The 71,332-nt window shown below is 49.2% G+C and overlaps 1 protein-coding gene across 1 annotated transcript; it reads left to right on the top strand.

Moving 5' to 3' along the window:
- The first annotated feature begins 12,032 nt into the window (after positions 1-12,032).
- On the top strand, positions 12,033-70,836 carry agpat2 (1-acylglycerol-3-phosphate O-acyltransferase 2 (lysophosphatidic acid acyltransferase, beta)). Its single transcript, XM_052037492.1, has 9 exons — positions 12,033-12,062; positions 13,016-13,138; positions 14,765-14,849; positions 32,974-33,343; positions 40,573-40,706; positions 46,602-46,777; positions 61,885-61,980; positions 68,190-68,262; positions 69,257-70,836. The coding sequence occupies exons 1-9, from the start codon at positions 12,033-12,035 to the stop codon at positions 69,406-69,408; spliced, it is 1,239 nt and encodes a 412-aa protein (XP_051893452.1). The 3' UTR covers positions 69,409-70,836.
- The last annotated feature ends 496 nt before the right edge of the window (positions 70,837-71,332 follow it).

The raw sequence follows: 71,332 nt of genomic DNA, 5'->3' as shown, positions 1-71,332 counted from the left end.
ACGGGGGGGGGGGGGGGTGGCGAGGCAGGAGTACAAGGGCACTGGGGCTCAGAAGGTCAGTGAGTAGAATCAGTAAGTGAAGCTCCCTCTACACCACCCCGTCACACACTCCCGGTGTCAGACACAGGGTGAGGCTCCCTCCGCACCATCCCATCACACACTCCCGGTGTCAGACACAGGGTGAGGCTCCTGCCACACCGTCCCATCACACGGTCCCGGGGTCAGACACAGGGTGAGGCTCCCTCCGCACCGTCCCATCACACACTCCCGGTGTCAGACACAGGGTGAGGCTCCTGCCACACCGTCCCATCACACGGTCCCGGGGTCAGACACAGGGTGAGGCTCCCTCCGCACCATCCCATCACACACTCCCGGTGTCAGACACAGGGTGAGGCTCCTGCCACACCATCCCATCACACGGTCCTGGGGTCAGACACAGAGTGAAGCTCCCTTCGCACCATCCCATCACACACTCCCGGGGTCAGACACAGAGTGAGGTTCCTTCTACACTACCCCAGCACACACTCCCGGGGTCAGACACAGGATGAGGCTCCCTCTACACTGCCCCATCACACACTCCTCTGGTCAGACACAGGGTGAGGCTCCCTCTACACCGTCCCATCACACACTCCTGGGGTCAGACACAGGGTGGAGCTGTTTGGATTGAGCTGAGAGAAACTAAAAGAAAACCTTTGGATAAAGCTGTCCTGAAACATAGGAGGTGGTGCAGCAGGACTCCTGACCACCATAAGTGAGTGGTTGTTTCAATGTGGGAGCTTCTGTTGTAGCTTTTCACTGCTTAGACTATGTTTGTTAGCAGCTGCTAACTGCGCAGTTCTCTCGCTGCAGTGACTGGCAGTTTGCCAGGAAGCTGTTTTACTCCTACTGTAGGGAGGGAATCATCGTTTGTTTCCAACTAACATCGGAGGAACCCCCTCCCTCCTGCCTCGTCGTGTGTCTCCAACAGTGTGGGTGTAGAATTATTCTTTAGATATCTCGCCCTTTCGTGGCCTTGGAATTTTTCGGGACCAGTGGAGCCTTTCCTGGCATTGGAAGTGGCTGGCGTCTTGCCAAGAAAGGGCTGTCGAGTGTGGGGGTTTCCCCGACTACCACATTCGCTGTCTCATTAGGAATGGCTAATCTGGGGCTGACAGCAATATTATCCAGCTTTTCGTGAGGCCCCACAACCTCAAGGCAGCCTGGGGGAGCAGCGAGAAGTTCCAAACTGTTCCGTCTAGGAACACCACTCGCTTTCTGTGACTTTGTCAGCCTTTATTGTATTGTGAGGGGGTGAAAGGGGATTCTTTTGATAGTGAGATAATGGATATCCTCACCCCTCCTGATAGGTCCCCTTTAATATCTGTGGAGGAGATTCAGGAGTTTATTCTGACCTCTGAAGGTGCAAAGCATCGGCCTAAATTAGCCTCCCTTCGCTGGGATAGCATACCGAGGCTGGTGAGGTCACTGCATGTCACCCTCAGACAGTAGGGGAAGGGGAAGGGGAAGGCTGCGACCAGGAACAATAGGTGCCAGCTTAACACCTTCCTGGATGACCTAAAGAGGGGTATCAAGGCAAGAAGTGGCCTCATTCCTTCAGAGGGTAGGGAGTCACCAGGTGGCTCTGGAACCACTCGAGCCCACAGGGCAAAGATCAGTCGCACTGTCTCTAGTGGTCGCAAGGTGAAGAGCGGCTCTGCTCTCACTGGGAAGGGTAAGGGTGCTGAGGCCCAGTGTGCTCCTGACATGAGATTCACCATAGCTAGCCTTAATGTGAATGGTGGCAGAGGTTCTCTCCACGGGTTCAATAATCTCTCAGTCCTCAGGGAAGGGAGATATGTGGTGAGTCTCCTGCAGGAAACCCACATCATCCCAAGAGATGAGTCCACCTGGCTCCTGGAGTGGCAGGGAGGGGTCTACATGAGTCATCTCAACTCCACCTCTAGTGGGGTGGCGATTCTGTTTTCCAACCTGGTTTCCAACTGGAAATCGTGGAAGTTCAGGATGTTGTTCCCAGCTGCGTGCTCCACCTCAGTGTGTGCCTGGACGGCGTGCTGCTGCATTTTGTCAACGTGTACGCCCCCAGGTGGGAGGTGCAGCAGACGGGCCTGTTCCGTCAGGTGTCCACCTTGCTCAGCTCCATTGACCCAGGTGACTGCATCATCCTCGGTGGGGGGGGAGGGGGGGGGGGATTTCAACTGCACCCTTGAGGAGGAGGACCGTCCTAGCCTCCAGCGCAACGCGGTGTTGGTGAAGACATTGAAGGAGATAGTGGGCTCCTTTGACTTGGTGGACACCTGGCAGAACCTTCACCCTGACTCTAGCGCCTTCTCGAGGAGGTCTAGAGGGGGAGACTCCTACATAGACTGCTTGTACATTTCCCAGGCATATGTCTCCCATGTGTTGGCGGCCTCCATGCGGCCGGTGCTGTGCTGGGACCACCACCTCGTGTGGGCAGAGTTTACTCCGCTGTGCACGCGGGTGGGGTCTGCGTACTGGCACCTTAACAACCGGCTGCCGGAGGACGGCTGATTCTGGGATTCATTCAGAGCAATCTGGACTGCCTGGAAGATGAAACAGGAGGACTTCTGCTCCTGAAGACTATGGTGGGATGTGGACAAAGCCCTCATCCGTTTTTTGTCAGGAGTACATTAGCGGGTCAACCAAGGGGCAGGACTCTGAGATTGGGCGACTTGAGAGAGAGCTGCTCGACTTGGAGTCCTGTCTCCGTCTTACTGTTGGGGACCCGAACCTGTGGCAGGAATACCGGGAGAAGAAGGACAGCTTGTGCGGTCCTGAGGTACGTACGTGAGGGCACGGATCCAAATGCTGCACGATTTAGACTGTGGATCACCCTTCTTCTACTTGTTGGAGAACTGGCAGGGAGTCTGCAATCAGTTAGTAGAATGAGTTTCTACGCAACTGCTTTGAGTAAGTGGACTGGTCTATGTTCAAAGACTCAGCTGCCAGCCTAACTGAGTATGCCACCACCATCACAGACTTTATCAGCACGTTTGTTGAGGACTGTGTACCAAAGAGGACAATCCGGGTGTTCCCAAACCAGAAACCATGGATGAACCAGGAGGTCCACTCCCTACTGAAGTCGAGGACCGCTGCATTCCAATTAGGTGACCCTGACCTTTGAAAGAAATCGAGATATGACCTCTGTAAAGCTATCAGAGATGCCAAGAGAGTCTACCTGAGACCTTCTGGGAGACCTGGCTGGCAAACTGGCAGGACCTCCTCAGGATGCTTTCCTATCGAGGCAGGGTGGTGGTCATAAACTATCTGGTGGGCTCCATGTTGTGGTACCGGATGGTCACCTTGACCCCACCCGCAGCCTTTGCTGCAAGAATGCAGGGGAAGTTAATGGACTTCTTCTGGGGCAATAGGAAACACTGGGTCTCCGCAGTGGTCCTGAGTCTCCCAATGGGGAGGGCGGACAGTTGCTGGTGTGCGTACACTCACGGCTGGCGGCTCTCTGCCTCAGGACTCTGCAGAAATTCCTATACGCTGAGCACCCTCCCAGGTGGCACGTGCTGGCGATGTACTTTCTCCAGTGGGGCTGTTGCCTTCATGACGTGACGCAGCTACCGCCGGCGGGCGTCAGCCCTGCTGCTCTGCGGAGGCTGCCCAGCTTCTGTCAGGACTTGCCAAGAGCCTGGAACATGGTTGTCTCTGGCCGGGAGCCTCCTCCATTGGTGGAGGGCGGTGCCCCGGCTGAGGGAACAGACCACCCCTGCCCTACCTCATCAGGTGTCAGTGCGGTTCAGTTGTGTGGAATAACTCTGGCTACTCAGCTGGAGCTGCTCGTCAGGCCCAGGTCCTGGAATCTTATCTGGGAGCCGGCCCCACACAACTTGAGCCGCTTTCATCGGCACCCATTGCGCCCTTCTGAGATGCAGGTAGGAGGTACCTAATGGGCTGCTGCTCCACACCCTCCACTTCCTAGCCCTTGTCCACCGTCCCGACACACCATGGCGGTCGGTTTTTCCACCTGGGAGCGAGGGGGGTCCCCAGTGGAAGTCCCTTTATGGGGGTGTACTTCCCATGTACATCGGGGACTGGGGGTGGAGGCTGCTGCACAGGGTGGTGCCCTGTAATAAGTTTCTTAGTTTGTACACAGATCTCCAAGCTGACTATAACTTCTGTGGGCTGGAGGAGACCATGTACCACACATACATGGAGTGTGCAAGGTTGCAGCGCCTTTTCACATATCTGTGGAGGCTGCTCCTTGCCTTCTGGTTGCACTTTAGCCCCACCCTCTTCATATTTGGTCACCCTGTACGGAGGGGGCATGGGGTGGGAGGAGGATGTCCTGGTAAACTTACTCCAGGTGTTGGCCAAGGTGGCCATCCGTGGGTCCTGGAGGTGGGCAGCTGAAGGCTCTGCCTGAGCTGATTGCCTGGCAATCATCTGGGATTATGTCTGTGCCCAGGGATCCTTGGAAAAAGAGCATGTTCAATTTAAAGTGGTCCATAGAGTTCACTTGTCCACTTATCCCGTTTTTATTTGGATATATCTCCTTATTGTGATAAATGCAATAACGGAAAGGCTTCTTTAATTCACGTTTTGAACATGTCCGAGTCTTAAAAAAAACTGGATAGAGGTGTTTCAAATTTTTTCTGTTTTTTTTAAATAAATTTCAAACCTAATCCTTTGACTGTATTATTTGGGATTGTTGGAGAAAAAGATATAATTTTGGAGACTACTGATCTACACATTTTGGCCTTTATTTCTCTTATAGCCAGGAGGGCTGTGTTGCTTAAATGGAAGGAAATTACTCCCCATACTCATACTCAATGGTTACGGGATGTTATGTCAGACCTGAATCTAGAGAAGATCCGTTGTTCAATTTCTGAATCTAACTTAGACTTTCAAACACTGTGGGGACCTTTTTTTGAACTATTTTCAAAACCTTTGATCTGGTGATTAAAGTACAGATATTGGCTGATATCATTATGTGTCAAGGGTTTTTCCTTGTCCTTTTTTCTATTAAACAGCTTCGGTCTTGGTAGTGGGTTTAGATTTTTTATAATAAAATTATTCCCATTTATTTCTTATTAACTAATTACCATTTTTGATTACTAATATAGAGTATTGTGATTTCAAGTCCGATTTAACACAATGTATTCAGTAATATTTTATTTTCTTTTCAATTCACGTACTCTGTAATTTCTTTGTGAAAAAAAGAGCATGCAGTGTCCACCGGCACCATGGAGGTGTTCCAGGACCATTGGGCACCACAAGGAATAAACTGCATCTTGGATGAGGATGGGAATATTTTAATTTAGTCTGTGTTGACTATTGTTGTAGTTTATAGGGTTTTGTCATAGTCTTGTGGTATTGTTGTACTTGTTTTTGAAAAAATTAGGTTCTGACACAGAGTGAAGCTCCCTCTGAACACTCCCAACACACACTCCCGGGGTCAGACACAGAGTGAACCTCCCTCTGAATAGTCCCAACACATACTAACGGGGTCAGACACAGACTGAACCTCCCTCTGGACCGTCCCAACACACACTAACAGCGTCAGACATGGAGTGAAGCTCCCTCTGGACAGTCCCAACACACACTCCCGGGGTCAGACACAGACTGAACCTCCCTCTGGACTGTCCCAACACACACTAATGGCATCAGACACAGAGTGAAGCTCCCTCTATTCCTGCCCACTGTAGAAAGCCTCAGAAGAACCGGTAACATCAGTTCTAGGATCCAGGCATCTCTGTCTTTCAAGCACCTGAGAACCAAGCTGTGCCATTGCAAGAGTTGCCTTTTGGTAGGTTCTTCACCAAGACAAATCCCCATGGGAAATAACAGCGGGGAATAAGCCAGTCAACCCCTCGACCCGGCCCTGTCTGTCTCCCCCCAGCGACTAGGCTTCTGCTCTCTACAATTCCGAGGGTGCCCCCAACTACAACCCACAACCCTCCACTCTTCCAAAGAATTAATTCCTCTTCATATGAGAAGCCCTCACCCCTTGACTGATTCGCTTGACATCATGCCTTTACTGCACACATTCCTGAGCTCTGTGTAGATACATTCCAGCACCAGAGAGTTCCTGCCACCAGGAAGGCCGGGAAAGAGCTCCCAGTCTGCAACTTAGAATGTGAGAAATGGAAGGTATTGAACCTCCTAGTCAACAGGGCAACACAGGGAGATGTTAGGCTTGGCACGCTGTTACACCCGAGAGAACAGGGGTTGGATTTTCCAATGATTCACCACATCCTGAGGCAGGAAATTCTGCCCTACCTTGCTGCAAACGGTGAGCAGGAAGCCATTAACACAGCCTGCCTTTATGGCATGGTTGCCTCATTGTGCATTAATACATTCCCTCAATTTTCCTTATCTTCCCTTGTTATGAATAAGAGGCAGCGTCAGCTCCCAGACTGATCCCAAACCTTTGCACCTGAGAGCATCATGTACAGTTCCAATCTCCAGATCCCTGGGTCAGCCTCACACTGGGAGCACCGTGCACAGTTCCAGTTTCCATATCCCCTGAGCCAGACCCACACTGGGAGCACCGTACACAGTTCCCGGCTCTGTATCCCTGGGTCAGACCCATATCGAGAGCACCGTGTACAGTTCCCAGCTGTGTATCCTTGGGCCAGACCCACACTGGGAGCACTGTGCACAGTTCCTGTCTCTGTATCCCTGGGGCAGACCCATACTGGGAGCATCGTACACAGTTCCCAGCTCTGTATCCCTGGGGCAGACCCACACTGGGAGCATCGTGCACAGTTCCTGTCTCTGTAGCCCTGGGGCAGACCCACACTGGGAGCACCGTGCACAGTTCCCAGCTCTGTATCCCTGGGGTAGACCCACAGTGGGATCACAGTGCAGACACAGCGGGAGGAGGTGAGCGCTTGTGTGCAGGAATACCGGGACACTGTTTCTGTGCCTGAACTACTCTGCCCTTTCCTTCCCTCTCCCAGGAACCACCCCAATGACCACATCCAAAGACCTCCCCGTCACCACCAGCCGGACTCCGTACCGGCGGGAATCCTGCCACACGTTGGGGTGTGGATCTCACGTGGCACTGAAGGAACACTGATGCCAGGCAGCCATATTCCGGAGCGCTCAGACCAGAGCCCGGAGATGAGCAGGAATATCGAGTTCCAGGAACCGGATGTGGATGTTGGGAACTTTGCAAATTTTTTCCACAGAGAGTGGTGGGTGCCTGGAATGTGCTGCCAGGGGTGGGGGTGGAGGCAGATACGATGGAGGGGTTTAAGAGGCTTGTAGATAGGCACGTGGATGTGCAGAGAACTGAATGCAATACTCCAGATGCGGCCTAACCAGAGTCTCGTTCAGCCACTTTCAGGGAGCTGTGGACTTGGACCCCAAGATCCCTCTGCTCATCAACACTGTTCAGGGCCCTACCATTCTTACTGGTCCCTTTACATTCGATCTCCCAAAGTGCAACACTTCACATTTGCCCGGATTAAACTCCATTTGCCATTTCTCTGCCCATATCTGGAGGTGATCTATATCCTGCTGTATCCTTTGGCAATCTTCTAGACTATCCACAACACCAACAATGTTTGTGTCATCTGTAAACTTACTAACCCACCCCATCCACATTTTCATTCAGGTCATTTAATATGCATCACAGACAGCAGAGGTCCTGGTACGGATCCCTGCAGAACACCACTAGTCATGGACCTGCAGCCAGAATAAGTGCCATTGACCACCACCTTCTGTCTTCGACAGGCAAGCCAATTCTGAACCCAAGTCACCGTGGATCCCATGAATTTTAAGATAGACGAGGGGACGGTGTGAGGGAGTGACAGGTGGGTGAAAGGTGGAACCAGCTTGATCCTCCCATAGCCCCCACCAGCCCTTTTCCTCAGCCTCCCCCTCACTTCACACCAACTACCTCGCCCCCACCACCCCCCCCACAGTTTCTGTCCTAACACAGGGTTCTCAGCCCTGAAATGTCAAGTGTCCCTCTGCCTCGACAGATGCTGCTCAAACCCGAGTCCCTCCAGTGGAGACACGAGAGACATGGAGGTTGGTCTGGAGCAACACACAGATTCTGTAACCCTACTCTGAAAGGGAGGGAGGCAGGGGCCGGAGGGGGTCACAGAGACGGGGAGAGGTGCAGGGGACGGAGGGGGTCACAGGGACGGGGAGAGGTGCAGGGGCCGGAGGGGGTCACAGAGATGGGGAGGTGTGCAAGGGCAGGAGGGGGTCGCAGAGGTTGGGAGGTGTGCAGGGACAGGAGGGGGTCACAGAGATGGGGAGGTGTGCAGGGGCAGGAGGGGGTTACAGAGGTGGGGAGGTGTGCAGGGGCAGGAGGGGGTTACAGAGACGGGGAGGGGTGTAGGCACCGGAGGGGGTTACAGAGACGGGGAGGGGTGTAGCGGGGGTTACAGAGACAGGGAGGGGTGTAGTGGGGTTACAGAGACGGGGAGGGGTGTAGTGGGGTTACAGAGACGGAGGGTGAAGGGGCAGGAGGGGTTACAGAGACGGGGAGGGGTGTAGGCACCGGAGGGGGTTACAGAGACGGGGAGGGGTGTAGCGGGGGTTACAGAATCTGTGTGTTGCTCCAGACTCCAGCATCCACATCTCTGTGTCTCCACTGGAGGGACTCGGTGGTTCGAGCAGCGTCTGTGGGGGCAGAGGGACACTCGACGTTTCGGGGTCGAGAACCCTGCGTCGGGACGGAGCGTGTGGGGTCGGGGGGAGTAGTCGGGGTGAAGGGGCCGGCTGAGGGAAGGGGCTGGTGGGGAAAAAGGTGGACCCAGCTGTGTCTCTGGTGTGGAGTGGGTGTGGGGAGGAGGAGGGTGAGGGGAATCCGGGGTGGGAAAGTGGGGAGGGAGCGGGGAGGGAGCGTGAAGCATGAGGGAGACATTCTGGATGATCAATAAAGCAGTTTGGAACCAAGTGGCCTCGCCTGGTGTCTCAGGGCTGGGGGTGGGTGTCTTGGGGGTGGGTGTCTCGGGGGTGGGTGTCTCAGGGCTGGGGGTGGGTGTCTCAGGGCTGGGGGTGTCTCTCCCCTCTCTCAGTCTCCCTCCTTGCCACCCCCCCCCCCCCCACCACTCCCCCGGGCTCCACCCTCGCCTTCCCCACGCCCTTTGTTTCCAGGTTTACAAACTCACTCTCCGTTCCGCGTTGACGTTTAAAATTCCCCGTCGGTGAATAAACCTCCGAGAAGCGGACCTGAGACTCCTCAGTGACGCGGGGTGTCCGCCCTGGTCTCACTGCTCTGCAGGAAGCGGGGACGCTGCGCAGTGCTCCGGGACGAGACGCTCCACAAGGTCAAAGTCCGACCTGCTGGGCTGGTTCGTGCAGTCTAGTGTTGGAAACCTCCGCATCTCTCTCCCTCCCCCTCCGCTGTTTCAACACTTGTCTCCCTTCCTCAGATCCAACTCGCTTCTCCTGCTCCTGCACTGATCCAGTGACGGCCGCACACTGGGCCACGTTGTGTTGGCCGCAGAGTTTGTGCAATTGTTATAAACCAGTGCAGTCCCAACAGCAGCCCCGTGGGCATCTCACTGAGAATTATCTTTCTGCTGCACCGTCCAACACTGAGGCTGTTGTCCTCCCAAACCCCCAGCAGTTACTCTGAATCTCAATCTTCCCCACTCTGCAGTGACTTCTATTTAAAAGGTTGCCTGTGCACAGGTAATCCTCGGGTTACTGCACTGCTTTCACCAAGACCAGTGCAGAATGATCTTCCTTCCAGTCCAGTGCTGGATCCCCAGCATTCTTTGTGCAACAGCTTCCCAAACATCCCAGCCCTGCTCCACATTAATGCCTTGGAATAAATACCCAGTCCTGGTGTTCTGTGGATCCGTCCTTTAAACCTCGGGTCAGTTATGTCAACGTCGATGGTCTTCATTGTGTTCTCTGATTAAAGAGAGACTATTTCTGTCTCCCCTAATGAATCACCTTATCTTACACTTAACAACACAGAAGCAGGTCATTTGGCCCATTGAGTCCAAGTCAGCTCTCGGGAGGACGATCCAATGAGTCCCATTCCCCCCTCCCTGTTTCTCTGCACTCTACAGCTTACTCTCCCTCACACACACCCACCAACTCCCCTTTGACACCTTCTGCCATTACCTTAAATTCAGTGGTAATTTCCCAGACCCGGCAGGTCATTGGGATGTGGGAGTATCAGAGCGCGCAGAGGAAGGACACACAGTGAGAGAGAAGGTGCAGAGTGCACGGAGACCGGGCCCAAGGTCAGGATCAGACCCTGGAGCTGGGAGGTAGCAGCACCACCTGCTGCACCACCACATACCGATGTGGGAGGCAGTGTTTAAAACTTTTATGTTCACCTTCAGTTCCATTCAGCAGACTGTCCTCACCTTTCCTGTAACTGCTCACTTCCACGTGTAGTGTTGGAAATGTTCCACACGGCCACCTTCCCTAAATGTCGCTCATTTCCACGTCCCCCATCCTCTGGGTCATACTTTGATGTTGATCCTTAAATATCCAATATATTTCTGAATAAATCTGAAGAAAGAACCCTGGGAATTATTAAGAAATTCAGTAAATCTGGTCAGCTCAAGTCTCATACAGATTAGGATTTATCAGCGTTTGGAAAACCATGGCCTAACTAGGGACAGTCAGCGTGGCTTTGTGCAGGCAAGTCATGTCTTACATAACTTGACTGAGTTTTTCGAGGAGGTGATGAAGGTGATAGATGAAGGTAGAGCTATGGCTGTTGTCTGCATTGATTTTAGTAAGGTGTTTGACTCGGTCCCTCATGGGAGGCTCATCCAGAGGATTAAGATGCATGGTATCCACAGTGATTTAGGCCATTTGGATTCAGAATTGGTTTACCCATAGAAGACAGAGGGTAGTGGTGGATGGGACTTAGTCTGGCTGGAGGTCCATGACTAGTGGTGTTCCTCAGGGATCCGTACTGGGACCTCAGCTGTCTGTGATATATATGAATGACCTGGATTAAAATGTAGATGGATGGGTTAGTAAATTCACAGATGATAGGAAGATCGGTGGTGTTGTGGATAGCATAGAAGATTGCCAAAGGATACAGCGGAATATAGATCAGTTGTAGATATGTTGTCCCGATTTTAAGTTCTCACTCCTGCCTACTGCAAAGTCACACAGTGCCACAGATTGATTCAGTAAAAATGCATTTATTAGCAGTATACCGCCAGGGAGAAGTCTCGTCAACACTCGTTGAGAGTCGTTATTCGAGGTCTCCACAATACAAAGGAGCGGACAGTAATTTATACAGACATTGTCATGCACACTTAATGAATGCGGCTCTGTGAGTTTTGGCCAGGCTCCTGAGATCCAAAGACAGACATCGCACTTATTGTTCAGTATAATTGACTTACAATCAAGAGATTCAAAGACAGGTATCACACTCATTGTTTAGGACAAACCTCCCAATTACTGTTTAATACAACCATCACCCTTATTGTTTAGTATAATTGGCTTGCAATCAAGTTCCGGACACAGGAATTACCACTGAGTCCTGAGCTAGGGCTTTGCTTGCATGGTATTTTTTCATCAGTTATATGTACAGTCACAATTTCTTAACCCTGTACTTCCTCAGATATGGGCGGAGAAATGGCAGATGGATTTTAATCCAGACAAATGTGAAGTGTAGCACTTTGGGAGATCAAATGTAAAGGGACAGTACACTGTTAATGGCAGAACCCTGAACAGGATTGATATGCAGAGGGATCTTGGGGTTGAAGTCCATAGCTCCCTGAATGTGGCTGCACAGGTTGGTGGGGTGGTAAAGAAGGTGTATGGCATGCTTGCCTTTATTCGTTGAGGAACTGACTTCAAGAGTCAGGAGGTTTTGTTGCAGTTTTATAAAACTCTGGTTAGGCCGCATCTGGAGTATTGCATTAAGTTCTGGTTGCCCCATTACAGGGAGGATGTGGAGGCTTTGGAGAGGGTGCAGAAGAGGTTCACCAGGATGCTGCCTGGATTAGAGGGCATGTGCTATAAGAAGAGGTTGGACAAACGTGCAGTGTTTACCCTGGAGCAGCGGAGGCTGAGGGGAGACCTGATAGAGAGGTATAGCCGGTCCCAGGATTGAAATGTCTAATACCAGAGGGCATAAACTTAAGGTGAGTAAGTTCAAAGGAGATGTGTAGGGCAAGCTTTTTTTACACAGAGAGTGGTGAGTGCCTGGAATGTGCTGCCAGGGGTGGGGGTGGAAGCAGATATGACAGAGGTGTTGAAGGTGTTCTTAGATAGGCACATCAATGTGCAGGAAACAGCAGGATATGGACATTGTGCAGGCAGAAGGGAATAGTTTAGTTGGACACTTGATTACTAGTTTCATTAGTTTGACACAACATCGTGGGCTGAAGGGCCTGTTCCTGTGCTGTACTGTTCTATGTTCTATGGACGATGGGAAATGATGGAGGTGACTTAGAAGAAACAGGCTGCCACTGAGAGCCCGGAAGTGTTTAGGTTACAAGGCGGAGCTGGCTGGAGCAGAGGTAAACGACTGGAGGTTGGAAGAGAGCTTTAGTGCAGGAGAGCAGATCGTGAGGTGAGATGAGTCACAGCAGAAGGACCAGACCATGAATTCGTGCACCCAGTAGCAGGGAGAATGGCTGTGTGGTGAAGGAAGGGAACGTCCGGCAGTGAGAGGCAACCCCTGCAGAGATGAAACACAGGTCAAATACTGCAAAGAAAAGTGGGTTACTGGTGAAATTGTGAAATCCACATGGAACTATTGGAACGTGAACACTATAAATTGCTGGAGTCTGGTTGGTCAGTGGGGTATCTCTGAGCTCCCACTCGAAGTGCTCCCCACTGTGCACTGTAACAGGACCTGAATAAACCGCCGAGTTGGAGAACTCACCACCGCTGTACCAGAGACTTTCTCTGTGTGCCGGCCCCATCTGAGCCATAATTAACAGGGTGACTGGTCCCCACGTGAAAAGCCAGATTCAGTGCACATGTTTAACACACAAATTCCTCCAACACCTTTATACTTTGACACTTCCATCATGGTTTGCCGGCACGCATTCTTCATGCCTTCCCCATTCCCGTTCCCTGTCGTCCGTAGGTCTGCTTCCATCAGGAGCGGTCAGATGTGAAGCAGCAGGCTGGGGTTCACCATGGAAGTTCTCTGGAACAACAGTGTGAGTGGGCGGACGTGGTGCCGTGGTCTGTCTGTGTGGGTGAGAAGGTCAGTGACACCGTGTGTCCTGAGTCCAGTGTTCCTACTGGCTGCCTCGCTGGGTCTGCACACACACACTGGGGCCCTGTGTCAGTAGCAGCAACTGTGGCTCGATCCACCTGGGAGCCAACCCTGCCTTTACAGGCAGCTCCCTCACCATGATATGGTCACCTGGCTGTGGGAGGGGGGCCTTCTCTCCCTCTAGGTCTCTCTGGTAACCAACGTGTTGCTGCTGTGTTGTCCGCTCCCTCCACATTTTACACTGGTCACAAAGGTCCTTCACACACTGGGACGTTTTATCCCTCTCGGTTCCTGGTTCATCACAACCCGTAATCACCCCATAAGGGAGCTCCATTGCTCACCCCGTCAGTGATTCATGGGGCTAAGACCCAGGGTGCAGTTTGGGTCACTCAGTGTCCCATCAGGAGTGCTGGCAGTACGTCAGCCCATGTCTCTCCCGTCCCCGCTATGGCTTTAGCTAGGGTAGTTTTGATTGTTCGGGTCATTCTCTCTCCCACCTCTGAGCTTTGGGGGTGGCAGGGTACATGGAATCATTGCCGGATTAGCTTGTGTGTTTCCTTCATCACTTTCCCTATGAAACGTGCTCCCTGATCCGAATCCACCTGGGCTGGAGTTCCCCACCTGGGGAAGGTTTCCTGAGCTGAAATCCATGCTGTGTTGCTGGTGGTCCATTCTCCTGTTGGGAAAGCCTCTCCCACTAGGTTATGGAGTCATAGAGTAATATAGCATGGAAACAGGCCCTTCGGCCCAACTGCTCCATGCCGACCACACCATCCTCCCTGCTAGTCCCAGTTGCCCGCATTCGGCCCATAACCCTCCCCTCCATGTACCCATCCAAATGTTGCAATTGTACCTGTTCCGACCACTTCCTCTGGCGGCTCATTCCAGGCCCTCACCACCCTCTGTGTAAAGAAGTTACCTCTCAGGTCTCCTTTAAATCTCTCCCCTCTTATCTCGTATCTGTGCCCTCTAGTTATGAACTCCCCAACCCTGGGGAAAAGACCATGATCGTCCACCTGAGCCATACCCCTCATAATTTTATAAACTTCTATGAGGTCACCCCTGATTCTCCTACGCTCCAAGGAATAAGGATCCAGCGTGACCAACCTCTCCCTGTAACTCAGGCCCTCCAGTCCAGGCAGCATCCTTGTAAATCTCTTCTGCACCGTCTCCAGCTTGACAGTGTCTTTCCTATAACGGGGTGACCAAAACTATACACAATGCTCCCAAGTTCAGCCTCACCAATGACTTGTATAACTGAAACATAATGTCCCTGCACCTAAACATCCACCATTATTGTTCCAGAATGGGAATTATCATATCTAGAATGTTCTTCAGGAGAGATGTCACCACCCGAGGCTGAGCTGTGGACAACTTTATTAGCATCTCCACCTTTTACTCGTGGACTGGATGGGATTGCTTCATGTCTTTCATTGCAACCTCCAGGAGTTCCCGTGTCAACCTGCAGCCAATGGCAGCCATGAGGTTATAGGCAGCTTCCTGAACCTGCCGGTGTCCCTGGATTCTAGAGGTTGCCTTCAGGTGAGCGAAGGTGATGAGGGTCTGGCCCAGGGGTTGAGGTTGTCTTTGACCCTCAGCTCCACTCTGTTGCAGGGCTGTGTACATCTGGGCCCAGTCACGCTGCCAATGGTAGCAGTGGAATGTGAGGAGGACGTCCCTGGGCCACTGAAGTCCTGGTGTACGCCAGCTCTGGGATATCTCATGTCCAGAGTCAGTATCAGCTTCAGAAGCCAATGCTTCAGTCCATTCTGCTGCTTGGTGACTGGAACATTTTGGTTTTTTCTGAGTCCATGGTTGTAACGTTACTGAAACACGGGGAGGAGAGAAGCAGATGTCGTTTGACTCCATTTGAAGAAAAGCAGCTTCCCCGCGTAGCAGCCATCTCCAGGGTGAACTCTTTCAGTACCTTCCCTGGGAGACTGACAGGAGGACAGCAAATGTGGATCCCGTTCCCCTTCCCAGCACTCACGTCAGCAGTTCCTTTGTAAACTTTCAAAGCCCTGGCTGGCTCCACACTGAGCACATCTCAGGAAGAGCAACAAGGAAAAGCCTGGTAATGACTGGCCTGTGAGACTAACATCAGCCACAGGGAGGTTATTGGAAAACATTGTGTGGAACAGGATTACCAATCCATGGAAAGGCAGAGAATAGCAGAGGTCACCAGCATGGCCGTGTCAAGGACAGATCTTGTCTGACTAATGGGGCTGTATTTTTGGAGGAGGAGGGTGGATTGATGAGGGCAGTGCAGTAGACGTCTTTTACATGGACATCAGTAAAACCTTCGATGAGGTCCCACATGGGAGTCTAATCCAAAATGTTAAAGCCAGGGCTAATTGGCAAATTGGATCCAAAACAGGCTTGGCAATAGGAGACAGAAAGGTTTTGTGATTGGATGCCTGCGACTGGTGGTGTTCTACAGGGATTGGTGCTGGGACCTTTGCTGTTAGTAACATTCGTGAAAGATTTGGATATGGATTTAGGAGGCTTGATCAGTAGGTTCACAAATGACGTGAAGATTGGTGGATTTGTTGATGCTGTGGAGGGCAGTCTGAGGCTATCAGGGAGATATCACTGAGTTGGTGAAATAAGATATCTTTATTAGTCACATGTACATCGAAACACACAGTGAAATGCATCTTTTTGCGTAGAGTGTTCTGGGGGCAGCCCGCAAGTGTCGCCATGCTTCCAGCACCAACATAGCATGTCAGCAACTTCCTAACACGTACGTCTTTGGAATGTGGGAGGAAACCGGAGCACCCGGAAGAAACCCACGCAGACACGGGGAGAACGTACAAACTCCTTACAGACAGCGGCCGGAATTGAACCAGGGTCGCTGGCGCTGTGATAGTGTTATGCTAACTGCTAGATGGAATTTAATCCTGATAAATGTAAGGTGATGTAGTTTGAGAGCACTAATGAGGCTGAGACACGTGCCATGAATGGCAAGGTCCTCGAAGGTAGTGAGGAACAGAGGGACCTTGGTGTGCAAGTCCAAAGATCCTTGAAGGTGGCGGCGCAAGTAGATAACCTAGTTAAGAAGGGATATGGGATATTAGCCCAGGCATTGAACACAAGAGCAGGGGGGTTATGGTCCAACATCACAAAACATTGGTCAGACCTTAATTAGAGTACTGCATGAAGTTCTGGAAACAGAACATAGAGCAGTGCAGCACAGGAACAGGCCCTTCAGCCCACCATGTCTGTACTGCACATGATGCCAAATTAAACTAATTCCTTCTGCCTGCACGTGATCCATATCCGTCCATCTCATGCACACTCATGTGCTGGCCTAAAGGCTTCTTAAATGCCACTATAGTATCTGCCTCCACCCCCACCCCTGGCAGCACATTCCAGGCACCCACCACTCTCTGTGTAAAAAAACGTGCCCCACACATCTACTTTGAACTTCCCCTCTCTCACCATAATGCATGCCCTCTAGTATTTGACATTTCTACCCTGGGAAAAAGACTGTCTACTCTAGCTCTGTCTCTCATAATTTTATAAACTTCTATCAGGTCTCCCCTCAGCCTCTGACAATCCAGACTAAACAACCCAAGTTTGTCCAACCTCTCCTTATAGCACATGCCCTCAAATCCAGGCAACATCCTGGTGAACCTCTTCTGCACCGTGTCCAAAGCCTCCACATCCTCCCTGTAATGGGGCGACCAGAACTGCACACAAACAGAAAGACGTTTCATCCATCGGCTCCCATTTATCCCTCGCTTGTTACTTCCTCAAACAGGTCCTCAATCTGATGAAGACAATTTCCCTTACATAAACCCGCACTGACTCTGTCTGGTCCTCAGTAACTCAACACCCTGAATAGAATTAATAGGACTGAGCACAGTCACACGTGGCTTAATGAAAGGAAGATTTTGTTTCAGCAGCCACCTGGAGTTCTCTGAGGATGTGACAGGTATTGTTGGAATTCTCTCCCTGCAGGGCCTCGGAAACTCACTCATTCAAGGTAGAAACTGAAAACTGAGAAAACTGTAGATCCACCATCTGCCCTTTTACTTCTTCCCTCCCACCTTACAGGGACACAAACAGTCCTTCTTCCAACCCGCTGTGGTGTACTTGTGTTCAGAGTGTGGGTTGCTCTACACTGGAGAAAACAAACACAGACTTGGGTAAAGGCATTCAGTCTGTGGAGTGCCTGAGCTTCCCGTTGCCTGCCGCTTGAATTCTGCATCCGACTCCCACTCTGACCCACCCGTCTGTGGCTCCTGTCTGTGACCCCTCCCTTACAATGAGCTCCAACTTAAGGTTGAGCAACTGTACCTCACCCTCTGTGTGGGCAGGCTGCAGCCTCCCAGTCTCTACACAGAATCCTACAACTTGAGCTCACTCACGTTCTCTGTCTGTATCGGAACTGGCCATTCCACATGTGATAGTGGCTCAGCGATTCTTTCCCCGTGAGTACAGCTCACGCTGTGGCTCTGCAGTTTGCAGCCTTCATGTTCCTGTTCACACTCTCCAACTGCTGTTCCGCCACAGTACTTATGTTCCTTTGTTCAGCACCTCTCTCTCTAACAGGACGCAGAGCTGGGCTGAGAAGTGGCAGATGGAGTTCAACCCAGATAAGTGTGAAGTGATACACTTCGGGAGATCGAATTTGAAGGCAGAATACAAGGTTAATGGCAGGACTCTTAGCAGTGTGGAGGAACAGAGGGATCCTGGGGTCCACATCCATAGATCCCTCAAGGTTGCCACGCAGGTCGACAGGGTTGTTAAGAAGGGGTATGGAGTGTTGGCCTTCCTTAGTCAGGGTATTGAGTTCAAGAGCCATGAGGTGATTTCGCAGCTCTATAGAACTCTGGTTAGACCACACTTGGAGTATTGTGTTCAATTCTGGTTGCCTCATGATAGGAAGGATGTGGAAGCTTTAGAGAGGGTGCAGAGGAGATTTACCAGGATGCCTCCTGGATTGGAGAGCACGTCTTATGAGGATAGGTTGAGCAAGCTAGGGCTTTTCTCTTTGGAGAGAAGGAGGATAAGAGGTGACCTGATAGAGGTGTACAAGATGATAAGAGGCATAGATCGAGTGGACAGACGGAGACTTTTTCCCAGTGTGACAATGGTTAACATGGAGGTACATAATTTTGAGATGAATGGAGGATGGTATAAGGGGGATGTCAGGGGTAACTTTTTTTCCGCAGAGTGGTGGGTGCGTGGAACGCACTGCCTGTAGAGGTTTTGGGGGCAGATATATTAGGGACATTTAAGAGGCTCTTAGATAGATACATGAATGATAGATAAATGGGGGGCTATGTGGGTGGGAAGTGTTAGATAGATCTTAGAGCAGGATAAAATGTCGGCACAACATTGTGGGCTGAAGGGCCTGTACTGTGCTGTAATGTTCTATGTTCTAACAGGCAAATGGGACTAGCTCAGATGGGAATCTTGGTCGACATGGGCCATTTGGGCCAAAGGGCCTATTTCTGTGCTGTTTGACTCTATGACTCTATAACACATTGACTGGATCAGCTCATTTACAGCTGATACCCACGGCAACCCTGTCCTCTCCTTGTCCAACCTATGTGATGTTTAATGGTAACCACAGTTATAGCACTGCTTTTGTTTCAAACCTTTAGTTCTTCTTGACTGATCCTCTGTCCAACAGTCAGGGAACCCAAAAGTGGTTCCAGTTACTGACCTTCTGAGCCCCTGTCCCCTTGCACTCTCCCGCCTCGATGCCCCCCCTGTAGAGTCAGCCGTCCCCTCCACTGCTGCCCCTCCCTTCTCTAACTCTCCACTCTGTATATTCAGCTCCCTTCCTTACCCCCTCCCCCCGTGATGTACATGAGACAGTGCCCATTGACTCCGACCAGCAGTGAACCAGCTGCACTCCAGAACTGGTTGGTACATTCAAGTAAAGGGCCGTTGACTGTACCGTTCCCGTTTCCCCTCCACCGGCCCCACTTACTGCTGCACCATTGACACCACACGCTCCGTCCCATCCAGACACACTCTGCTTCTCAGAACACACAGAGCTACCTTGCGGTATGACCTTGTCTTTCCCAGTTAACTCTCAAAACCTCTGTTCCCCTCAACCCTCCCCCAAGCAGAGCCGAGTTTATTCCTCCAGTGCTCCACAGCTCCAGCTCTGGCTCATCACATCTGGACCAGAGGTCCTCCAGCTGCAGACACTTCCTGCAGATGTTGCTGGAGATCTCACTGGTCTCCATCAAGCTCCATCCCAGCCCACAGCTACAGGCCATCCTTCCCCCTCACTTTGCCTCATTTACTTGGCAATTTTAAAAGTCTTGCAATGTCTTCATTCATTCAGGGTGTTTCTAGATTTTGAACTTACTTCATCTCATTTGTTATTATTGTAGATTCACACCAGCAGTTTTTTATTGAAGTTATGCCTCTGTCCCACCTCAGGTAACAACAGACTGTCCCCCTCAGCATCTAGTCCCAGACCTGATTAAATACACAACACCAGCTGCAGTTTCCACTCCTGGGCCGTGCTCTGGTACCCCCGCTGCCTTCTCTCCTCTCCATCTCCTGTTCCCTCGCTGTCTTCTCTCCTCTCCCTCACTGTTCTCCCTTCCCTCTCTCTCACTCTCCCATTGCCCCAATATCTCCGGCCACTCACAAAGCCACTCGCTGCTTCACCTCTGTCATGTACAGAAGGAGTGAATTCTGTGAAGCAACGGACTGCTCAGTGTCCCCACTGAATTCTGACGACACAGGGTGAGCCCAGGACCTGACCATTGGCACCTCTACCTCACCCACAGGTGACGTGTCTGCTTCACAATTCTTCGCTGAGCTTGAACGCTGAGCTTCCTCATCGCTGGTTTCCACCAACTGACAGCCGGCACTCAGTTCCACTCTCAAATGACCTTTGGTTCTCACACATTTCCACAACAGTTACTGTGTCTTCTATGGTGAAAATGCAGACAGAATATTTCTGTAAGGACCCAAGCACTTCTTTTTCCTCATTATGTTTTCTCTTATCGTTGTCACTGTGGGACCCACATTTACATTGTTGAAGAAGTTACTACAAAATATTTGTTTAATATTTTTTGCCGATTTGCTCACACAATCCCTTTGCTTTTTTTTCTAATACTTCTGCCCTTTTTGATGGATCTGGTGAGGAGGCATCAAGTTGAAGAGGAAGGACACAGTGTTTGTCCAGGCGAGCCAATGGGTCAGTGAGAAGCTGAAGGGCCACAGCAGACAGAGTCCACTTCCAACTGGGTCAGAGCAGGGAACAACCAGGTAAAAGGCAAAATGGAAGGTAGATGAACTATTGGCAGAAAGAAAAACGAATGTCTACAAATGGTATCAGATTGCCATGGTAAGAGAGCAGAGGATCAAGGTGAGAAGAAGGAGTTTTAAAGGGGATCCGAGAGGTAAGTGTTTTACACAGAGAGTGGAGCCCATTGCCAGAGGAGCGAGTGGAATCAGATACAATTATTATATTTAAGGGCCACTTAGACAGACACAAATAGGCAAGGAATAGAAGGATACAGTCCTAATGGGGGCAAATGGGATCAGTGTAGATGGGCAAGTAGGTCAGCATGGACGTGGTGGGCCGAAGGGCCTGTTTCTGTGCTGTACACCTCTGTGCTCAAAGGACTCCAGTCGATCAGTCAAATCCAATTTCATTCCATAACTCCCCGTTGACCCTGTTCAGTCCTATCACAGGCTTCTGTTATTACATCTGTCCTTAGAGATTCCAGCAATTTCCCCTTCCAGCAGCACAGCTGTTAGATCTGCTGCCTCACACCTCCAGTGAGCCAGTTCAATCCTGACCTCCAGTGCTGTATGTGTGGAATTTGCACGTTCTCCCTGTGACCACATGGGTCTGTTCCTGGGGCTACGGTTTGCTGCCACATCCGAAAGGTATGCAGGTTGGTAGATCAATTAGATTAGGTTAGTTTATAGTCATATACACCAGGCTGCCAAGAAATTCCTTACTCACGTGAGCAAAGAGAGTACACACACCCTTCATTGTACTTATTATCACCAAAACAGCAGAATGCTGAACGATTGTTGTGCAATCTGAAATGGTGCAAAAAAGCTGAAGTGACAATAACAAAATAACTGAGAGAGGTAGAATTAGAATCTGAGGGAAAATCCAGCACATTATAGGCTGGTGAGCCTTACCTCAGTGGTAGGGAAATTATTGGAGACGACTCTTAGGGACAGGATTTACTCACATTTGGAAAAACATCGACTTATTGGGGTTAGTCAGCATGGCTTTGTGTGGGGCAGGTTATGTCTAACAAATTTTTTTTGAGGAGGTAACAAAGATGATTGATAAGGGTAGGGCAGTGGATGTTGTCCATGTGGACTTGAGTAAAGAATTAAGGTGCCTCTTGTTTGGGTGATCCAGAAGATAAAAGCACCTGGGCAGAAATGGATTCAAAACTGGCTGAGTCATAGAAGACAGAGGGCAGTGATTGGAGGGAGGTTATTTAGACTGAGGGTCCGTGACCAGCAGTGTTCCACAGGGATCAGTGCTGGGACCTCTGCTGCTTGTGAAAAAGAAGACACAAAAATTGGCTGGATTGTAGATAGTGTAGAAGATTGTCACAGGATACTGCAGCAGTTGGAAATATGGGCAGAGAAATGGCAGATGATGTTTAATCCAGACAAGTGTGAGCTGTTACACTTTGAGACGTCAAATGTAAGTGGAAAGTATATAGTAAATGGCAGGAGCACTGATATCCAGAAGGATCTTGGGATGCAATTTCATAGCTCCCTGAAAGTGGCAACACAAGTGGATAGGGCAGTAAACAAAGTGTATGGCATGCTTGCCTTCACCAATCTGAGCGTTGGGGTGTTGCACATTGGTAGGACTAATGTCAAGAGGCAGTACACTCTTGAAGGCAAGACCCTTAACAGTGTTGAAGAGCAGAGAGACCATGGGGTGCAAGTCCATGACTCAGTGAAAGTGGCTACACAGGTAGACAGGGTGGTTAAGAAGGCTTATGGAATGCCTGCATTTATTAATCGGGGTATTGAGTACAGGAGTCCAGAAGTTATGATGCATCTCTATAGAACTCCGGTTAGGCTGCACTTAGAGTATTGCGTGCAATTCTGATCACCTCACTGTAGGAAGGATGTTGAGGCTTTAGAGAGGGTGCAGAGGAGGTTTACTAGGATGCTGCCCGGATTAGAGGGCATGTGCTATCAGCAGAGGCTGGACAAACTTGGGCTCTTCTCTGGAGCGGTGGAGGCTGAGGGGTGATCTGTTGGAAGTGTATAAAGTTATAAGGGGCATAGATAGGGTGGACAAACAACATCTTTTTCCTATTATTGAGTGATCCAATACCAGAGGGCATGCATTTAAGGTGAGAGTGGGTAGGTTCAGAACACACGTGAGGGGTATGTTTTTTACTGAGAGAGTGGTGGATGCCTGGAATGCGTTGCCTGATGGGGTGGTGGAGGCAAATTCATTGTGGGCTTTCAAGAGGGGCTTGGATGGGCACATGAATGATAGGAAAATGGAGGGATATGGCCATTCTGTAGGTAGGAGGGAATAGCTATGTCAGCACAATATGGCAGGAAAATGGAAGGATTGTCTACGGAGTCTCTGTGGGTGGAGGTTAGGAAAACGAAGGGGTCAATAACTGTTTTTTGTAGGCCACCCAATAGTAACAGGGATATCGAGGAGCAGATAGGGAAACAGATCTTGGAAAGGTGTGATAATAACAGAGTTGTCATGATGGGAGATTTTAATTTTCTAAATCTCGACTGGCATCTCCCTAGAGCAAGGGGTTTAGATGGGGTGTGTTCAGGAAGGTTTCTTGACACAATATATAGATAAGCCTATAAGAGGAGAGAATGTACTTGATTTGGTATTAGGAAATGAACCTGGTCAGGTGTCAGATCTCTCAGTCGGAGAGCATTTTGGAGATAGTAATCATAATTCTATCTCCTTGACAATAATATTGGAGAGAGAGAGGAACAGACAAGTTAGAAAAGTGTTTAATTGGAGTAAAGGGAATTATGAGGCTCTCAGGCAGGAAATTGGATCATTAAATCGGGAACAGATGTTCTCAGGGAAAAGTACAGAGGAAATGTGGCAAATATTCAGGAGATATTTGTGCGGAATTCTGCATAGATACGTTCCAATGAGACAGGGAAGTTATGATAGGGTACAGGAACCGTGGTGTACAAAGGCTGTAATAAATCTAGTCAAGAAGAAAAGAAACGCTCACGAAAGGTTCAGAGAGCTAGGTAATGTTAGAGATCTGGAAGATTATAAGGCTAACAGGAGGGAATTTAAGAAGGAAATTAGGAGAGCCAGAAGGGGGCATGAGAAGGCCTTGGTGGGCAGGATTAAGGAAAACCCCAAGGCATTCTACAGGTATGGGAAGAGTAAGAGGATAAGACAGGAAAGAATAGGACCTATCAAATGTAGCAGTGGGAAAGTGTGTATGGATCCGGAGGAAATAGCAGAGGTACTTAATGAATACTTTACTTCAGTATTCACTATGGAAAAGAAGCTTCATGATTGTAGTGATGACTTGCAGCAGGCTGAAAAGCTTGAGCATGTAGATATTAAGAAAGAGGATGTGCTGGAGCTTTTGGAAAACATCAAGTTGGATAAGTCGCCGGGACCAGGCTACTGCGGGAGGCGAGGGAGGAGATTGCTGAGCCTCTGGTGATGATCTTTGCATCACCAATGGGGACAGGAGAGGTTCTGGAGGATTGGAGGGTTGTGGATGTTGTTCCTTTATTCAATAAAAGGAGTAGAGAGAGCCCAGGAAATTATAGACCAGTGAGTCTTACTTCAGTGGTTGGTAAGTTGATGGAGAAGATCCTGAGAGGCAGGATTTATGAACATTAGGAGAGGTATAATATGATTAGGAATAGTCAGCATGGCTTTGTCAAGGGCAGGTCCTGTCTTACGAGCCTGATTGAATTTTTTGAGGATGTGACGAAACACATCGATGAAGGGAGAGCAATAGATGTAGTGTATATGGATTTCAGCAAGACGTTTGATAAGATACCCCATGCAAGGCTTATGTAGAAAGTAAGGAGACATGGGATCCAAGGGGACATTGCTTTGAGGATCCAGAACTGGTTTGCCAACAGAAGGCAAAGAGTGGTTGTTGAAGGGTCATATTCTGAGTGGATGTCGGTGACCAGTGGTGTACCTCAGGGATCTGTACTGGGACCCTTACTCTTTGTGATTTCTATATACCCCGTGGTCAACAACCTTGAGACAGGATATCCTGAGGCCCTCTTCATCATCGCAGGGGCCAACCTCAATAGTGTGTTACCAAAATACTATCAGCACATCTCGTGCTCCACCAGGGGCGCCAACACCCTTGACCACGGCTATACAACCATCAAAGATGCCTTCTGAGCCACCCCTCATTCTCACTTTGGGAAATCAGACCACCAGGCTGTGTTCCTTCTCCCTGCATATAAACAGAAACTGAAACAGGAGGATCCGGTATGGAGAGTCGTGCAGTGCTGGTCTGAGGAAGCAGATGAGCTCCTACATGACTGCTTTGAGGCAGTGGACTGGTCCATGTTCAAGGACTCAGCTGCCAGCCTGGATGAGTATGTCACCACCATCACAGACTTTATCAGCAAGTGTGTGATACTTGCTCCAATAGTGCAATACTACAATACTGGAGGACTGTGTACCAAAGAGGACAATCCGGGTCTTCCCAAACAGGACACCATGGATGATCCGGGAGATCCACTCCCTACTGAAGGAGAGGACTGCTGCACACAAATCTGGTGATCCTGATCTGTACAAGAAATCAAGGTATGACCTTCGGAAAGCTATCAGGGATGCCAAGAGGCAATACCAACTCAATCGAGTCGCTGACCAGCTGCCAGTTATGGCAGGACTTACTTGCCATAACAGGCTACAAGACAAAGTCGGGCTGCATAGCTAACAACAATGCATCCCTTCCTGATGAACTTAATGCATTCTATGCGCGTTTTGAACAAAAGGGAAGTGGATTGTCACCATCCACTCTGACAGCCACCAACGCAGCTGAACCTGTGATGATCACTGTGAGGACGTAAGGTCAGTCTTCAGGAGAGTGAACACGAGGAAAGCACCTGGCCCAGATGGTGTCCCGGGCCGCATGCTCAGATCTTGTGCTGATCAGCTGGCAGAAGTCCTTGCAGACATATTCAACCTCTCCTTGCTTCAATCTCAGGTTGCCTCCTGTTTGAAGAAGACCACTATCATCTTGGTACCAAAGAAAAGCAAGGTAACATGCCTCAATGACTACCGACCAGTGGCTCTGACATCCGCCATCATGAAGTGCTTTGAGAGGCTGGTCATGGCACGCATCAACTCCAGCTTCCCAGACAACCTGGACCCATTGCAATTCACCTATTGACGAAACAGGTCTACAGCGGATGCCATTTCCCTGGCCCTTCACTCAGCTCTGGAGCTTCTGGACAGTAAAGACACATATGTTAGACTATTGTTTATTGACTACAGCTCTGCCTTCAATACAGTAATTCCAAGCAAGCTTGTCACCAAACTCAGAGACCTGGGACTCAACACCTCCCTCTGTAACTGGATCCTTGACTTTCTAACAAACAGACTGCAATCAGTGAGGATAGGCAGCAATACCTCCAGCACGATTATTCTCAACACTGGTGCCCCACAAGGCTGCGTCCTCAGCCCTCTACTCTACTCCCTGTACACTCATGACTGTGTGGCCAGATTCCTCTCTAACTCCATCTACAAGTTTGCAGATGATACCACTGTTGTAGGCCGTATCTCAAACAGCGATGAGTTGGAGTACAGGAAGGAGATAGAGAGCTTAGTGGAATGGTGTCATGACAACAACCTTTCCCTCAATGTCAACAAAATAAAAGAGCTGGTCATTGACTTCAGGAAAGGGGGCGGTGTACATGCACCTGTCTACATCAATGGTGCTGAGGTTGAGAGGGTTGACAGCTTCAAGTTCCTAGGAGTGAACATCACCAATAGCCTGTCCTGGTCAAATCACGTAGATGCCACGGCCAAGAAAGCTCACCAGCATCTCTACTTCCTCAGGAGGCTAAAGAAATTTGGTATGTCCCCTTTGACTCTCACCAGCTTTTACCGATGCACCATAGAAAGCATCCTATCTGGATGTATCACGGCTTGGTACGGCAACTGCTCTGCCCAGGGCCGCAAGAAACTGCAGAGAGTTGTGGACACAGCCCAGCACATCACAGACAGCAGCCTCTCCTCATTGGACTCTGTCTTTACCTCTCGTTGTCTTGGTGTAGCAGCCGGCATAATCAAAGACCCCACCCACCTGGGACATTCTCTCTTCTCTCCTCTTCCATTGGGTAGAAGATACAGGAGCCTGAGGGCACGTATCACCAGACTTGAGGACAGCTTCTACCCCACTGTGGTAAGACTATTGAACGGTTCCTTTATACAATGAGATGGACTCTGACCTCACAATCTATCTTGTTGTGACCTTGCACCTTATTACACTGCACTTTCTCTGTAGCTGTGACACTTTACTCTGTACTGTTATTGTTTTTACCTGTACTACATCAATGCACTCTGTACTAACTCAATGTAACTGCACTGTGTAATGAATTGACCCATACTATCAGTTTGTAAGACAAGCTTTTCACTGTACCTCGGTACAAGTGAGAATAATAAACCAATACCAAACAATACCAATACCTGGATGAGGAAGTGGAGGGATGGGTTAGTAAGTTTCCTGATGACACACAGGTTGGAGGTGTTGTGGATAGTGTGGAGGAGAGTCAGAGGTTACAGTAGGACATAGATAGGATGCAAAACTGGGCTGAGAAGTGGCAGGTGGAGTTCAACCCAGATGAGTGTGAAGTGTTTCATTTTGGTAGGTCGAGAGAATCAGCTGAGAACTTCGGAGCAGCTAAGTGTTTTCTTTTACTAATCGGGAATAGTGGGGCAGGACTGCGCAGGCGTGTGACGTCAGCGGGTAGCGCGCAAAAAGTTTATAAACAAGACCGCCTTATCCAGCGGGCAATGGAGTGGGAGGTAGCAGAGTGATTGGGCTTTGGCTCAACGGGCTTAGGCAGAAACGGGGCGAGGCGGGATCCACTTATCTATTATTCTCTTCCATAGAGGCCATCTGCAACAACACTGGTGAGTAGCTGGTAAGTAATGGTAAGGTCTCAATGTTATTGTTATAACTTTTAAGTAGAAAACAGCTAGGTAGGGAAAAACAGTTGAGATGGAGGACAAGGCGATGTGCTGCAGCTGCTTGATGTGGGAGTTAGTGGACCCTGCTGTGGCACACGGTGACCATTTCTGTAGTAAGTGCTTGAGGCTGGAGGGACTTCGGCTCAGAGTTGATGAGCTGGAGTTGCAGCTTCAAACACTGTGGAGCATCAGGGAGAGAGAGAGTTATGTAGATGCTGTGCATCGGGAGACAGTCACCCCCCCTTAGAGCAGGTACTTCTAGGGTCCAGGAGGCAGATAGATGGGTGACTGTCAGGGCAGAGAAAGAGAAAGGGAACAGGCAGACAGAGCAGAGGACCCCGGAGGCTGTTCCCCTCAGCAACAGGTATTCCTTTTTGGCTACTGTTGAGGGGGATGACCTACAGGGATCCAGCAGCAGAAGCCAGGTCTCTGGCACTGGGACTGGTCCTGCTGCTCAGAAGGGAAGGGAGAAGAGGAGGGCAATAGTGATAGGGGAACAGACAGGAGGTTCTGTGGACATGAGTGAGAATCCCGGATGGTATGTTGCCTCCCAGCTGCCAGGGTCCAGGATGTCTCTGATCGGGTCCACAGCATTCTTGAGTGGGAGGAAAAGTAGCCAGAAGTCGTGGCACATGTTGGTACCAACGACATAGGTAGAAAGAGGGATGAGGTCCTGAAAAGTGAGTTTAGGCAGAAGGTTGAAGAACAGGACCTCAAGGGTAGCAATCTCGGGATTGCTGCCAGTGCCACGCGATAGTGAAGGGAGGAATAGGAGGAGATAGCAGATGAATGCGTGGCTGAGAAGTTGGATGGAAGGTTTTAGATTTTTGGATCATTGGGATCTCTTCTGGGGAAGGTGGGACCTGTACAGAGAGGACGTGTTACACCCAAACCTGAGGGGGGCCAATATCCTTGCAGACAGGTTTGCTGGGGTGGTTTGGGAGGGTTTAAACTAGTTTGCAAGGGGGATGGGAACCGGAGGGATAGGTCAGTGGAAAAAGTGCATGGAGTAAAGTTAGATCTAACATATCGAGAGGATTTGAGGAAGCAGAAGCAGAGTATAGGGTATAAAAGTAGAAAAGTGAGTGGGCTAAAGTGCATTTACTTAAATGCAAGAAGTATCAGGAATAAGGGTGATGAACTGAGAGCTTGGATAAGTACATGGGACTCTGATATTGTGGCTCTTGCAGAGACTTGGCTGTCACCAGGGCAGGAATGGATACTGAATATTCCTGGATTTCAGTGTTTTAAAAGGGATAGGGAGGGGGGAGAAGAGGAGGGGGGGTGGCGTTACTGGTCAGGAATACCATTACAGCTGCAGAAAGGGTAGATAATGTAGCAAGATCCTCTCTAGAGTCAGTATGGGTGGAAGTTAGGAACAAGAAAGGAGCAGTTACTCTACTGGGAGTATTCTATAGGCCCCCTGGTAGAAGCAGGGATACTGAGGAGCAGATTGGGAGGCAGATTTTGGAAAGGTGCATGAATAACAGGGTTATTATCATGGGAGACTTCAACTTCCCAAATATTGGTTGGCACCTGCTTAGTACCAAAGGTTTAGATGTGGCAGAGTTTGTTAAGTGTGTCCAGGATGGATTTCTGTCACAGGATGTTGACAGGCTGACTAGAGGGAATGCCATATTAGATCTAGTATTAGGTAATGAACTGGGTCAGGTGACAGATCTGTCAGTGGGTGAGCATTTGGGGGACAGTGATCACCGCTCCCTAACCTTTAGCATTGTCACGGACAAGGATAGGAGCAGAGAGGACAGGAAGAGATTTAGTTGGGGAAGGGCAAATTATGAGGCTATAAGGCTAGATAAGTGCAAATGTGAATTGGGATGACATTTTTGAAGGGAAAGGTACTGTGGAGATGTGGTCAATGTTCAGGGATCTCTTGCAGGATGTTAGGGATAAATTTGTCCCAGTGAGGCAGAGAAGGAATGGCAGGGTGAAGGAACCATGGGTGACAAGAGAGGTGGAACAACTAGTTAGGAGGAAGAAGGCAGCATACATAAGGTGTAAGCAGCAAGGATCAGATAGGGCTCATGAGGAATATAGGGTAGCAAGGAAGGAACTTAAGAAGGGGCTGAGGAGAGCAAGAAGGGGACATGAAAAGGCCTTGGCGAGTAGGGTTAAGGAAAACCCCAAGGCATTTTTCACTTATGTGAAGAGCAGAAGGATGACAAGAGTAAAGGTAGGTCTGATTAGAGGCAAAGGTGGGAAGCTGTGCCTGGAAGCTGTGGAAATGGGTGAGGTTCTCAATGAATAATTCTCTTCAGTATTCACCAAGGAGAGGGGCCTTGATGACGCTGAGGACAGTGTTGGTAAGGTTAATGTTCTAGACCATGTTGATATCAAGAGAAGATGTGTTGGAGCTGTTAAAAATTATTAGGACAGATAAGTCCCCAGGGCCTGACGGAATATTCCCCAGGTTGATCCGCGAGGCGAGTGAGGAGATTGCTGAACCGTTGGCTAGGATCTTTGAGTCCTCATTGTCCATGGGAATGGTACCGGAGGATTGGAGGGTGGCAAATGTTGTCCCCTTATTCAAAAAAGGTAGTAGGGACAGTCCAGGGAATTACAGACCAGTGAGCGTTTCGTCTGTGGTGGGCAAGCTGTTTAAAGGATTCTATGGGATAGGATCTTTGAGCATTTAGAGAATCATGGACTGATTAGGGACAGCCAGCATGGCTTTATGAAGGGAAGATCATGTCTCACAAGCCTGATAGGGTTCTTTGAGGAGGTGACCAGGAATATTGATGAGGGTAGTGCATTAGATGTGGTCTACATGGATTTTAGTAAGGCATTTGACAAGGTTCCACATGGTGGGCTTCTTCAGATGGTCAGAGACCAAGGGATCCAGGGAGGCTTGGCCGTGTGGATTCAGAATTGGCTTGCCTGTAGAAAGCAGAGGGTTGTGGTGGAGGGAGTGCATTCGGATTGGAGGGCTGTGACTAGCGGTGTCCCACAGGGATCGGTTCTGGGACCTCTGCTTTTCGTAATTTTTAGTAATGACTTGGATGAGTGGGTAGAAGGATGGGTTGGCAAGTTTTCAGACGACACAAAGGTCGGTGATGTTGTGGATAGCGTGGAGGACTGTTGAAGATTGCAGTGGGACATTGATAGGATGCAGAGTTGGGTTGAGAAGTGGCAGATGGAGTTCAATCCGGAGAAGTGTGAGGTAGTACACTTTGGAAGGACAAACGCCAAGGCGGAGTACAAGGTAAATGGCAGGATTCTGGGGAGTGTGGAGGAGCAGAGGGATCTGGGGGTTCATACCCACAGATCACTGAAAGTTGCCTCACAGGTGGATAAGGTAGTTAAGAAAGCTTATGGGATGTTAGTTTTCATAAGTCAGGGGATCAGAGTTTAAGAGCCGTGAAGTAATGTTGCAGCTTTACAAAACTCTGGTTAGACCACATTTAGACTACTGTTCTGGTCGCCTCATTGTAGGAAGGATGTGGAAGCATTGGAAAGGGTGCAGAGGAGATTTACCAGGATGTTGCCTGGTTTGGAGAGTATGGATTATGAGGAGAGACTAAGGGAGCTAGGGCTTTACTCATTGGAGAGAAGGAGGATGAGGGGAGACATGATAGAGGTGTACAAAATATTAAGAGGAATAGATAGAGTAGACAGCATGTGCCTCTATCCCAGGGCAGCAATGCTCAATACAAGAGGGCATGGCTTTAAAGTCATGGGTGGGAAGTTCAAGGGAGATATCAGGGGAAGGCTTTTTACCCAGAGAGTGGTTGGGGCATGGAATGCGCTGCCTGGGGTGGTGGTGGAGGCAGGTACATTAGTCAAATTCAAGAGATTGCTAGATAAGCATATGGAGGAATTTAAAATAGAGGGATGTGTGGGAGGAAGGTGTTAGATAGTCTTAGGTGAGGTTTAATGGTCACTACTGCATTGTGGGCCAAAGGGCCTGTATTGTGCTGTACTGTTCTATGATTCTATGAAATATAATGGCAGAGTATAGTATTAGTGGTAGGACTCCTGGCAGTGTGGAGGATCAGAGGGATCTTGGGGTCCGAGTCCATAGGACGCTCAAAGTGGCTGGGCAGGTTGACTCTGTGGTTAAGAAGGCATATGGTGTATTGTCCTTCATCAAACAGGGAATTGAAGTTAGGAGCCGAGAGGTAATGTTGCAGCTCTATTGGACCCTGGTCAGACCCCACTTGGAGTGCTGTGCTCAGTTCTGGTCACCTCACTACAGGAAGGATGTGGAAGCCATAGAAAGGGTGCAGAGGAGATTTACAAGGATGTTGCCTGGAATGCGGAGCATGCCTTATGAAAGCAGGTTGAGTGAACTCGGCCTTTTCTCCTTGTCGCGACGGAGGATGAGAGGTGACCTGATAGAGGTGTATTGAGATAGATATCTAGAGATAGATGATAAGAGGCATTGATCGTGTGGATAGTCAGAAGCTTTTTCCCAGGGCTGAAATGGTTGCCATAAGAGGACATAGGTTTAAGGTGCTGGGGAGTAGGTATAGAGGAGATGTCAGGGGTAAGTTTTTTACTCAGAGAGTGGTGAGTGCATGGAATGGGCTGCCGGCAACAGTGGTGGAGGCGGATATGATAGGGTCTTTTAAGAGACTTTTGGATATGTACATGGAGCTTAGGAAAATAGAGGGCTATGGGTAAGCCTAGTAATTTCTAAGGTAGGGACATGTTTGGCACAACTTTGTGGGCTGAAGGGCCTGTTCTGTGCTGTACTGTTCTATGTTCTAAAAGTTGGCAAGTCATGTTGCAGCTGTATACAACTTCAGTTCGACCACATTTGGAGTACTGTGTGCAGTTCTGTTCGCCACATTACAGGAAGGATGTGACACAAGAAATTCTGCAGATGCTGGATGTATCTGGAGCAACACACAAAATGTGCTGGCAGAACTCAGCAGGTCAGGCAGCATCTATGGAGGGAAATAAACAGTCGACGTTTTGGGCCGAGACCCTTCATCAGGACTGGAAAGGAAGAGGGCAGACGCCAGAAATGAAATGAAGGAAGCCAGGATGTGGAGGCTTTGGAGAGGGTGCAGAAGAGGTTCACCAGAACTGGAGAGTATTAGCCACCAGGAGAGGTTGGACAAACTTGGATTGTTTTACCAGGAGCATGGGAGGCTAAGGGGAGAGGCCACCTGCTTCCACCCATGAGTTCCTACTCTCGCCACACCTGTGCACTGGCTTCTCCATCCCCGCAGTCCTGCTGCACCACCTCGACTTGAAACATTGACTGGTCCCTTTTGCCTCTACAGATGCTGCTGGACTGGCGGTGAATTTCCAGTATTTTCTGTTCTTATTTCAGTTTTTATGATTTTCACCCTTTGTTGGTTGACCCATTTAGATTATTGTTTTCACGTGAGATGTGCATTATTTCACTGGAAAACCTGGCAGTTATCTCTGCTGCAATTCTTTGCAGCTTCTGGGAGCCCTGTGATTGACAGCCCGCTCTCGGCGGCGCCAAATACTGGGCAGTGGATCACGTGACTTTGGTCGTCGCCCCGCCCCTTCACCGTGACTGACAGATGGAGCCGAGAGCAGGATTCCTGTGATCACGTGATCGAGGCAGAAGCCCACCCCATTGGCTGTGACTGACAGCCGGAGCTGAGAGCCGTCCGCCCTGTGATCACGTGGTCTACCAGCAGCCCCGCCCCTTCGCTGTGACTGACAGCTGGGCCCCGTGATCACGTGGTCTATCAGAAGCCCCGCCCCTTCGCTGTGACTGACAGCTGGAGCGACGGCTGCGTGTCGGCGGCTCCCGGAAGCAGCGGGCGGACGGTGACCGCCGTTTGTGGAACGGGCGGCGGGTCCGGGCGTTGGCGGCGGCGGTCCGGCGAGTGTGAGCGACAGGCCGAGGCCCGGAGCATGGTCCCGCTGTGGCTGCTGCTGGCCCTGCCGGCGCTGCTGCTCCCCCTCTGGCTGCTGAGCGCCCACGTCCGCTATTACTGCAAGATGGGCTTCTACTACTCGTGGATCATGGCGCTGGCCCTGCCCGTCATCCCGCTGTGTCTGTGGCGGGGCCGCGACGTGGAGAACATGAGGTGGGCGGACGGCAGGGGGAGGGGAGGGGAGGGACGGCGGGGTGAAGGGCGGGGTGGGGCAAGGAGAGAAGGTGTGGGGGGGAGGGAGAGCAAAGGGTGGGGGGGGCAGTAGGGTGGGGGGGGAGGGGGAGGAAGGCGGGGGGGATGGGGGGAGGAAGGCGGGGGGGGAGGGGGAGGAAGGCGGGGGGATGGGGGGGGAGGAAGGCGGGGGGGATGGGGGGGAGGAAGGCGGGGGGATGGGGGGGAGGAAGGGGGAGGGGAGGAAGGTGGGGGGGAGGGGGAGGAAGGCGGGGGATGGGGGGGAGGAAGGTGGGGGGGAGGGGGAGGAAGGCGGGGGGATGGGGGGGAGGAAGGTGGGGCGGGGGGATGGGGGGAGGAAGGCGGGGGGGAGGGGGAGGAAGGCGGGGGGATGGGGGGGAGGAAGGTGGGGGGGAGGGGGAGGAAGGCGGGGGGATGGGGGGGAGGAAGGTGGGGGGGAGGGGGAGGAAGGCGGGGGGATGGGGGGGAGGAAGGTGGGGGGGAGGGGGAGGAAGGTGGGGGGATGGGGGGGAGGAAGGCGGGGGGATGGGGGGAGGAAGGCGGGGGGGAGGGGGAGGAAGGCGGGGGGATGGGGGGAGGAAGGCGGGGGGGAGGGGGAGGAAGGCGGGGCGGAGGGGGGGAGGAAGGCGGGGGGATGGGGGGGAGGAAGGCGGGGGGGGAGGGGGAGGAAGGCGGGGGGATGGGGGGGAGGAAGGCGGGGGGGAGGGGGAGGAAGGCGGGGGGATGGGGGGGAGGAAGGTGGGGGGGAGGGGGAGGAAGGCGGGGGGATGGGGGGGAGGAAGGTGGGGGGGAGGGGGAGGAAGGCGGGGGGATGGGGGGGAGGAAGGTGGGGGGGAGGGGGAGGAAGGCGGGGGGATGGGGGGAGGAAGGCGGGGGGGTGGGGGTGAGGGGGAGGGGGAGGAAGGCGGGGGGTAGGTTGGGGGAGGAGAGGCAGGTGTGCGGGCGGTAGGGTGGGGGGAGGGGGAGGAAGGCGGGGGGTGGGGGGGACAGGGAGGAAGGCGGGGGGATAGGGTGGGGGGGAGGGAGCGGAATGGGTGGGGGGGAGGGAAGGGAAGGTGTTGGGGGGAGGGAGGGGAAGGTGTTGGGTGTAGGGTGGGGGGGAGGGAGGGAGGGGAAGGTGTGGGGGCGGGTAGGGTGGGGGGAGGGAGGGGAAGGTGTGGGGGCGGGTAGGGTGGGGGGAGGGAGGGGAAGGTGTGGGGGCGGGTAGGGGGGGGGGAGGGAGGGGAAGGTGTTGGAGGGTAGGGTGGGGGGGAGGGAGGGGAAGGTGTGGGGGCGGGTAGGGTGGGGGGAGGGAGGGGAAGGTGTAGGGGGGGAGGGAGGGGGAGGGAGGGGAAGGTGTAGGGGAGGGTAGGGTGGGGGGAGGGAGGGGAAGGTGGAGGGGGAGGGTAGGATGGGGGGAGGGAGGGGGAGGGGAAGGTGTAGGGGAGGGTAGGGTTGGGGGGGAGTGTAGGGAAGGTGTGGGGGAGGGAGGGGAAGGTGTTGGGGGAGGGTAGGGTGGGGGGAGGGGGAGGGTAGGGTGGGGGAGGGAGGGGAAGGTGTAGGGGAGGGGGAGGGTAGGGTGGGGGGAGGGAGGGGAAGGTGTAGGGGAGGGGGAGGGTAGGGTGGGGGGAGGGAGGGGAAGGTGTAGGGGGAGGGTAGGGTGGGGGGGAGGGAGGAGAAGGTGGGCGTTGTAGCGAGGGGTTGGGGGAGGGAGTGGGTGTTGGGTGTGGGCAGGAGGGAGGGGTGTGGGGGTTAGGGAGGGGGTGTATAGGGGTAGGGTGGGTGGGAGGGAATGTGGGGGTGTAGGGTGAGGGAGGGCGTGTGGGGGGGTGAGGGTATGTGGGGTTCTGGGGGGGTAGGGTGGGGGTGTGGAGGGAAGGTATGTGGGGGTGGTAGGGTGGGGGGAGCGAGAGGCTGTTGGGGGGCTGGGTTGGGAGGGAGGGGGTGTGGGGGGGCGGGTGGTGGGAGGGATGGGGTGTGGGTCTCTGGGGTGTGGGGTTGCTGGGGTTGGGGGAGGGATGGGGTGTTGGGGGGCTGGGGTGGGGGTGAGGGAGGGGTGTGGGGTCTGGGGTGGGGAGGGAGGGAGGGGATGTGGGGGGGCTCGGGTGGGAGGGGTGGGAGGGAGGGGGTGTTGGGCTGGGTTGGGAGGGGGTGGGTGGGAGGGAGGGGGTGGTGGGGGGCTGGCTTGAGAGGGAGGGGGTGTGGGGGTGCTGGGATGGGAGGGAGGGGGTGTGGGGGTTTGGGGTGGGGAGGGTGTTGGGGGGCTGGGGTTGGGGGGAGGGAGGGGGTGTGGGGGGGGGGGGGTGGGGGGGAGGGAGGTGGTGTGGGGGTCTGGGGTTGGGGGGAGGGAGGAAGGGGGTGTGGGGGGCTCGGGTGGGGCGGAGGGAAGGGGTGTTGGGCTGGGTTGGGAGGGAGGGAGGGGCTGGGGTGGTTGCGAGGGAGGGGCTGTTGGGGGGCTGGGGAGGGGGGAGGGAGGGGGTGTGGGGGGCTGGGATGGGTGGAGGGAGGGGTTGTTGGGGGCTGGGGTGGGGCGGAGGGAGGGGGTGTGGGGGGATGGAGGGGGTGTAGGGGGCTGGGGAGGGGGGAAGGAGGGGGTGTGGGGGGGCTGGGGAGGGGGCGAAGGGGGTGTGTGAGGGGGAGGGAGGGGGTGTGTGGGGGGCTCGGGTGGGGAGGGTGTGTGGGGGGCTCGTGTGGGGAGGGAGGGGGTGGGGGGGTGGGAGGGAGGGGGTGTCTGGGTGGGGGGGAGGGAGGTCGTGTGGGGGACTGGTGGGTGGGTGGGAGGGGGTATGGGTGTGTGAGGGGGGTGGGGCGTTGGGAGGGGGGGCGTGGGTTTTGGGGCGTGAGGGGGAGGGAGGGGGTGTGGGTGGGGAGTGGGGGTGTAGGGGGGAGGGTGGGAGATGGGGGAGGGAGACGGGGTGTCGGGGCGGTACGGTGGGGGGATGGAGGGGGTGTTGGGTAGAGAGTGGGTGTAGGGTGGGGGGTGAGGGAGAGGCAGGTGTGGGGTAGGGTAGGGCGGAGGGAGAGGCGGGTGGAGGGGAGGGAGAGGATTGTATTGGGGGTAGTGTAGGGGGAGGGAGAGGAGGGTTGGGGGTTAGGGTTGGGGGAGGGAGAGGAGGGTTGGGGGTTAGGGTCGGGGGAGGGAGAGGAAGGTGTAGGGGGTTAGGGTTGGGGGAGGGAGAGGAAGGTGTAGGGGGTTAGGGTCGGGGGAGGGAGAGGAGGGTTGGGGGTTAGGGTCGGGGGAGGGAGAGGAAGGTGTAGGGGGTTAGGGTCGGGGAGGGAGAGGAGGGTTGGGGCTTAGGGTCGGGGGAGGGAGAGGAGGGTTGGGGGTTAGGGTCGGGGAGGGAGAGGAGGGTTGGGGGTTAGGGTCGGGGGAGGGAGAGGAGGGTTGGGGGTTAGGGTCGGGGGAGGGAGAGGAGGGTTGGGGGTTAGGGTCGGGGGAGGGAGAGGGGGGTTGGGGGTTAGGGTCGGGGGAGGGAGAGGGGGGTTGGGGGTTAGGGTCAGGGGAGGGAGAGGGGGGTTGGGGGTTAGGGTCGGGGAGGGAGAGGGGGGTTGGGGGTTAGGGTCGGAGGAGGGTTGGGGGGTAGGGTCGGGGGAGGGAGAGGAGGGTTGGGTTTTAGGGTCGGGGAGGGAGAGGGGTTGGGGGTTAGGGTCGGGGGAGGGAGAGGAGGGTTGGGGGTTAGGGTCGGAGGAGGGTTGGGGGGTAGGGTCGGGGGAGGGAGAGGAGGGTTAGGGTCGGGGGAGGGAGAGGGGGGTTGGGGGTTTGGGTCAGGGGAGGGAGAGGGGGGTTGGGGGGGTTAGGGTCGGGGGAGGGAGAGGGGGGTTGGGGGTTAGGGTCGGGGAGGGAGAGGGGGGTTGGGGGTTAGGGTCGGGGGAGGGAGAGGGGGGTTGGGGGTTAGGGTCGGGGGAGGGAGAGGGGGGTTGGGGGTTAGGGTCGGGGGAGGGAGAGGGGGGTTGGGGGTTAGGGTCGGGGGAGGGAGAGGGAGGTTGGGGGTTAGGGTCGGGGGAGGGAGAGGGGGGTTGGGGGTTAGGGTCGGGGGAGGGAGAGGGGGGTTGGGGGTTAGGGTCGGGGGAGGGAGAGGGGGGTTGGGGGTTAGGGTCGGGGGAGGGAGAGGGGGGTTGGGGGTTAGGGTCGGGGGAGGGAGAGGGGGGTTGGGGGTTAGGGTGGGGAGGTGGGAGAGTAACGTGTTGGGGGTAAGGTGGTGGGGAGGCAGAGGAAGGTGTTGGGGGTAGGGTTGGGTTGAGTTGAGAGAGGAGTATGTGGTGTGGTGGGGGAGGGAGGGGAAGGTGTTGGAGGTGTACGGTTGGGTGGGGAGGGAGAGGAAAGTTGAGGGTGGGGGGAGTGAGGGTTAGTTGGCGGGAGGGAGAGGAAGGTGTTGGAAGGAGGGAAACTGGGTGAGGTGGGGTTATGGAGGGAAGATGTGGGAGGGAGGGGGAGGAAAGTTGGGGGAGTCATGGATGGTGTAGGGGGAGGTTGGAAGGTGTGGGTCGAGCGGCTTGGGGAGGGGGAGGAAGGTGTTGGGGACTGCATTGGGAAGGTATTGAGGGAGGGAAGCTGGGGGTGCGGGAGGGTGTGGGGTGGAGCGAGAGGGGAATGGAGATGGTCGAGCGGGGGGGCTGTGGGGGAGGGAAGAGTGGAAGGGGGTCGTGTGAGGGGTGGGGCAGTTGGTAGGGGGTTTAGGTGGGGTGTGGGGGCAGTTCAGGGAGGCCAGGGGTGGGGAGACTGGGGGTTGGTGTTGGCTAGGGTGATCCTGGAGAGCGGGGTGGCTTCCCAGGGGGCGTGGAGGTGGCCTCCTGAAGTGGGGAGTAAGGGTAGGGGGGGGATGTTGGTGGAGCTAGGGGCCAGTCCAAGGTAGGGGTGAGGGGGGCAGTCATTGGGGCTGCTGAGGGCAATGAGGCTGGTTTGGAGTTGGCAGTGAGGCTGCTGGTGCAAGGAGCTGTGGGGTGAAGTGGGTGTTTCTTTGTGTGGAAAAAGCAACTGGTTTCCGTATCTGCACGGAGGAACACCAGTGAACGGAATTGATCGAACTAGTTAATTGGATTGGTATAATTCACCAGGAGCTGCTGGGGTATTGTAAATATGTAGCAGATTCATTGACAGATCACAGGCTTCCCAAGAGGGTACATGTGACTCCTGTCCACACTGTTGGCTGTTAATGTCTTCAGGACTAAAAGGCAGTGAGGCAGTACAGGAGAAAAAATACCAGCTTTAATGGTCAAAATGTTAACAATGATCTGGGTGTGTGAAAGTGGAGAAACTCCTTGGGTCAGGCGCCATCTGCGCATTGAAAAACAAAGTTCCAGTAAAGCAGCATTGACCTGAAACATGGGCTCTGATCTACTCTGCACTGATGTACCTGGACTGAATATTTTCAGCATTCTGCTTGTTTTCATTTCAAGTTTCTGACATTGTGAGTGTGTTAGTATTGAACTCAGATCAAGACAATGGACATGGAAAGGGTAGTCACTCATCTAGTGAGGCACAGAGACAGTATTTGAAGCACCAGCTTTGATAAAGGCAATACTTGAATTTCTTTCCTGCTTTCTTTGGCAATGATGGCAAAAATGGGGTGGTGGGTGAAGAATTTTTGTTTCCACTTCCAAGATAGAAAAGACATGTTTGCATTAATGAACATGTGACTCGTTTATATGAAGTGTAATAGCTCTCGTATTTGAGTATGGCTACAGTTGATATCAGAAGGCTGTGCAGCACAGACAGGCCCTCTGGCCTGCAATGTCCAGACCAACCATTGCACTTATCCCAGGAAGACTGGAGAGCAGCAAATGTTGTGCCTTTGTTCAAGAAGGGAAATGGGGATAATCCAGGTCATTATAGGCCAGTGAGCCTCACATCAGTGATGGGGAAGCTGTTGGAGAGGATACTTAAGGAAAGAATTTGTACTCATTTGGAAAGGCATAGCCAGTTTAGGGACAGTCAGCATGGCTTTGTGCGGGGCAGGTCATACCTTACAAACTTGATTGAGTTTTTTTGAGGAGGTGACAAAGGTGGTTGATGAGGGTAAGGCAGTGGCTGTTATCTTAGGATGGCCAACCTGATTACTGCACCATACACAACTTTTGGGCAGTTGATATGTATGAGTCCGGCAGTGGTGATTTGCAACCATATTGGTATATCTTCCACCTATAGGACAGCATGTTTTTAAATGTTGTCAGAACATTGAATCCAATTAGGTGTTATTTGTGAAGGCAAATCACTTTGTGTTTGGAAATTATTAGATTTGATTTTAAATTAACCATTCATGATGGTGAATCCTTTGGCTTCAGGAAAATGGCACAAGCAAAAGTTAAAATGCTGTTCATACTTGATGACTTGAACAATTGTGTGAATTGACCCTGTTGTGATACAGGAACGGCTGGATACAATGAAAGCTGCCTTCAGTAAATGTCTTCTGCTGTGTCTGGGTGCACTTTTGGTTAGAATCCGATCATGCATCAAAGGTCAACTGCTGCTCTGAATCAGCTCATTGCAGGTTTTGAAACTGAGGTCTCTTCCTGTAACTTTTTGTCATTTTCCAGTTTTAGAAATTAAGGGGACTAATTATTGTGGTGATTACCATCCTGCCAGTGATCATAGCCTGCTGTAAGAACCTGAGCATTTCTGGTATTCATTTCTGGTAGTGAAGTGGGAATAGAAGTATATTTGTAAATGTTTGAATTTTGATTTGTTTCTAGCAATATTTTGGAAGCAAGGCCATGTTTCATCACGAGGTTCTGTGTTATACGTTGCTCTCTAATTAAAGTGCTAATTGCAAATAAGATTGAGGCTTTGTTCTTTGAGTACATGCAGATGTTATAGTGAGATGGGAGATTCCCTGTTGATATGGGGTCCATCTGCAATTGGGATGTTCGACGGTATGAACACGAGATGATCTATCAGCATCTGTTGTGCATTATGGTTAACATAATGAGAATGTTGCTTGTGGGAATGAAGAAAAGAAAACTTTAAATTCTCTCCTAGATTTGCTAATTAACTATTCAAGATTCCAGATTATATCAGTCAAGAGGAACGTGCAGTAATTTGCATAGTTTTGTTTACAAATCATTATTCACGGCTTCCATTACCTTGGAAAAACATTGCTATCATAATGAGTTTGCTTGGTTTCCCTGAGTCTCATCATCTGTATCATGAATTTGACTGTCCTATACTGAGTTATATCTTTCTTGATCATATTTATGGTTTTGTTCTGCTTTAGGTTAGTCCGTAGTGCGTTGCAACACGTCAAGAATTTGTATGGAATTAAACTTGAAGTGAAGGGATTGGAGAATCTGAATGTGAAGGGTCCATATGTCATCATCTCCAATCACCAGAGTTCTCTGGATTTGATGGGTAAGGATGGGCAGTACTGCTGTGTAACTGTTTACTGTCAGCGGTGTTGACAGTGGGTTCTGTGGGGACAGGTAAAGACAACTTGTTTGTTGTACAATATAGCCACGTCTGCCTTTTCCTCAAATGGGGGTGGTGGGGGGGGAAGGTGGCGGGGGTGGATGCAAGTTGGTTGATGCAGAACTTGCTCTCACCACTCCCTTTGGTATCTTGGCCAATTGGTCTTTCATCATGCACATGTACACCGGCAGGCTCTTCAGCTGGAAGTTGCACCACATCTGACCCTGAACACCCGGCATTGAAACAACCCTGGCTCAATTCCAAGCCCAGTTCATTTAAGCAAATTGTGTTGTCCCAGTGCCACTTCTACAAGAATCAACCAGTTTGGAAAGAGTGAATCCTTTGGCAAACCCACTGGTATAACTCATAAATAGTTAATTAGTGCTGTGAGGCATTCAGAGCATTTCAGAATTCTCGTTTTAAGTGAAATTTTAATGTCCTGCAAGGGGATTGGGGCTAATTGGTTTGCTCTTCAAAAGATTATAGAGATTCAACGGACTAAATGACCTTGTGTCAGAGACCAGGCTGAATTATCAGCTGAATTCAACCTGATTGAGCATATGAAAGCATCAAAGTGAAGACCAACAATCCTGATTAGTTGGTGACATACCCAGATGTCACTATTTGTACTCTGACATTTTGGGAGGAGGGCAACTTCAGAGTTGGAGCCAAATGTGATGTTTGTCAGTGAAAATTTGGAATGAACCTGGACAATTACCATCTGGACCAAAATGGTCACCTGATTCACGGGTGATAGCAGTTTTACTGCAAATGCTACTTGCCAAGGCTTTTTTGACAGTATCCCTCAAACCCGCAACGCCTACCGCCTAGAAAAGTAAAGGTCACAGAAATGTGGGAGCAGCACCTCTCAATCCCAATCCATCGCTCCCTTGGATGTGTGCAATACTGTGCCAAAGTCTTTACAGAAGGTCTTTTGATGAAGTGTCATCTCGGCTTCCACCATTTATTGCAAAGAATAAAGCTGTGGTCAGAGGGATATCCAGAAGGTAGTTAAAGTGGTCATTGAGTCGCACAGCACAGAAACAGGCCCCTCAGCTCAACTAGTCCCTGCTGACCAAAGTGCCTGCCTGAGCCAGTCCCATTTGCCTGTCTTTGGCCCTCTCCCTCCAAACCTTTCCCATCCATGTACCTGTCCAAATATCTTTTAAACATTGTAATTGTACCTGCCTCTGCCACTTCCTCTGGCAGCTTGTTCCACATATGGATCGCCCTCGGTATGAAAACCTGCCCTTCAGCTCCCCTTTAAACCTTTCTCCTGAAACCTATGTTAGAGACTCCCCTACCCTGGGAAAGAGACTTGTGACTATCTATCCCCGTCATAGTTTTACAACCTTACATGGTCACCCCTTGACTGCCTTTGCTGCAGGGAAAACAGTGAAGCGAGGTGAGCTCATAACGCAGTTAGAAATTAGCGGGTCCGACGTTGTGGGTATCAGAGTTGTGGCTGAAGGAAGATCACAGCCGGGAGCTGAACATCCAAGGATGCACATCCTTTCGAAAAAGGCAGGTGGGCAGAGGGTGTGGGGTGGTTCTGTTGGTAGAAAATGAAATCAAATCTTTAGCAAGAAGTGACATAGGATCAGAAGATGTAGAATCCTTGTGGGTAGAGTGAAGAAACTGCAAGGTTAAAAAGACCCTGATGGGAGTTGTATACAGGTCTCTGAATGGTAGCCAGGATGTAGGGTACAAATTACAACAGGAGATAGAAAAGATATGTAAGAAAGGCAATGTTACAGTGGTCATGGGGATTTCAATATGCACGTAGACTGGGAAAATCAGGTTGGTACTGGATCCCAAGAGAAGGAATTTGTAGAATGCCTACGAGATGGCTTTTTAGAGCAGCTTGTGGTTGAGCCCACTAGGGAAAAGGCAAGTCTGGATTTGGTGTTGTGCAATAAACCAGATTTGATCAGGGAGCTTCAGGTAAAGGAACCCTTAGGAGGCAGCGATCATGGTATAGAATTCACCCTGCAGTTTGAGAGGGAGAAGCTAAAATTGGATATAATACAGAAGGAAGGATGAGGCAACCATGGCTGACAAGGGAAGTCAAACATAAAGCAAAAAAGAGGGAATATTGCAATATTGCAAAAATTAGTGGGAAGCCACAGGATTGGTAAACTTTTTAAAAACGAGCAGAAAGAAACTTAAAAAGGAATAACTAGTTAGTGTAATGCTAGTACAGCACCAGTGACTTGGGTTCAATTCTGCCACTGTCTGAAAGGAATTTGTACGTTCTTCCCGTGTCTGCGTGGGTTTCCTCCCAATTCCAAAGACATAGAGGTCAGGAGCAGTGGGCATGCTATGTTGGTGCCGGAAGAGTGGCAACACTTGTGGGCTGCCCCCAGCACATTCTCAGTCATGTCAAAAGATGCATTTCACTGTGTTTCGATGTACATGTGACTAATAAATATCTTGGTGATGCTCCTCAGGGGTTGGTCTTGGGTCCGCTACTTTTCATGTTATATGTTAATAATTTTGATAACAGAATTGAGGGCTTTATGGCCAAGTTTGTGGATGATACAAAGATAGATGGAGGGGCAGGTGGTGTTGAGAAAGCAGGGAGTCCACAGGTGGACTTGGATAGGTTGGGAGAATGGACAAAAGTGGCAGATGGAATACAGCGTAGGGAAATGTACGGTCATGCACTTTGGTAGAAGAAATAAAGGTGTAAACTATTTTCTAAATGGGGAGTGAATTCAGAAATCAGAGGTGCTAAGTCCTAGTGCAGGATTCCCTAAAGGTTAACTTGCAAGTTGAATCAGTAGTCAGGAAAGCAAATGCAATGTTAGCATTCATTTCAAGAGGACAATAATATAAAAGCAAGGATGTAATGCTGAGACTTCATAAGGTGTTGGTCAAACCACATTTGGAGTATTGTGAGCAGTTTTGTGCCCCATATCTAAGGAAGGATGTGCTGGCATTGGAAAGGGTCCAGAGGGGGTTTACAAGAATAATCCCTGGGGTGAAAGGGTTAACGTATGAGGAGGGTTTGATGGCTCTGGGCCTGTACTTGCTGGAGTTGGATGAGGGGGGGATCACATTGAAACCTACCGAATACTGAAAGGCTTGGTTAGAGTGGACATGGAGAGGATGTTTGCAGCAGTGGGAGAGTCTGGGACCAGAGGGCACAGCCTCAGAATAGAAGGACGTCCTGTTAGAACAGAGATGAGGAATTTCTTTAGCCAGAGGGTGAATCTGTGGAATTCATTGCCACAGACGGCTGTGGAGGCCAGGTCATTGGGTATATTTAAAGTGGAGGTTGATCGCTTCTTGATTAGTAAGAGAAGGCAGGAGAATGGGGTTGAGAGGGAAAAATAAATCAGCCATGATCGAATGGCGGAGCAGACTCGATGGGTCGAACGGGTCCTTGGTCCCAGCCTATCCAGTCTCTCCTCATAACTCAAGCCCTCCAGTTCCTGCAACGGCCTGTGAAGACCCAAGACTGCAGATGCTGGAATCTAGAGCAACACAAGATATGGAGGAACTCAGCTGGTCAGGCAGCAGCCATGGAGGAAAATAGACAGTTGATGTCTCCAGTCAAGACCCTTCACCCTTGTGAATCTGTTCTGCACCATCTCTCGCATCCTTCCTGTAGTGTGGCGACCAAACTGCACACAATACTCCCAAGTGCGGTCCCACCAACATCTGGTACGTTGTACCATGACGTCCCAACTCCTGTACTGAAGGCCAGCGTACCAGACGCCGCCTTCACCACCCTGTCTGTCTGTGTCGCCACTTTCAGGGAACTGTGTGCTTGTACTCCTAGGTCTGTTCTCCATCACTCCTCAGGGCCCTGTCATTCACTGTGTATGTCCTGTCTGGTTTAGCTTATCAAAGTGCATCAATTTGTACTTGTCTGAGTTCAATTCATCTGCCATTCCTTTGCCCACTTTCCCAGTTGATGGATATCCTATTGTAACCTTGGACAACATTCTCCACTGTACTGCCAATTTTGGTGTCATCCGTAAACCTATTAATCGTGCCACCTGCAATTCTCATCCAAATCATAATGACAAACAACAGTTGACTCGGCACCAATCCCTGTGGCACACTACTGGTCACAGGCCTCCAGTCCAAAACAAAAAGCCCTCCACTGCCAATCTTTGACACTTCCACCATTTTGTACCCAGTTGGTTAGCTCACTCTGGATCCCATGTGATCTCACCTTCCAGACCAGCCTACCATGCATGACTTTGCCAGAGGCCTTTCCTGAAGTTCACGTAGGCAATGTCTACTGCCCTGCCCGGTCAATCCCCTCGGTCACCTCTTCAAAAAAAATTCACTCAAGTTTGCGAGAGATGACCTGCCTGCACAGTCATGCTGACTGTCCCTTTTTCATATGTGAGTAGATCCTATCCCTAAGAATCCTCTCCAACAGCTTCCCTATCACTGATATGAGGTTTACAGGTCAATAATTTCCTGGATTATCCCTTTTCCCATTCAAGGAACAACATTGGCTACTCTCCAGTCCTTGGGGACCTCACCTGTGGCCAGAGATTATACAAAGGTTTTTTTTTTAGGCCATAGCAATCTCTTCCTAGTTGTCCTAGGATAAACCAAGGCTAGGCCTGGGGATTTATCCACCTTTATCCACTTCATGACCAGCAACTTTCATAACGTCCATATGTTTCAGCACATCACTGTTCTCTTCCCTGCACCCACTAACTTCCATCTGCTTTTCCACAGTAAGTATAAAAAGTGTTCATTTAAGGCTTCACCCATCTCCCATGACCACACTAATCCTTAATGGCACCTTCTCTCTCCCTTGTTATCCTTTTATCACATACTAGTGGAATCTTTTAGGATTCTTCTCTGCCAGTAGCGGGTGAATGTTTTTCAAGCTGACAGATTGCAGCATGGAGACAGGCCCTTCGGCCCAACCAGTCATCTCCTGTCTCCACTTTTGTTTCCAGTTTATGTAAATTTGTGTAAGAGTATTGATTTACTGGTGATTTGGAGGGCTGTTAAATTGATGAACAATGTGAAGGTTTGCTGGTGAAACATGGGCTGTTTAATAACCTTTTCAGCATAGTAGAAGTGAAAGGGAGATTGCATGTCATTACACCGTGCCCTGTTAGAGATCAGTTTGACAATAATATTTGTGTCAACAGTGCAACTGTAAAACAATCTGTTAATTTGTGCTCTGTTGATGTAAAATGATGAATTACGTACTCTGAAAGATTCTTGCTTTATTTGCATGTTTTCCGTGACACCCACACCCCCTTTCCTCCCAGAGTGCTTGTGTTCTGCCTCCAAGTGGTGGGTTGGTAGATTTATTGGTGACTGTAAATTGCCTTAGTGTGGAGATGAGTGGTGGAATGTTGCAAATGTGGGGAGAATAGGTTACAGGAAAAACTAGTGGGGAAGGGGATTGTTTTGTGAGCTGGCATAGACTTGATGGCCAGAATGGCTTCCTGTGTTGTGTCATAAAACAGAAATCCAGTGAGGTTCAGAAACAGTTGGACACCAGTAAAAGACTACTTACTGCAGCTAGTGAATCAGGGAAAACAGTACAAAAACTGAAGATCCTTTCAAGAAAGGGAGAATCAGGAAATACAGACGAACTACATGGAATGTTTGATTACAAATAGTTAAGGCTCAGACGTTAGTAGTGTAATTGAAGACTGTTGTATATGTAAAAGGCCTGTGGTTTACAATAGCTGTGTAAGCTGAAGTGTATCCTGTGGGGGTGACTGAATGGTCTTCTGTATTGCTGTTTCTGTTGCTAAGACTTGCTTATTTCTTTCTGTAAAAACATTACCTGGTATTTGGTTTGCCGATGGAAGGGGCCATTATGATAACTGCTTTGTTTCCCAGGAATGATGGAAATCCTTCCCGATCGCTGTGTCGCAATTGCGAAAAAGGAGCTGATGTATGCTGGCACTGTGGGGCTGGTGTGCTGGCTCGCTGGCGTCATCTTCATTAACCGGCAGAAAAAAACTGATGCCAAAAGTGTGATGACAGAGGCTGCTCAGACCATGCTGAAAGAGAACGTGAGTAATGTTATGAAACAGTATCGACCTTGAATCCATTTGCTTGATTTAACATTAAGAACCTTTGACAGTGCATTAAAATTGCCTGTGGTTTAAGTGTAAACCTGCATGGTTGACAATATTCAAGGATTGATTTCTACATGCAAAGCAAAACCTTTGTGTTGATGACCTGCTTCAGTGATTGCAGTGGAAGAATGAATATCTTAATTACCGCAGAGAATTCGACCAGTAAAGATGATGGGGATCATTACATTAAAAAACGTGAATTATTTCAAAATCATGCTGTATAGTGTCCATGCATTCCTCACAAGATTGCTCATGATGTATTTAATCCTCCCTGCTGTACTCTTCCTTCCCCTTCCTGCCCCCCTCAACCAAAGCCCTCGAAAGGAATGTTCATAATCGGGTGGGGATAATGTAAAAAGTACTGCAAGGTATTACAGCAGCAACAGGTGCTCCTTTCCAGTCTCCTCTCAACCTTCTCCCTGTATATTCTTTGTTTATTCTTCCCTTGCTTATCTAGTTTTTCCTTCAGTGGATCTACAGTAGTGTAGTGGTGAGCGTAACGCTTTACAGCACCAGCGACCTGGGTTCCATTCTGGCCACTGTCTGTAAGGAGTTTGTACATTCTCCCCGGGTCTGTGTGAGTTTCCTCCGGGTTTTCCGGTTTCCTCCCACATTTCAAAGACATATATGTTAGGAAGTTGTGGGCGTGCTATGTTGGCGCTGGAAGCGTGGCGATACTTGCGGGCTGCCCCCAGAACACTCCGCAAAAGATGCATTTCACTGTGTTGCGATGACTAATACAGATATCTCTTATCTTACTAGTAACTCCACAGGGTAGTTTTGACATAACATTGAACAGCACAGGGACAGCCCTTTAGCCCATGATGTCTGTGCCAAACATGATGCCCAAATGAAGCATGCTCTCTGCCTGCACGTCATCCATATCCCTCCATTCCCTACATGTTCATGTGTCTGTCTCAATGCCTATTAAATGCCACTATTGTCTCTGCCTCCCCCACCACCCTGGCAATGTGTTCCATGCACCCACCACTCTGTGCTTAAAATAAAAACTTGCCCAGCACATTTCCCTTAAACTTTCTTCCTCTCGCCTTAATGCTATGCCCTCTGGTATTTGACCATAGAACCATACAGCACAAAACAGGCCCTTCGGCCCACCGTGTCGTGCCGTCCATCAGACCACCCTCACACTACCTAACCCCTTCCTCCCGCATATCCCTCTATCTCACGTTCCTCCATATGCCTATCCAACAAGCTCTTGAACCTGTTCAATGTATCTGCCTCCACCACCACCCCAGGCAGTGCATTCCATGCACCAACCACTCTCTGGGTGAAAAACCTCCCTCTGACATCTCCCCTGAACCTCCCACCCATAACCTTAAAGCCATGACCTCTCATCTTGAGCACTGGTGCCCTGGGAAGGAGGCGCTGACTGTCTACTCTATCTATTCCTCTCAATATGTTATATACCTCTATCATGTCTCCTCTCATCCTCCTCCTTTCCAGTGAATAAAGCCCTAGCACCTTAAGCCTCTCCTCATATTCAATACCCTCCAATCCAGGCAGCATCCTGGTAAATCTCCTCTGCACCCCCTCCAATGCCTCCACATCCTTCCTATAATGAGGTGACCAGAACTGAACACAGTACTCTAAATGTGGCCTAACTAGAGTTTTGTAAAGCTGCATCATAACCTCGCGGCTCTTAAACTCAATCCCGCGACTTATGAAAGCCAACATCCCATTGGCCTTCTTAACTGCTCTTTCCACCTGTGAGGCAACTTTCAACGAACTGTGAATATGAACCCCCAGATCCCTCTGCTCCTCCACACTGCCAAGTACCTTGCCGTTTACCCTGTACTCTGCCCTGGAGTTTGTCCTTCCAAAGTGTACCACCTCACACTTCTCCGGATTGAACTCCATCTGCCACTTGTCAGCCCAGCTCTGCATCCTATCAATATCCCTCTGTAAGCTCCGACAGCCCTCCACACTATCCACAACACCGCCTATCTTAGTGTCGTCCGCAAACTTACTAACCCAGCCCTCCACCCCCTCATCTAAGTCATCTATAAATATCACAAAAAGTAGAGGTCCCAGAACCGATCCCTGCGGGACACCACTAGTCACTGCCTTCCAATCCGAGGGCACTCCTTCCACCACAACCCTCTGCTTTCTACATGCAAGCCAATTCCTGATCCACACAGCCAAGCTTCCTTGGATCCCTTGGCCTCTGACCTTCTGAAGAAGCCTACCATGAGGAACCTTATCAAACGCCTTACTAAAATCCATGTAAACCACATCCACCACACTGCCCTCATCAATCTTCCTGGTCGCCTCCTCAAAGAACTCTATTAGGCTTGTGAGGCAAGATCTTCCCTTCACAAAGCCATGCTGGCTGTCCCTAATCAGTTCATGATTCTCTAGGTGTTCATAAATCCTATCCCTTAGAATCCTTTCTAACAGCTTACCCACCACAGACGTGAGACTCACCGGTCTATAATTCCGTGGCCTATCCCTATTACCTTTTTTGAACAAGGGGACCACATTCGCAATCCTCCAATCCTCTAAGAGACTCTATCTCCCTAATCTATGTCTCTCATAATTTTTATAAGATTCTGTCAGGTCTCCCTTTGGGCTTTGATGCTCCGGAGAAAACAGCCTGAGTTTGTCCAACCTCTCCTTGTAGCACATGCCCTCTAATCCAGGCAGCATCCTCGTGAACCTCTTCTATACCTTTTCCAAAACCTCCAAATGCTTCTCGTACTGGGGTGACCAGAACTGCACGCAATACTCCAAATGTGGCCTCACCAAAGTTTGATACAGCTGAAACCTGACTTTCTGACTCTGAAACTCAGTGTCCCAGCCAGTGAAGGCAAGCATGCTATATATCACCTGTACCACCCCTGTGTTGCCCAATGTTCCACTCGTTGGGCTGTTGAAGGTTCTTCTGAATTGCCTGTTGGATTTGCCACTGAAGGCAGTGATTATGTAAGGAATTTAGTTCTCACCTCATTGCGTGTGTGCCTTTTCATGAGACCTCTTTTGGGTTACTTAAGTCATCTCTTCTATAGCAAAATTCTGCAGTCAGTTTAAAATATCTTTAAACTTGCCTTTTCTGATATTTTTCTAGTAAGTGTCTGATGCAGAGGGAGAGGGAACAGGCAGTCAGTGCAGGGTCCCCCGAGGCCATTCCCCTCAACAACAAGTATATCATTTCGGATACTGTTTGGGGGGTGTTTGACAAGGTTCCCCATGGTAGGCTCATCCAGAAAGTCATGAAGCATGGGATCCGTGGAGACTTGGCTGCGTAGATTCAGAATTGCCTTGCCCATAGAAGGCACAGGGTGGTAGAAGATGGAGCGTATTCTGCCTGGAGGTCGGTGACTGGTGGTGTTCTGCAGGGGTCTGTTTTGGGACATCTACTCTTTGTGATATTTATAAATGACCTAGATGAGGAAGTGGAGGGATGGGTCAGTAAATTTGCGGATGACACGAAGGTTGGAGGGGTTGTGGATAGTGTAGAAGCTTGCTGTAGTTTACAACGGGATATAGACAGGATGCAGAATTTGGCAGAGAAGTGACAGATGGAGTTCATTCCAGACAAGTGTGAAGTGATATCCTTTGGAAGAATGAACATGAAGGCAGAGTGCAAGGTTAATGGCAGGATTCTGAGCAGTGTGGTGGAACAAAGGGATCTTGGGGACTAAGTCCAAAGATCCGTCAAAGTTGCCACGCAAGTTGATAGGGTGGTTAAGAAGGCCTATGGTGCGCCTTAGTCATTAGTCAGGGGATTCAGCTGAAGACCTGTGAGGTGATGTTGCAGCTCTATAAAAGTCTGGTCAGACCACACTTGGAGTATTGTGTTCGGTTCTGGTTGCTTCATTATAGGAAGGATGTGGAAACTTTAGAGAGGGTGCAGAGGAGATTTACCAGAATGCTGCCTGGATTAGAGAACATGTCTTATGAGGAAAGGGTGAGCGAGCTCGGGCTTTTCTCTTTGGAGTGACACAGGATGAGAGGTGACTTGATAGAGGTGTATAAGATTGAGTGGCATAGATAGTGGACAGCCAGCGCCTTTCCCCCAGGATGAATGGCCAATACCAGAGGATATCAGCTTGAGGCCAGAGGAGGAATGTTCAGGGGAGATGTCAAAGGTAGGTTCTTTACACAGAGTGGTGGGTGCCTGGAACACACTGCTGGGGGTGGTGGTAGAGGCTGATACAATAGAGACATTTAAAAGGCTCCTAGATAGGCATGTGGAAGTAAGAAAAATGGAGGGATATGGGCTATGCAGGAGGGAGGGGTTAGATTGATCATGGAGGAGGTGTTCATATAGTTCGGCAAAACATTGTGGGCTGAAGGGCCCGTACTGTGCGGTGCTGGTCGATATTCTAAATGGGTTTTTAGTTCTTTGGTAGATATTTTAAATATTCTGGATTGATTTAATTAAATTCAAGATGGCAGTCAGGGCAGTGGCACCCTCCTGCAGGATGTGGGAGATCAGGGAGACCTCCAGTGTCCCGCTGACTTCACCTGTGAGGTTCATCCGGCTACAGCTGCTGACTGACCACATTGAGCGGCTGGAGCTGCAGTTGGCCTCACTCGAGCATCCGTGATGCTGAGAACATCATAGACAGCATTAATGAGGTGGTCACACCTAAGGTGCGGGTAGTTGAGTGACCACCAGCAAAGGTAGATGGGATTGGCAGAGAGTACAGGATTCTCCTCGGTAACAAGTATATCTTTTTGGATTTGGTTGCGGGGGGGGGGGGGAAATGAACTTTCAGAGGAGAGCAGCAGTGATAGGAGACACAATAGTTGGGGGGGGGTGGGATTCTGCAGCCATGATCGAGACTCCAGGGTGAACATTGCATCCCAGGTGCCAGGGTTGAGGAGTTGCAGAACATTTTCAAGGGGAAGGGTGAGAAGCCAAAGGTGGTTGTGTACGTTCCAAAGACATGGGTAGAAAAAGGGATGTCCTGCAGAGTGAATATAGGGAGTTAGAGGGTTAAAAAAACAGGACCTCGAGGGCTGTTGTCTCTGGATTCTTCCCAATGTGACATGCTAATGAGGGGAGGAAAACAAGGGCAGGGCAGATAAATGTGTGTCTGAAGAGCTGGTGCAGGAGGGAGGGATTCAGGTTTTAGGACCAGTGGGATCTCCACTGGGGCAGAGGTGACCTGTACAAGAGGGACGGGTTGCACTTGGAACTGGAGGGGGACCAATATTCTGGTGGGGAAATTTGTTAGTACGACATGAGAGGTTTTAAACAAGTCTGGCAGGGGGTGGGATCCAAACTTATTTTGGCAGACGGGAGAATAAAGGCAAATATGGAAGTTAAAGCAAGCAAGTCCAGTAGGCAGGGCAGGGAGCGAGGAAGGTCTGATAGGCTAAACTGCATTTATTTTAATGTGAGAATTATTGACAGGCAAAGCAGATGAAGTCGGGGCACGGATAGGTACATGGGACTGGAACAGTACAGTTATTACAGAAACGTAGCTGAGGGATGGGCAGGACTGGCAGCTCAATGTTCCAGGGTACAGGTGCTTCAGGTGTGATAGTGGTGGACGTAGAGAGGAGGGGGAGATTTTAATTATTGAGAACAGCACGGCAATACTTCGAGAAGATATTCCCCACAGAACACCCAGTGAGATTGTATAGGTAGAACTGAGGGATAAGAAGAGGGTGGTCGCTTTGGGATTGTACTATAAGCCCCAATAGTCAGTGGGAATTAGAGGAGTAAATATGTATAGGGAATCGCAGATAGCTGCAGGAATAATTGGGTTGTAATTGGTGATTTCAACTTTCCTAGTATTGACTGGGCTTGCCATACTGTTGAGGGATTAGATGGGGCAAAGCTTGTTAAGTGTCTCCAGAAAAATTTTCTCAAGCAATATGCAGATGGCTCAACGAGAGACGGCAATGCTCGGCCTCCTCTTGGAAATGTGGCTGGTAAGTGACTAAAGTGTCAACGGGGGAGCACTTTGGGAACAGTAGGACTGTTTCGTGATCTAAAGTCTTAAATTGGGGCAAGGTTAATTTTGGTGCCATTAGACAGGAACTTACAAAGGTAGATTGGGAGAGGCTGTTAGCAGGTAAAAGGAAGTCTGATAAGTGGGAGGCTTTTAAAAGTGAGATGGGGGGAGTTCTTGTTAGAGTGAAGAGCAAAGCTGGCAGGACTAGGAGCCTTTGCTTATGAGGGATATTGAGGCTCGGGTCAGGAAAATGGAGGCATATATCAGGTATAGGCAGCTGTGATCAAGCGAATCCTTTAAGGAGAGTAAGGGATGTAGGAGTATGCTTCAGAAGGAAATCGGGAGGGTAAAATGGGGACATAAGATATCCTTGGCAGCTAAGAGATTCGATGTATATTAGAGGGAAGGGGTTACTAGGGAGAGAGTAGGTTCCCTTAAAGATCAGTGTGGTCATCTATGTGTGGAGCCATGGCCGATGGGAAATATTTCTTGTCTGTATTTACCATGGAGAAGGACAAAGAAGCTAGGAATTCAGGGAAGAGAACAGTGATGTCCTGAGATGGAGACTGCCCCGCCCGGGACATTGAGGAACAGGTATGCAGGCAGATTAAGGAAAGCAGCCAAAACGACAGGGTTGTTGTCATGAGTGACTTCAACTGCCCCAATATAGAGTGCGACCTCCTTAGTGCAAGAGGGTTTAGACAGGGGAGAGTGTGTTAGGTACATCCAGGAGAGTTTCTTAATGCATTGTGTGGGTAGCCCAACAAAAGGAGGGGCTGTACGGGACGTGGTGTTGGGAAATGAGCCTGGTCAGGTGACTGACCTTTCAGTGGGAGAACATTTAGGGAACTGGAGAAATAAAGGACTGCAGATGCTGGAATCTAGATGAAAAACATGATGATGCTGGAGGAACTCAGCAGGCCAGGCAGCATCTGTTGAGAAAAGCACACGGTATACGTTTCAGGTCAGGACTTTCTTCAGGACCGAAGATAGGAAAAGGGGAAGCCCAATATATAGGAGGGAAAAGCAGAGCAGTGATAGGTGGACAAAAGATGGGAGGCGGGGTGGGCACAGGGTGGTGATAGGTAGATGCAGGTAAGAGATAGTGATAGGCAGGTGCAGGGGAGGAGGGGAGAGCAGATCCACCGGGGGATGGGTCAAAGGTAAGGAGAGAAAAGAGAAGCTAGGAAAGGGAAGAAAAGAAAAGGCGTGGGGGCGGGGGGGGGGGGAGGGGTGTGGGGATTACTTGAAGTGGGAGAATTCAATGTTTAAACATTTAGGGAATAGTGACCACAAGTCCCTAAGCTTTAAGATAGCTCTGAATAAGGATAAGAATGGACCTTGTGGGAAAATATTAAATTGGGGGAGGGTAGATTATGAAAGTATTAGACAGGAGCTGGGGGGGGAGTTAATTAGGAACAGCTGAGTTTGGGCAAGTCCACGTCGGACATGTGGAGGGTGTTTAAAGACCAACTGCACAGAGTACAGGTCAAGTACATTCCAGTAAGAAGGAAGGACGAGGATGGCAAGGTAAGGGTTCCTTGGATTATGAGAGAAGTGGTGAATTTAGTCAAGAAGAAAAAAAGTGTATATAAGGTTCTTTAGGAAGCTAAAATTCTACATGGCCTTTGAGGATTATATAAAAAAAAAGCCAAAAAAGAACTCAAGCAGGGAATTAGCAGAGCCAGGAGGGGCCATGAAAATTCCTTGCAAGTAGGATTTAAAGAGAATCTCAAGGCATTCTATACATACATCAAGAGCAAGAGGATAACTAGAGAGATGGTAAGACCACTCAAGGATAAAGGAGGGAACGTGCTTGGAGCAGGAGATGTGGGTGAGGTTCTAAATGAGTACTTCAAGTCCTTCTTGGTAAATACCGATGGAGAGGATAGTGAAATCATTGTGGAGTGTGTGATATGCTCGGACATTTTGAGGTTAAGAAAGAGGCGGTGTTGGGTCTCTTGAAGAATGTTAAGGTGGACAAGTCCCCAGGGTCTGTCATATAATCCCATCAGAGTGATCGCACCTTTCTCATGTTTGATTTCTACCCATGTAGACCAAGTGAATAAGGCCTCCATTATGTCCCCTCAGAGTGCAGTTGTGATAGTGTCCCTGATCAGCAGTGCAACTCCCCACCCCCCCTTTACCTCCCCCTCTATCTCTTAAAACTTTGAAACCCTGGAACATTAAGCAGCCAGTCCTGTCCCTCTCTCAACCAAGTCTCTGCAATGGCCACAACATCATAGTTCCATGTACTGATCTATGCTCAAAGTTCATCTCCCTCACTGTTAATACTCCCGGCATTGAAATAAACACATTCCAGCCCGTCCAACCCACTGCATCCACTACCTTGTTCCTACCCATCCTCCCCTACTGACTAGCCGGCCGTGACCTCTACCTTCTCAATCTCTCCACTTTCTGACCTGGTGCTCTGGTTTCCATTCATCTCTGTATCAACTTTTAGCCTCCCATCTGCCTCACTGCTTTGGATCCCATCCCCCTGCTAATCCAGTTTAAACCCCGCCCCAGTAGCTTTGGTAGCTAGTAGTTTGGAAGAAGGAATCAGAGGGTGGTTGTGTAGGATTATTCTCCAGTTTGGAGGCTTGTGACCAGTGGCGTGCGGCAGGGAGCAGTGCTGGGTGCACTGTTGCTTGTCATGTATTAACGCTTTGGATGGGAATGTAGGTGGCGTGGTTAGTACATTTGTGGATAATGCCAATATTGGTGGTGTGGTGGACAGTGAAGGAGGGTGTCTAAGGTTACAACAGGATCTGGATCAACTGGGAAAGTGGGCAAAGGAATGGCAGGTGGAGTTTAACTCGGATAAGTGGTAAGAGATGCATTTTGGGAAGTTAAACTATGACAGGACTTGCACGATGAATGGCAGGGCCCTGAGGAGTGTTGTAGAACAGGGGGACAGGTACATTGTTCCCTGAAAGTGGTGACGCAGATGGACGAGGTGGTGAGGAAGGCACGCGGCACACTGGCCTTCAGACGAGGCATTGAGTACAAGAGTTGGGACGTGGCAGCTGTTGTGAGACCACTCCTGGAGGATCGTGTGCAGTTCTGGTTGCCGTACTGCAGGGAAAATGTGACTAAACTAGAAAGGGTGTAGGAGAGATTCATAAGGATGGTGCTGGGACTGCAGGGCTTGAATTATGAAGAGAGACTGGATAGGCTGGGACTTTTCCCTGGAGCGAAGGAGGCTGAGAGGTGACCTTACAGAGGTGCTTAAAATCATGAGGGGCACAGATAAAGTGGGTGGGTATGGTATTTTTCCCAGTGTAGAGGAGTCTAAACTCTAGGGCATAGGTTTAAGGTGAGAGGGGAAAAGGCTTAAAGGAACCTGTGGGGCCTCTGTTTCCACACACGGTGGTGGGTATATGGAATGAGCTGCCAGGCGAAGCAGATAAAATTACAATATTTAAAAGACATTTGGACAGGTTCATGGATAAGAAATCTTTAGAGGGATGTGGGTCAAATGCAGGCAAATGAGACTAGCTCAAGAAGGCAGTTGGCAGGGATGCCCAAGGCCCTGTTTCCATGCTCTGGCTCTAATTTCCTTTGTTGCTGTGGGGAGATTTGAACTTCTCTCTGGGTCAATGGCCTAGACTCCTGGCTACTCGTCCAGTGACTGAACTACTAAATCTGTCCATCGATCTTCAATTGTTGAAGCGAGAATGGCAATAGTTCCAGTATCTCTCACGTTTGTAACCATATTAAGTTTTGAGTGTCCTCTCCTTATGCAAAGTTATTCAGGGTATACTAAAATGAACCCAGCCCTAAACCTGGGTACATTCCAACTGGTTCCACTCTGGGCAGTCTGATCAACCTGCTCAATGTGCTGCTGAATTTCCTCTGTCCTTTACCTGTAGTTTTATTTAGGCTTTTTGAGACATCCCAAAAAGTTCCTTCTGAAAATACATAAAGGCTACATTGTTCTGTCCTGCCACCCCAACAGTGCACACTCTTGGGGTTGAATTCTTCAGTAGTCCAACATTCCCTACGTAGGCGTTTCTAAAAAGTTAATTTGGGTTGGATTCTTATCCTTCTTTCAAACATTTTTGTAAACTTATTTTCTGTTTGCATTGAATGCAAGATTTATACACATCTCATAATATTAGAAACTTAATTCCTGCCTGGTCAAGCCTCAGCTATGGGTTGGATTGATAATCATCTGTAAAGCACCATAATTATTAATCCTTCTTTTGTTTTCCTTTCTTGGTCCAGTGGTAGTCATAATGTTCAATCACTTCTCTTTAATGTTTTTCATTAACTTTATTTGTTGCCCTTTCCTTCTACAAGTTCTTCTCTGTTGCTCCGTCACAGCCATGTTTGTTTCTCTCAATTTATTTTTGGTTTGTTTCCAAACAGCTTTAATAAACCACTTTTCCATCAGTCACGTAGACTTCCCATCTGCTGCCCAGTTGGTATAAATGCTCCTTGCTTTGCCTTTGTCAATGAGTTTGCAGTGCACATTGGACTGTAGTTTGGTTGACATGTTATTGATGGTTGCCTTGTGGGGTTAAGGTATAGTGGTCATTAATGGAACCAGTCTCAAAAAGACAGAAAATATTGGCTGTAGTGTAGTCATAGAAATGAAGGGGAAAAGGTGAACATAGAACATTACAGCACTGGGACAGGCCCTTCGGCCCACAATGTCTGTGCCAACCATGATGCCAAATTAAACCTGCCTGTCTGCACGTGATCCATATCCCTCCATCCCCTGCATGTTCACGTGCCTTTTGAAATGCCTCTTAAATGCCACGATCCTGTCTGCTTCTACTACCACCCCTGGCAGCGTGTTCCAGGCACCCACCTCTGTGTAAAAGTAAACAGTGGGGAAAAAAACTTCACACATCTCCTTTAAACTTCATGTTCTCACCTTAAATCTATGCCCTCTGGTGTTTGACATTTCTAGCGTGAGAGAAAAACATTGACTGTCTACCCTATCTAGAGTCATACAGTATGGAAACAGGCCCCTTGGCCCAACTGGTCTATGCCGACCAAGATTCCCATCTAAGCTCATCCCATTTGCCTGCATTTGGCCCATATCCCTCTAAACCTTTCCTGTCTATGTACCTGTCCCAAGTACCTTCTAAATGTTGTTAATGTACCTGCTTCAGCCACTCCTATGCCTCTCATAATTTTAGAAACCACTATCAGGTCTTGCCTCAGCCTCCAAGGTGCCAGAGAAGAACACCCAAGTTTGTCCAGCTTCTCTTTAGAGCTAATGTCCTCTGATCCAGGCAGCATCCTGGTGAACCTCTTCTGCACCCTTTCCAAAGCCTCTACACTCTTCCTGTAATGGGGTGACCAGAACTGCACACAATACTATAGCTGCAACATGACTCCTTGACCTTTTTACTCAATGCACTGGCCAATGAAGGCAAGCGTGCCACCCAGTCTGCTTTTGCTGCCGCTTTGAGGGAGCAATCGACTTTGACCTCATTGCTGTTAAGGGTTCTATACTTTTTACATTTGACCTCCCAAAGTGCAACACCTCACACTTGCTCGGATTAAACTCCATCTGCCATTTCTCCACCCATATCCGCAACTGTTCTATACTCTGTTGCATCTTTTGACAGCTTTCTTCACTGTCTACAACTCCACCAAATGTTGTGTCATCTACAAACTTATTAATTAGCTCATCTACATTTTCATCCAAGGCATTTATATGTATCAGAAGTTCCAGCAATGATCCCTGCAGAACACAACTGGTCAGACAACTCCAGTCAGGATAATGCCCCTCCACCACTACCCTCTGTCTTCTATGGGCAAGCCAATTCTGAATCCAATCTGCCAAGTCACTGTGGATCTCATGCATCTTAATCTTTTGGATCAGTCTCCCATGAGGGACCTTGTCAATACCTTACCTGTACAGACAACATCCACTGCCTTGCCCTCATCAATCATTTTTGTCGCCTCCTCAAAAAAAACTCAAGTTTGTGAGACATGACCTACCTCTCTCAAAGCCATCCTGACTCTCCCTAATAAGCCCACACTTTTTCGAATGTGTGGAAATCCGATCCCTAAGAATCCTCTCCAATAGCTTCCCTACCACTGTGAGGCTCACTGCTTGTAATTACCTGGAATATCCCTATTTTCCTTGAACAAAGGGACATTGGCTATTCTCCAGTCTTCTGAGACCTTGCCTGTGGCTAGAGATGATACAGAGATCTTTGTCAAGGCCCCAGCAATCTCATCTCTTGCCTCTCTCAAAAACCTGGGATAGATCCCATCAGGCCCTGGGGACTTGTCCATCTCAATGCTCTTCATCACCAACACCACCTCCATCTTGATTTCAACATTCCCTAGATTACTAGCATTCCCCACCCTGGTCTCACTATCCTCTGTCTCCTTCTCCTTAGTGAAAACTGATGCAAAATCCTCATTTACTATCTTACCTATATCCTCTGGCTCCAGGCATAAATTCCATCCTTTGTCCCTGAGTGGTCCTACCCTCTCCCTAGCTACCCTCCTGCTTTTAATGTGTGTATAAAGTGCCTTGGAATTTTCCTTAATCCAACTCACCAAGAGCATTTCATGGCCCCTTTTGGCCCTCCTAATTCCCTGTTTTTTTTAATATATTCCTTTAGGGCCTGTCTGGTGTCAGCTTCCTAAACCTTACATCTGCTTCCTTTTCCTTTCTGACTACATTTGCAACATCTCTCATCATCCAAGGTTTCCAAACATCGCCATCCTCGTCTTTGCTCCTTACTGGAACATGCCGGCCCTGAATTCTGATCAGATACGTTACAGGATTCATGTCATTGAATGTTCAAAGATACAATCTGTGGTTAGCATCAAGGAATAAGATGGTGGCTGTTTCACTGGTGGGGGTTTGTGTAATTCCAAAATAGAATGAGCCAGAGGCCTGATTCTGTTAACACATTTCAGAGGCACTACCTTTAGAGACTTGGCTTCTCTGGAAGCCTGATAGAGAAAAGCAGAGTAAAGACCAGAAGTAGTATAAAATTCCTAAAATGGGTACTTGCAGTGATAGTTCTAGTACAAACTGGAATGTAAAGAAGACATGATCATTTTGCAGCTGACTAGAGTAAAGAGCAGAGGAAGAGTGGAGGAAAGGAATAGAATAAAATGAAGGTGCTGAAAAGATTGACTTCAAGGTGAATGAGACGTCTGGTCCGCATGGTGGGAGCAAGACTGGAGATGCCAGAAGCTCTGGTTGCATTCTTGGATATGGGAATGACGCTGGAAGACCAGAGTCATGGAAAGTTGTGTGCTGGTTCAAAGGAAAAAAGGATAATCCTAGTAATCACAGATCAGTGGGTCTGATGTCTGCGGCAGGAAACCACTGCGGACTGTTGCCATGGAGACATTTATTCTTGCTTGCAGAGCACAGGTTAATAAAGGACAGAGTCTGTCGGATTTGTCAGAAAAACCAAGTTCCTTGTGGTAGCTGAGGACTGGAAGGAATTTGATTGGTACCAGATAAAAATACACCAAGTGTATTTTCTGAAAGAAGAACAAGTAATTCAAAATTGACTAAGGACATAAAAGTAGAGGCGAGGTAAAAGTTTTTCAGACTGGAGGGAATGGTGCAAATGTCAGTATTCAAACTGTTGCTTTCATCGCATACAATTGATCTGGATTGAAGGAGGTGAATTTTGAAGCTTGATTTGGGGGAGTTGCGATAAGTGTGTAGCTGTACAGCGGCCAGTGCTGCCTCAGCAACCTGGATTCAGTCCTGACTCCCTGTGCTGTGCGGAGTTCTCCCTCTCACGGTGCAGATTGGCCTGGGTGCTTTGGTTTCCCCTCTCAACCCCTGGGTGTGCTGGTTGTTACATCAACTGGCCACTGTAAATAACCCCCCGTGTCAGTGGGGGGGGGGGGGGGGTAATTGATGTGCCTGCGAAAGAGAAAGGGTTATGTGGGTGAATGGGACTGATGTGAATACTCAGAACCAGCTGAGACTCGATGGGCCAAATGGCCTTGTACATTGTAAGAAAATATGAAAAATGAAACGATGTGAAATGCTGCTTATGACAGAACCAATACAATTCGTTGTACTATCGCCAGCAGTTTGTTGCTTCTCTTCCTTTACCCCACTTCCATCGGGTCACAGTGGTGCTCAGTGTCAGCCCTGAGCTTCTGTCTGATTTACCTTCCTCTTCCATGTCTTCTGTAATATTAAAAGGCCCAACAGAGGAATCCAGCTGCATACCTGGATCAGAGGCACGTGCTATCAGGAAAGGTTGGGCAAACTTGGGTTGCTTTCTCTCGAGTGCCTGAGGGGAGACCTGACGGAAGTTTATAAGATTGAGAGGCAGAGATAGAGCAGACAGCTGATATCTTTTTCCCTGGGTCAAAATGTCTAACACTAGAAGGCATGCATTTAAGGTGAGAGGGGATGAGTTCAAAGGAGATGTGCAGGGCAAGTTTTTTTTAAACACAGAATGGTGGGTGCCTGGAATGTGCTGCCAGGGGTGGGGGTGGAAGCAAATATGATGGAAGTGTTCCAGAAGCTGTTAGGCTCATGAATGTTCAGAGAATGGAAGGATATGGACATTCTGTAGGCAGAAGGGATTAGTTTAGTTAGGCATTTAATTACTAGTTTAATTAGTTCAGCACAACATGGTGGGTCTGTTCCTGTGCTGCACTGTTCTATGTCTAAATCCCCGAACAGGAAAGGAATCAGCTAAACAACTGACATTTAAGTTATCCTACTCAGCTAATGTGTTGAGCAGTCACTCTGGTTACTCAAATATAAATTGGAACTCTCTCAAAAAAAAACCATCTGCTTAAAGTTCTTCTGACTTTTTAATTCTGTCTATTTGTCCCATATCTGTTCTGAGGCTAATTTTACCTCGGTGTACATTGTGTTGGGGCCATTTTCCTGCTTCTGGAAAACAAAGTTGCATAAAACTTGTTCCAAGCACTTGCTCAGATGTTTTGTTTGAATACAGTGGTGCTTGAGCTACACCGGGCAAGGTCAGCAGGTGTGTGCCCTGGAGGCATGACTGTGGAGAACACTTCTGCAATATTCTAGTTTGGGAATTCAACATCCTCTCTCATTACAAGAAGCTTTGTTGTTTTGGCTGCCATTTGGTCACAAATACAAATTTGGTGGTTTTTGTGTCCCTGCAGATCAGGTTGTGGGTGTTTCCAGAAGGGACCCGGAACCATGACGGGAACATGCTGCCATTCAAGCGAGGAGCTTTCCATTTGGCTGTGCAGGCACAGGTAAAATTGGTCCTCACATTGCAAGATGTTGGTGACTCAAGGCTGCAGTGAATCGGGAGTTGTGAATCACCTGACTGTAAACATTGTAATTTTAAGAAGGATTCTCTGCGATATCTATATTGTGTCAGCAAATACTATTGTGAGGACAAAAAAGGCTTTGCACTGTGGCTGCTTTTTTTTACGTTTTCTTTGGTTTGCTGTGTGGTGAATTGTATGTTTTGATGGATGGGATTTGCCTTGTGACCCTGGGAGGAACCTGTTGTCCAGTCAAGGGGATCTTTGAGATGATTCTCCCTGTGATACAGAGCAGGGAATTACTACATTTAGTGCAATTGCTACAATTGGACTTGGTCTCCTTTCTTGAAAGTGGTCATGATGATGGCACCTGAGATCTGGTAACGTCTCCTTTTCCCAGGTGAGGCCAAACATTTGTACCAGCAGTGCTACTTCATCGTGTCTTGGTCACAAGGGATTTTTGTCTGCTGTAAAAAGCCTTTTCTCTCCAGTTGTCGAATGGCCTTTTCACGTGCTTGTCAGGCAAGTAATGTGCAGTGGGATGGAATCAAGGGCTCCTGCTTCAAAGAAGGTCTCTTGCTTAAGGCATTTGCAATGCTCCTTCAAATGGGTTCTTTTGGTCCTTGTTAAGCTGTTTGGTTCTTGGGTGATCTTGACAGTGCTGAAGAATCCACACACATTGTCATTACTGACAATTTCTTTCTCTTATGCTCTTTCCAACCATTATTTATTCTTCAGGTGGGATTTTTTTGGTGGACCTTGGTCTTCAGGTCCTGTAGATCTGTATTTTTTCCCATAGAAACATAGAAAACAGCACAGAAAACAGGCCATTCAGCCCTTCTAGTGTGTGCCAAAACATTATTCCGCTGGTCCCATTTATCTGCACCCAGTCCATAAACCCTCCAGACCTCTCCCGTCCTTGTATCTATCCAATTTATTCTTAAAACTCGAGTGAGCCTGCATTTACCACGTCAGATGGCAGCCCGTTCCGCACTCCCACCACTCTTTGAGTGAAGAAGTTCCCCCTAAACCTTTCCCCTTTCACCCTAAAGCCATGTCCCCTCATACTTATCTCTCCTAATCTAGGTGGAAAGAGCCTACTCACATTAACTCTGTCTATGTCCCTCATAATTTTGTAATCTCCCCTCATTCTTCTACGCTCCAAGGAATAAAGTCCTAACCTGTTCAATCTTTCCCTGTAACTCAACTCCTGAAGACCCGGCAACATTCTAGTAAATCTCCTCTGCACTCTTTCAATCTTACTGATATCCTTCCTGTAGTTAGGTGACCAGAACTGCACACAATACTCCAAATTTGGCCTCACCAATGTCTTATACAACCTCACCATAACATCCCAACTCCTATACTCAATACTTTGATTTTATGAATGCCAGGATGCCAAAAGCCGTCTTTACAACCCTGTCTACCTGTGACGCCACTTTCAGGGAATTATGTATCTGAACTCCCAGATCCCTTTGTTCCTCCGCACTCCTCAGTACCCTACCATTTACAGTGTACGTCCTACCTTGATTTGTCCTTCCAAAATACAACACCTCACACTTGTCTGCATTAAATTCCATCTGTCATTTTCTGGCCCATTTTTCCAGTTGATTCCTATCCCTCTGCAAGCTTTGAAAGCCTTCCTCGCTGTCCACTACACCTCCAATCTTAGTGTCATCAGCAAACTTGCTGATCCAATTTACCACATTATCATCTAGATCACTGATATAGACAACAAACAACAATGGCCCCAACACAGATCCCTGAGGCACACCACTAGTCACAGGCCTCCAGTCTGAGAAACAATCATCCACTACCACTCTGTCTTCTCCCGCACAGCCAATTTCGAATCCAGTTTACAACCTCTCCGTGGATATCTAGTGTCTGAACCTTCTGAACTAACCTCCCATGTGGGACTTTGTCAAAGGCCTTACTAAAGTCCATGTAGACAACATCCACAGCCTTTCCTTTATCTACTTCCTTGGTAACCTCCTCAAAACTCTACAAGATTCATTAAACACAATCTACCACGCACAAAGCCATGCTGACTATCCTTAATCAGCCCTTGGCTGTCCAAATACTTGTACATCCGATCTCTCAGAACACCTTCCAATAATTTACCTACTACTGATGTCAGGCACCAGCCTGTAATTACCTTGTTTACTTTTAGATCCTTTCTTAAGCAACGGAACAATGTGAGCTACCCTCCAGTCCTCTGGCACTGCACCCGTGGCTAAGGACATTTTAAATATATCTGCCAGGGCCCCTGCAATATCTACACTAGTCTCTCTCATTGCCTGATGAAATATCTTGTCAGGCCCGGGGAATTTATCTACCTTTATTCACTGTAAGGCAGCAAGCACCTCCTCCTCTTTAATCTCTGTATGTTCCATGACACTACTGCTTGTTTCCCTTCCTTCCATATCCACTATGCCAGTTTCCTGAGTAAATACTGATGCAAAAACACTGTTTAAGATCTCCCCCATCTCCTGAGGCTCCACACATTGCCGACAACTCTGATCTTCTAGGGGACCAATTTTGTCCCTTACTATCCTTTTACTCTTAATATACTTGTAGAAACCCTTTGGGTTTACCTTCACGTTATCTGCCAAAGCAACCTCGTGTCTTTTTACCTTACTGATTTCCTTTTTTTAGTATTTTCTTACTTTTTCTATACTCAAGTACCTCATTTGTTCCTAGTTGCCTATACCTGCTATACACCTCTCTCTTTTTCTTAACCAGAGCACCAATATCCCTTGAAAACCAAGGTTCCCTATGCTTGTTAACTTTGCCTTTAATCCTGGCAGGAACATGCAAACTCTGCACTCTCAAAATTTCACCTTTGAAAGCCTTCCACTTACTGAACACACCTTTGCCAGAAAACAACTTATCCCAATCCACTCTTCCTAGATCCTTTCTCATTTCCACAAAATTGGCCTTTCTCCAATTTAGGACCTCAACTCGGACCAGACCTGTCCTTATCCATAACGAACTTGAAACTAATGACATTATGACATTTTTGAGACATTCTCAGACAGCTCTGAATTTATGATTAATTAGTTCCTGGATCAAACCAATGTTGGTGTTTTATGGAAGAAAGGTCCTAAATCTGGTAGACTTTGGGATTGGCCAGCCACCATTGAGATTCTGTGCTGCTGTCAGTTGGGAGCCGTCAGGTTGTTTGATGCAGGTTGAGTAGGACTTTGTTTGCAGGGTCTTTGAGACCTTCAGCATTAACTTCCATACAGTAGTGTTTCAGGCTGCTTCGTGAAGCGAGGGAGGAGATTGCTGAACCGTTGACTAGGATCTTTGAGTCCTCGTTGTCCACAGGGATGGTACTGGAGGATTGGAGGATGGCGAATGTTGTCCCCTTATTCAAGAAAGGTAGTAGGGATAGTCCAGGGAATTACAGACTAGTGAGCCTTGCATCTGTTGTGGTTAAGCTGCTATAAAGGATTCCAAGAGATAGGATCTATGATCATTTAGAGAATCATGGACTGATTAGGGACAGCCAACATGGATTTGTGAAGCGAAGATCTTGCCTCACAAGCCTGATAGGGTTCTTTGAAGAGGTGACCAGGAAGATTGATGAGGGTAGTGCAGTAGATGTGGTCTACATGGATTTTAGTAAGGCGTTTGACAAGGTTCCGCATGGTAGGCTTCTTCAGAAGGTCAGAGGCCAAGGGATCCAGGGAGGCTTGGCCGTGTGGATTCAGAATTGGCTTGCCTGTAGATAGCAGAGGGTTGTGGTGGAGGGAGTGCATTTGGATTGGAGGGCTATGACTAGTGGTGTCCCACAGGGATCGGTTCTGGGACCTCTGCTTTTTGTGATATTAATGACTTGGATGAGGGGGTGGAAGGGTGGGTTAGCAAGTTTGCAGATGACACAAAGGTTGGTGGTGTTGTGGATAGTGTGGAGGGCTGTCGAAGCTTAGGGATATTGATAGGATGCAGAGCTGGGCTGAGAAGTGGCAGATGGAGTTCAATCCAGAGAAGTGTGAGGTAGTACACTTTGGAAGGACAAACTCCAAGGTGGAATACAAGGTAAATGGCAGGATTCTGGGCAGTGTGGAGGAGCAGAGGGATCTGGGGGTTCATATCCACAGATCACTGAAAGTTGCCTCACAGGTGGATAGGGTAGTTAAGAAAGCTTATGGGATGTTAGCTTTCATAAGTTGTGGGATCGAGTTTGAGCCGAGGGGTAATGATGCAGCTTTACAAAACTCTGGCTGGGCCACACTTGGAGTACTGTGTCCAGTTCTGGTCGCCTCATTATAGGAAGGATGTGGAGGCATTGGAAAGGGTGCAGAGGAGATTTACCAGGATGCTGCCTGGTTTAGAGAGTATGGATTATGAGGAGAGACTAAAGGAGCTAGGGCTTTACTCATTGGAGAGAAGGAGGATGAGGGGAGACATGATAGAGGTGTACAAAATATTGAGAGGAATAGATAGAGTGGACAGCCAGCACCTCTTTCCCAGGGCACCAATACTCGATACAAGAGGGCATGGCTTTAAGGTTATGGGTGGGAAGTTCAAGGGAGATGTCAGAGGGAGGTTTTTCACCCAGAGTGGTTGGTGCATGGAATGCGCTGCCTGGAGTAGTGGTGGAGGCTGATACATTGGTCAAGTTCAAGAAATTGTTAGATAAGCATATGGAGGAATTTAAGATAGAGTGATATGTGGGAGGAAGGGGTTAGATAGTCTTAGGAGTGGTTTGAAGGTTGGCACAACATGGTGGGCCGAAGGGCCTGTATTGTGCTGTACTGTTCTATGGTTCTATGTCAGTCTATTGGGGCACCAGGTTGATAGAGATGGCAGACTGGATTAGGCAGTGGACAGTGTAGCAATTGTTGATGGTTGTCAAGGAGCAAATTATCTAGACGTCTTTGACTGTAGGATGCTGGAGAAATGAATTACTGCAGGTTGTGATCCTAGTCAACAAGTCCACCACAAATGGAATCTCAGTGGAGATGGGGGTTCAGTCATCATGCCACTCTTCGCAATCTTATTGTCAGACTGCACCTTGCTCTCACTTGCTGAACTGTTAGTTGGAATGTGATTACATCTGGGCACATTCAGAGGCAGAGCTCCATGTCATCGTTGATCCCTTCACCGAAACAGTCGGGATGAGCCTTCTCTTGAGGCTGAAAGGTCCTTCATTACCCTGTATCTTTCCAACTTGAGACACTGGAAAACTTTTTGCATTCTTTATCTTGGGAGCCATTTTTTAGTGAGGGAGACATCAGTGAGTAAATCCATCTTTGCACTCAGCTCACCGAGGAAAAGAATGCTCGGCGACAGACCGTAAACCTGGCAGCAAGTTCTTTCGTGCAGCAGTGATTCTTCTTCACCACTCCTGAATACTTCAGAGCCATGGGCAACCTCCAGAAGGCACTTCAAAGCATTGACGTATTACCAACACTACAAAGTCTTCCAATCCAACTGATGTTGGTATTCTTGCCCAGGCTGGTATAACCACTTGGGGGCTCCTATCATCCAGTTTTGGTAGGAGGGTCACTTTGTAAAGCCTAACATCGGACTCCTCAAAATGAGCACTCTTATAGCTATATATTTTCAGAAGGTCAGAAAATGCCTTTAGGATGTTCTCGGTGTCCTGAGGAGGAGAGGGCGATGTCATTTCAACTTATCCATGGGAATCTCTGGCTCGTTCCACTCTACAGTAGCAGCAGTTTGTACCGTCTACAAGATGCACCACAGCAACTCGCCAAGACTCCTCAGGCAGCACTTTCCAAACCCACCACGTCTACTAGCGAGAAGGACAAGGGCAGCAAAAGCACGGGGACCATCACCTGGAAGAAGCTTCTGAGCCACGCAGCATCCTGACTGGGAAATATATCGCTGTTCCTTCACCGTCGCTGGGTCAAAGTCCTGGAACTTCCTAACAGCACTGTGGGTGCACCCACACCTCAGGGACTGCAGCGGTTCAAGAAGGCAGCTCCCCACCACCTTAGGGGAAACCAGGGACAGGCAATTAAATGCTGGCTCAGTGTGTGAAGCTCACACCCCTGAATGAGTAAAAAACAAATGTAATAATTTTATCAATTTTCGGAGTATGATGTCCGGGGAAGTTCTGCTGCCTGACTTCCCCAGCAGGAATTGATACTTCTAGGAGAAATAATCGAGTCTCCATTGATTGTTGAACTCTGTGTTTAACTTGTTCTGTTGTGTTTCAGGTTCCAATTATTCCAGTGGTCTTCTCCTCTTACAATGACTTCTACAACAGAGCAGAGAAAAGGTTTACCTCTGGTATGTATTGTGCATGGAGCTCGGTTTACTTGTCTGAGAACCGGTCTGTTTCAGTTCTGTCCTTGCCCTCATACTCAACAGTTTGTCCCTTCTATTGACCATAAACTTGCAAGCTGAGCTCCCTTGGGGCACAGAGCGTACCTGTGTTTAGACTTTACCCTTGCCTGAAAATCCTCAAAGCTTCCATTCAGCAGAATGTTCCTTCATCCTTTACTTTATGGCTTTAATGATTTAATAAACCAGTTTGAGGCTCTCAGATCGGCACATTCATGTGCAGAGAATGGAGGGATATGGACATTGTGTAGGCAGAAGGGATTAGTTTAGTTAGGCATTTAATTACTAGTTTAGTTAGTTCGGCACAGCATCGTGGGCCAAAGAGCCTGTTCCTGTGCTGTACTGTTCTTTGAACCCTCTAATTTTCTCCCAAATAATGGATTGTTTTCCTTGTACCCGTTTTCCAAGTGCTGCTTCAGTGCTGTTCTGCCCACCCTGTTAGCTCTTCTAGTCCATCTGCTTTCATCATTGACACCAGCTGCTCAGACAGTGAGAATCTAGAGTTAATTCTAGATGACCCTAATTGTTATGATCTGTAATGTACTGCCTGAATCTACCTGTATCAACTTTTACTCCACTTCTAAAGTGGAGTAAAAGCTGATTCATCACTTTTCAAAAAAGAAATTGCATAAATTCTTGAAAAGAAAAAATATTTCTGGGCATTGATCACAGAGCAATGGGGATCAAACTAATTGGTCAGGTCTTTCAAAAGATCCAACATAGGAATAATAGGTAAGGTTCTGTCGATGTCACCCCACGCAACATTACAGGATATGACCAGCATTGACCGAGCTTAGAAAGGATTCCGCAGCCCCCTCTGTAGCTTTGTAAGGATTGAATGGGCTTTGACTGGTGAATGGGGAGGTGAGTGCTACTCCCAGATCTCTTTGCCCTCAGCCACAGTCATCAATGTGATGAGTCTTTGTTTCCTCATTTCCAGGGAAGTGTATAGTTCAAATTCTTCCTTCAATGGAGACCCGTGGGCTGACAACAGACGATGTGCCAGATCTAACAGAGAGAGCACGGAATCTGCTAATATCCACGTGGGATGAAATCTCTGCTCCGATCCTCAAAATGAGTGGAACACACTGAAGTTCTCCTTACTCTGATCGCTTCATGGAGCATTTGCGTCAGTGATGTTTATGCTGAGGGCTGATCCATTGATGGTTCAGATTGTACAAGGGAGTTTTACACTAAATGAATTTTCATGGGACATTAGAAATTCTTCATTGATCAGCAAGATGCATTCACTTTGGCCATGAGGTAGTCTCTTGCTGGACTGTATAGGCAGGAGATCCCAACCAATGGATCTGGTACCTGAGGTGGGATCTCTTGCTTGTAACTAATAGGAAGGGGGCAGATGCTCTGTGAGCTGTTTAACTGCTGTCATTTCTACTACCCAGGTGCTCCCTCCCTCCCTCCCTCAGGCCCTTAAACTTTGAGTACCAATTTCTTCCTGTTGTGGACCTAAGTTCCAACATTAAACATTGGACACAAGCCAATGTGTGAAGGAGGGTACTAGGCTGAAATCTATGGCTGCCATTCACTACTATTCACCACAATTAAATGCTGTTATGCTCACTAAATTAACATGAGCACTGAGCAGCAAGCTGTCAATAAGAATTCAAAACACAAGAATTTTGTTTTAATATAGGGAACTAGATAATCTTTGTGTGGTCACGGAGCCCATTACACATTCCACACCTTTCTTGATCAGGCCTCAATTCCCTTGCCTAATTCATTTATCTGGGAAGTTGGTGACTTGGTGCCAACCCTACTATAAGTGAGTCAGATGCTGTTCCAGTATGCACAGTTGACTTGTTCAAATGCTTCATACTAATGTATTTCAGTTGTTGAGTTAGCTACTGTGTATTTATTGAGGCAAAGATGTCTTAAGCTTCAAGGGAGGCAATTCCCAGTACTGAGGTAGTTGCTGTCTGCATTGCTGATGAGCTCGAGCTGCATTGAGTTTCAGCGCTAGGGTGAGGGAGCTGGTGTAAATTACAAGTCTCAGTATTCACAGCATACTAAGTGTACAGAATTTAACCTGCAGTACCTATGTGCAAATGTCACTGTACAATATTTATGGCACCAGAAATGAAATGTGTCCATCCCCAGAACTTAGTCTAGCATTGTTCATACGGCCAAATAATGTGGAGGCTTCCTACCCTCCCGTGGTCACTTCCAGGTATTAGTGTTTAGAGCCATAGAGATATAGGTTCTGCGGCTATTTTTTGCTCTTGCTTTTGAATGTCCATTTCTGAACCATTTGCAATTGTCTTGGTGAAATATTAAATAATGTTGCATGCAAATGTAATTTGATTGTTTTCGGCTTATGTGAAGGTATTTGATCCTTTTTAAAGTTGTTACTTTCAATCAACTTTTGAATAAATATTTCACTGCAAGTCTGTCTTGCACCTTTCCCTCCTTCCCATTCCTTTCACTATTGGCAATTGGTTCTGTCTTAATTATTTGTGACAACAGAATTTCATGAACAATAAAATCATTTGGGCTATGATGTTTCAGGAGTTGGGAGTAATTACAGAATATTTATCGGGTATTAGCACAGCTTGCTTGAAATGTTGTCATACTTGTTGCAAAATAAAATACCAGTGGTGTTTCAAAATGGCAAATTGGTTCTCTTCACCCTCCTGCATCAGCAGCTCCCACCTGACTAATACTGTGGCTACAGGGACACCGGATCTTGGGGAGAGTAACTCGCCCTTTCCTTTTCCAAATCCCTACAAAGTTTTTTGAGTGGTACAGCATGGGAAACAGGCCCTTCAGATCAACTTGTCCATGCTGATCAATGTGTCTTCCTGAGCTGGTCCAATTTGCCTGTGTTTGGCCCACATCCCTCAACCTTTCCTGTTCCTGTACTTGCCTAACTGTCCTTTAAATGTGGGAATTGTACCCACCTCTACCATTTCCCCTGGCAGCTCATTCCACATACCCACCACTTTGTGTGGGGAAAAGTTTCCCCCTCAGGTCCCCTCATGGTTTCCCCTCTCGCATC

This window comes from Pristis pectinata, chromosome 23 (genome assembly GCF_009764475.1).
Source record: "Pristis pectinata isolate sPriPec2 chromosome 23, sPriPec2.1.pri, whole genome shotgun sequence".
In the NCBI taxonomy this organism is placed as follows: Eukaryota; Metazoa; Chordata; class Chondrichthyes; order Rhinopristiformes; family Pristidae; genus Pristis; species Pristis pectinata.
This window is presented reverse-complemented; position numbering and strand designations above follow the sequence as displayed.

What these genes read in the sequence shown, in the direction of transcription:
- agpat2 (XM_052037492.1), top strand. Translation starts at nt 12,033, where the DNA reads ATGTCTAATACCAGAGGGCATAAACTTAAG. An exon ending in CGCGACGTGGAGAACATGAG is followed by an intron (nt 33,344 to 40,572) that starts GTGGGCGGACGG and finishes GTTCTGCTTTAG; the next exon opens with GTTAGTCCGTAGTGCGTTGC. An exon ending in ATTTGGCTGTGCAGGCACAG is followed by an intron (nt 61,981 to 68,189) that starts GTAAAATTGGTC and finishes GTTGTGTTTCAG; the next exon opens with GTTCCAATTATTCCAGTGGT.